This window comes from Protopterus annectens, chromosome 2.part1, assembly GCF_019279795.1.
Source record: "Protopterus annectens isolate FY-2018-M chromosome 2.part1, PAN1.0, whole genome shotgun sequence".
Classification (NCBI taxonomy): domain Eukaryota; kingdom Metazoa; phylum Chordata; order Ceratodontiformes; family Protopteridae; genus Protopterus; species Protopterus annectens.
In genome coordinates, this window is record NC_056729.1 from 1,636,247,785 (window position 1) to 1,636,319,873 (window position 72,089).

The following is a 72,089-nucleotide window of genomic DNA, read 5'->3' on the forward strand; positions in this document are numbered from 1 at the left end:
ATGCCATGGAAAGAATCATTATTGACCTTATTAACAAGGGCATAGGTAATCTCCAAACTCCAGACCCAACCCAGTTCAGATATTTTAAAGACAGATCATGCCTGCTAAACATGGTTAACTTCTTGAGAAAGTCACCAAGCCCCTGGATGAGGGAAAGACAGTGCATGCCAACTATCTTGACCTAGCCAAGGCATTTGACACTATCCCCCACTCAGGTATTATATGGAAACCCTCCCATTTGGGAATTATCCCCTACATTACTAGATGAGTAGCCAACTGGCTTACTTAGAGGACAGATACTGCCAAAGTGGGTGACTTTACCTCTAGCCAAAGACCAGTCACCAGTGACATACCACAGGGTTCTGTGTTGGGCCTCTTACTGTTCAGAATTTATTTCTCAAAAGTCCAGACAAACCTGGATGGCCCGTAGCTGACCAACTTCACTGACAATTGCAAATTGGGAGGAATCATCTAGTATCCCAAAGATGCTAATATGCTGCAGACAGGGTGAATGCAGACAAATGACTGGTGCCAAAGTCATGGATTAAAGCTAAATGCAAAAAAATATGCATTATTATTATTATTATTATTATTATTATTATTATTATTATTATTATTACCTTTGGGAAAGCTAACATCCATTATAATTACATTATAGACAGCAACCCCCTAAGTGCAGACCCAGTGGTATGTGATGAAGTTGATAGCACTCTGAACTTTGACTGCCATGTTTCCACAGTAATTAAAAGTTGATCCAGGGAATCTCTAAGATTTTTCAGCCATCATTTTCCAAATTGTTCCAGTAATTTTCTTTCTTCTTATCCAATTTTAGCAAAAAAAAGAATAAACGTTCTCAGCAGAATTCAGGTAAATAGATATTTAAGAAGAGGTGGCATGGAGGTTCCAAACAGTAGTCTCAAACCTCCCAAAACCAAGGACACTCCAACAAGTCTGAATGACTTTTCAAGAGATCTTGTAACCCCCTCCCACCCTGGCCCTCTTTCTCTACAAGAAAGTCTGAATATCCCTTTTTCTCTTTGGCAACAGATTGTTTCAGACAAATGGGTTCTGAAAATCATTCATTCGGGTTACATATGACAGTGGGAAGAGATTCCTCCTTTCCAGGGGGTCATTTCTCATCCTGCAAATCAACTGTTTTGTTTCCACCTCTTTCCAGGTGGGGAAGGGGGTTTATAAAAGGATGTTCCTAGTCCCAATAAAAGAAAATGCTTGGAGACCAGTTGTGGATCTTTCTTTCCTAAACCTTTTTGTGATGGCGCTCAAATTCAAAAGGATGTCACTTCACAACATGTTGCCTCTTCTTTCTCTTTCAAGTTTTCTGGTAAGACTAAACTTAAAAGATGCTTATCATCACTTACTTATTCATCCAGACTTCAGATGTTTCTTAAGGTTTTGTGTGTCTGGATTACATTATCAGTTCTCTGTATTACCCTTTGGACTATCCACTGCACCATGAGTGTTCACAAAGTGTCCAGCTCCATTATAGCTCATTGGAGGCTACAGGGTAACCACATATTTCCATATTTAGACAACTTGCTTGTCTTTGCAGAGTCTTTTTAAAGGTCTCAGGAATGTCTCTCTTGTGTCAGAGATTTCTTGCACAAGCTGGGATTCTAAAGGAACATTCAAAAGTCCTTCTTGATTCCTCCACAAAGGATTGTGTTTCTGGGATGTCAACTAGACCCCTCAGTTCAAAGAACGTTTCCTCTACAAGAAAAACAGATCTTTATTTAGATCTGTTTCTAATGTTTTCTAATGAGACTGCATTCACTGAAAGGGAATACCTCAGGTTTTTGGGTTTCATGGCATCTATGATTCTCATGATACACCTGGCAAGACACCACATGAGAAGGATACTATGGTATCTGAAAACTCTTTGGTCACACCATCAATACCAATTATCTTATCAGATCCCAGTACTGGGGTTTGTCAGAAGGGAAATCATTTGGTGTAGACAGCATATATCCTTAAAACAAGGTTTCCTTTCTTCCCTCCCTACTCCAAAGCAGTCAGTCACCAAAAAAATTTCAGATTTTGCTTGGGGAGCAATTTCAGGAGAGATAAAAGTGCAGGGTGTGTGGGACACCAAGGACAGGTGCAAGCTCATAAATATCAAGAAAATATGGTCCCTGGGACCTCTTCAAGTAGTTACAGACAATACTAGAGTGATGTGGTACATCAACAAACAAGGGGTAACCAGGTTGTACCCTTTTGCATACTAGTCTTGTTAGCTTGGGATATAGCTTCACAGCACACTCTCACTCTACAGGCATCCTACATTCTGTCAGAGCAAAACTGTGTAGCATACAAGCTGAGCAGGACCAGGGCAGACTCTCATGAATAGAAACTAGATCCAAGGATCTTGCAAAATTTGATCCATCTGTGAAGAGTTCCTCAAGTAGACCTCTTGCCTCCTGTCGGAACAATTAACTGGCAAAATTCTGTTGCAGGACTCCATTCAAGAAGGCCTGGAAGACAGATGCCTTTTTCTTTGCTTTGGACAAAATGCTACTGTATACCTCTCTACCCTTTCCTTTAAAATCCAGCGTACTTCTGAAGATTCAGAAGGAATCCCCCAGGATCATTGTGGTAAATCCATTCTGGCCCAGGCAACCATGGTTTTCTCTTCTTTGGAAAGTAGCCAGGGACAATTACCACAAGCTTCCTCACAGAATGGATCTACTCATACAAGAACAGGGGTGTTTGATACACCCCAGCATCACTCATCTTGAATTGACTCCCTGGATGATGGGGGTCTCATGTTTTTTTGAGGATGTGCAGTATGTACTAATGAAGGCAAGAAAGCCTGCTACTAGAAATTTATATATTAACAAATGGAAAAGGTTTTCTAGCTGGTGCCAACAACATACCCAGCACCCATTCAGGGCTAGTTGTTCTCTGGTTTTACAATATTTGTGTGAGTTACTATTTGATGACCTTTCTTATTCCTCTACCAAGGTTCATTTATCAGCCATTTCAGCATGTCTGCCCATGGATCCTCCTCTTTCAAGGTAGTTGCATGTCAAAAAATGTTCCTGAAATGGGTTTTGCATAAGAGGCCTCCAAGTAAACTTGGGGTCCCTCGTTGGGATCTTAATTTTATGTTAGAGAAAGTAACACTTGCTCCATTTGAACTAGCTAATCTGTCTGACTTGAGGTTCTTGATATAGAAAATAGTTTTACTGCTTGCTCTGATCTCTGCTAAAAGAATATTTGAGCTGCAAGCTTTTATAGTGAGTCAACCCTGCTTCATTTTCCACAAGGACTGTATTTCTTTGAGAAGTAATCCTTCTTTTATGCCTAAAGTGGTATCCAAGTTTACTTTAAGTCAAGCTATCCATGTTCCTGTTTTCTTTCCTAAACCTAAAAATGAGGGAGAAAGGTTACTCCATACAATTGTATGTCCACAGACAACTCAGGTACTACCTTGACAGAACTGAATCTTTCAGCTCATGAGATCAATTGTTCATTTCTTGTGCCGGTAAAAGGAAAGGACAACTGGTGTCAAAACAAACTATTTCCAAGATGATGTTAATAGTCTTTTCCTTTTGTTATGCTCACCATGACAAATATATTCCAGGCAGGGTCAAGGCCCACTCTACAAGAAACTTTACTTTTTCTATGGCTTTTTGAAAAAGGTTGGATTCTAGAAGTATTCTAGAATCTGCTACTTGTACACACATAACAAAGCAATATAAGCTGAATTCCTGCTCTAGTTCTAGATCAGACTTTGCAAGGACCATTCACCAGGTCATCCTGGACCCTTCTGCTTCCACCTCCCAAATATAGTTAGCTCTGGTAATCTACCCATATAGCTAAGGCTACTGCAGCAGTGATCAATATAAAGAACGTAGTACAGTTACGTAAGTTCAACTTACCATAACAGTAGATATTGAAATGATCACTGCTGTAGTGGCAACTTCCTACCCTCCATCCCCCTTGTTTTTTCATGTGTTTTTTTATGCCAGGGCATCAGCATTTATTTCTTGTTATTCCTAGCCTTGTCCTTTCAGGAATTAGTATCCCACACTCTGCTAGCAGGAAAGTTCTGAAGGGCTTTGTGCTCAAGCTTGTCTTTTAGTCCGCTCAGTTCAAGCTGCTTGAAAGTTTGGGTATGCTTATAGTGCCCTGAAGCATTGGATGCTGTCTGGCTGTTATATCCTTGGTAGGATATAACCCATATAGCTAAAGCTATTGCAGCAGTGATCATTCCAACATCTGCTGTTATGGTAAGTTCATCATACACAAATGTACTTTCCCCTTCCCCTTCCCCCAACAAACATCGATCGTGATTCAGGAGGGTCTTATATACACCAATGACTGGTGTCTTTGCCATAGTCTCCTTTGGTAAAAACAATGTGCCTTTACACTATCAAATTGACAACAATACCCTCATACCTCTTAACCTCTTAAAGCAAAAAACTGGACAAAGCCATAAATAAAACTGGGACAAAGACCCAAAAAGAGGGGTAATTTTTAAATGTTGCTCTTACAAACCTAGAAGGTTGATAGAATAACATGTTTTGGATTAGCCTGAATTTTCTGAAGGGTATGAAGTCTGAAACTCAATTGTCTGTTATTATTTTCTAACTTCAATCTTTAATGATTTGCCACTAATTTGCCAGAAAACCACAATTTTATGAAAAACGGACCAAAAACATGAGGCAGAAAATCTGGACATTCTGCAAAAATCTGTACAGTTGAGAGGTATGATATGTACCTATGAAGTGGTAAGAGATCTGGGATTACAAGTAGACTTCAACTTTAACATTGGCCATCATGTGTCTGCTGTAGTAAAGAAGGCCTTCTACATAGCACACTTGGTTAGCAAAGCATCATCTCTAGAGCAAAGGAAGCTATAACCCCTCCATACTTATCACTAATCAGTGCCATAATTGAGTATAAGGCAAGTACCGTACAAAGCACCTGCAGCAATTGGCGAGACCTCAGAGGTTTCTAACAAAAAAAGATCAAGGGACTCCAGCACATGCCTTACACAGACCGACTAAACTCCCTATCATTACACTCAGCATCATATAGACTTCTTAGGGGAGGCTTATGCCTGGCTTACAGAACAATCTCTGACCCAAACCTAATACATTTGCTGCATATCCATAAATCAAATGGGACAACAGCTACCCATTCCAGGGACCTAAATATGGCTTACAACTTGACTAGGACATGCTGGAGGGATAGATTTGTCTCCCAGTGACTGCTGTGTCTGTGGAATAGGCTGCCAATTCATATGAAGCAGAGCACTTCTGTAACACTGTTCAAAAGGAACCTGGACAAGTGGATGGGGTACCATAAAGTCTTACCAGGGATAGTGCCCACAAACCTCCTGGACATGGGCAGTCAGTCATTAATAAATTATTGAATAGAGTATCTATGGTATTACATTGGGATGAAACAGCTAGACTTGAAATGACCTCCAGGTCGATAACCTATGGTCCTATGATCCTATAAAAACACATGTGTGTATATATATATAGATAGATATAGATATAGATATATATCTATTAGATATAGATAGATTATATATATATATATATATATATATATATATAGATATAGATAGATTATATATATATATATATATATATATATATATATATATATATATATATATATATATATATATATATATATATTAGATATATATAGATACGGATTCAGTTTATAATCCCAAAATAGATACGGATTCAGTTTATAATCCCAAAATCCTAAAATATCGAATTTCAGAATTTCGAGATCATAAATCTGAAACCTGACAATTCCGAAACTCCAGAAGCGTGAATTTTAAAATCGCAAACACTACACTAACCATACACCAGACACACACATACACACAGCTTCCACCAACACACAAACACTCAAACCTACACTACATACAAGCAGGCGGGCAAGCTCCCCTGTACCCCCCACAAACCCTTACTTAAATATATTAAATCCATGGTTGCACTACACAGACAAACACACAAAAACACCACCATACAAGCTACATTCCCCTTGCACACACACATCACAGTAACCAAACACACTTACACACACTAAAGCCCCTAACTAAAATCCTTAAACATAAATACTTACCTGGATGTCCAGCTATCCCTTCACACAGCAACACCAGAAGTGCAACTTCAAAATCTCTGTACTTGGGGATTTTGAAATTTGCAGTTCTGGGGTTTCGAACTTTTGAGCTTTCGGCTTTATAATCTTGGGATTCTGAAATTTGGTACTTCAGAATTTCGGGTCATAAAGTGTTCCCACACACACACACACACACACACACACACACACACACATATATAAATATATATATATATATATATATATATATATATATATATATATATATATATATATATATATATATATATATGTATATATATATATATATATATATATATAAAATATATATGTGTGAGTATATATACATGTATATATATATATATATATATATATATATATATATATATATATATATATATATATATATATATATATATATATATATATATATATATATATATATATATACGTATATACATATTATGACACTGATTAGTGATGACTATAGAGGGGTTATAACCTAACCTCTGTTGTTGTAGAGATGATGCCTTTGCTAATCAAGTATATGCAGCGCCCCAGAAAATAAAGGGAAGTAAATAGTGTGGGAAGAAATAGCCAGGGAATTGCTATGGCTAGGCTTGTATAGGCCCTAGGGCCAATTACCTAGTACCAACCTATGAACCTATATTTTATATATATATATATATATATATATATATATATATATATATATATATATGCACACATGTATAGGTGTGTGTGTGTGTGTGTGTGTGTGTGTGTGTGTGTGTGTGTGTGTGTGTGTGTGTGTGTGTGCGGCTCATGCTATTGGACTGCAGGACTGCAGCCCCCCCAGAAAATAAAACAAACTTAAAAGAAAAAAAAAAAACGAAATGAAAAAAAAAAAAGAAGAAATAAAAAAACAAATGCTAGTCCCAGACATCCACACATGCATGATCTGCTTTCCCAAAACATCACACATGAGCACAGGAATCCAGACTGCTGTTGAACCAGTCCAGATAGGAAGACAGCCATTCTCTGTACAGAGATCCCATAAATCTGTGCAGTTCTAACAAGGGGATTGGACTGCAATGTCTTCAGGGTGGAGCTGGCTTTTGTGGGGACAAGGACTTTGCTGCTGTCTTACAGGGCTTTTGAAATGTGCATTGTATTGGTAGGATGTTTTAATTAAGTGGAATGGAATTGAGCTGCTGCAAGAAGGGAATTAAGCTTAGATAGGATGAATTAACAAAGCAGTGTGTGTGCGTGTGTGTGTGTGTGTGTGTGTGTGTGTGTGTGTGTGTGTGTGTGTGTGTGTGTGTGTGTGTGTGTGTGTGTAATGCCTCCAGTGGCTAGAAGAACTCAGAAAATATACCTGGTGGTGGCTAGACTCAAACCCAGTACCTTGGAAGTAGGTAGCAAGAGTGTGAATTCCCTACCCACCGCCACTTGTGAAATTTTTGCTTCATAGTTTTGTTTTGTCCCTCATAAAATCTGTGGTTTTCTGGAAAATAATGACATGTGTTTGAATTTCAGACTTCATATTCTTCAGAAAGTACATGGTAACAGAAAACCTTTTATTCTAGCAATTTTCTGTTTATAAGATCAGTATTTGAAATGTTTCCCTATTTTGGGGGCTTTATTTCCCCCATTGTTGGCTTTGTCCAGGTTTTTTGTGCTAATAGGTTCAGAGCTATGGTGAGAACTGAATTCACTGAATATGTTTGGGGGCTGTATTCCCCCATTATTGGCTTTGTCTAGGTGTTTTGTGCTAAGACGTTGAGAGCTATGATGAGAACTGAATTCAATAAATGATAGCCATTTAAGTTTCAGTCTACCTGTCTTTCAAGAAACAGTTGATTTGGCATAGTGATATGTTGCTCTGCCTATAGTGTGCAGGGTCTTGGGTTCAAGACTTGGCAGTGAAATTATGGTGGTAACACAGCATTTTATTCTAGCAACTTTCCAAGATTATACAAGCAATGTTTAAAATGTGTCCCTAGTATTTGTCCCCCCCAATAAATTTTGGCTTTTTCCAGATTTCTTGGCTTCACAGTTGAGAGACAGAGTTGAGTGTTGAATGGACATTACAAGGAGCTGAGAGCTTGAAGAGAAGTTTAATGCTGCTTATGCTGAGTCTGCTTGCATTGTTTTTTTATTTTTATTTTTATTTCAGACATTCTGTGCATAGCTAATACTCAATGCTTTCCATCACTGTTAATATATATATATATATATATATATATATATATATATATATATATATATGCTGTCTCTGCTTTTATTTTATTTTATTTTTATTTTGTGCACTCTTGTAATTTAGCATTTCTAACTTAGCAATAGTCTTTGTAATTAATATTTCTTTATCAGTTTAGAGGTACTGTATACATGTGTACAATTGTTTGTATTCTATACTGTCTTCTGTATTTATTAATTATAATGAATGTATTTTTTGTTAATGCTTGTGGAGCTTTTCTCCCTGGGCCTCCACTGAAAATGGACTTCTGGCCCAATTGGACATAACCCGGTTAACAAATGTAATAAATAAATAAACAGGGAGTGTACTTGCTTTTGATGTAGAAGGCTGTGGTTTCTACTCCCACAGTATATAGATGCATTGCTGATACTGAACTGTGTTGTACTTTTAAAGGGGGTGGATGCTGCAGTCCTGAGAATGTCCTCTTTGGCGGAGGTATCTAGTAACGGTGAACCTGTTATCAGTTTACCATCCATTCCCTATTGTAATATTGCTAGATTATCTTTTTTTTAATGTAACATAGGTGATTTATTCCTCAAGGGGAACAGGCACTTCATTTATAGATGAAACAATGAAATATAAAGTTGTGTCCTAGCAGCAACCTCTTCATTAGTTACAGATCTCTTTAATGTGGAATCATTTAGATGACTTTTACTTCTGCAGAGATTGTGCATATTTACTGATACTGGTGGATTGTAGAGGTTGAGTAGACTTTTATGATGGAAATGTTCTGAATTGAGCAGTATTGTCATTATTGGTGCATGCAGTTTGTTTCATTGTTTACTGGAAAAATGTTCAAAACAATACATTTAAAATGCCTTCTAACAACTGTGCTGTATTATACAAGGAATATAGTTTAATACAATCAGGAAGGTGCATCAAAGAACACATATATGCTTCCTGTGCAAGGGGGGCTATGATTTGAAAACAGCCCAAAGTTAATCTTTATCTGCCACTGGCCAGATGTATTTTCTTTGAATGTGGATTTCCATGCTGTTTCAATAAATGTGAGTTTCAAGGGCAGAGAAGTTATAATGTTAAGTCTATTTTCATTGTGAGACTGCAATGCTTTGTTTATCAGATGTCTATTAGTGTTTGTGCTGTAAAATGTAAAATAAAACTTTTAAATGAAATCCGAATCATCCTAGAAGTAAAGCAGTATGCACATTACATTGTTTATAGAAATGGGGCAAAATAGCCAAGTAATGAGACATTGGAATAGCTGCAGGGGGAAGGCCCCATTTGACCAAGATTTTGTGAGGGGGGAAGGGTGCCAAACTCAGACAGCCCCAGCTGAACTATTCCTCTCAACTGTCCAGATTTTTGCGGAATGAATAGATTTTTATAACATGTGTGGTTTTCTGACAAATCATTTAGGAATGAAGTCACTAAATAATGACAGACATTGAGTTTCAGATTTCATACCCTTCAGAAAAATGCATGCAAGACCTGTTATTCTGTCAACTGTCTAAGTTTGTATAAGCAATTTTTAGTACTGTTTGTATGTTCCCCCAATATATTTGACCTTGTCCAAATTTCCTGCATTAAGAGGTACGTGCAAATAAATCGCTATATAGAATTAGGTATATCCAAACCACTCAACTGTCCCCAAATTTGGCTTAAAATGTTTCTCACCCCCTAATAATCCCTCTGCAAAATGGCAAATATGAAAGAAAACATGGAGGGTTTACAATTAATAAATAATTGTACTGATCAGAGTTATAGATTACGTTTAATTTCAGAAATGCATGTAGATTGTCTTATTTTGTCAGCTGCTCAAGTTAATAGTACTAATATTAAAAAAGTATCCCTTCTTTGACAGGTTCCCAGCTGTATTGTGTGGCTATTTTATATTTTTGCATCACATTTTAGTTTGTTTTTCATAAAATTGTGGTTTTCTGGCAAATTAGAAGCAAATAACTAAAGATTGAAGTTAGAAAACAATGACAGACATTTGTGTTTCAGATAGTATACCCTTCAGAAAATTCATACTAATGCAAAACCTACTATTCTGTTATCTTTCTAAGTTTATAAGAGCAATATTTAAAAATTGTCTTAATTTGTTGGCCTTTGTTCCACTTCTATTTATGGCTTTGTCTAGATTTCTTGCTCTGAGGTTGAGATGTATGACAAATGTGTCAGGGCCATCACCATCAGCAAGAGACATTTCAAATTGTGACATACTTATTGCACCCCACTCCCCCACGTAGTGACTCTGGATGTGTCCAAGCAAGGCAAGGAGCAGTTATGCAGTGTTAAGGGTGCAGAGTGTCCCTCCATCCAAGGTGGACACAAGTACTACAGTGGATTTTCATCTGTCCTTGATTTTGCAGAATGTTCTGGTTTTCTGTCATATTTTTATACTGTTGATTTATGCTTCTTCTTATTCAGAAAATGCATGTTGTTGCAGTGCCTGTTGCTCTGTGTTTAAGAAGCAATGCTTTAATGACCATCAGGTAAGCTTGTCTGAGACTGTAAGATACAAGTAAGCTTTAATAAGCATACTGTTAAAGAATTATCAACTTTGAAAGCCTTTTTGTTGTTGCCATGCAGAGAATATTTACATAACTAGATAGCGTACAAACCTTGGGTATTGAAATGCATATGACAGTATTTGTAATAAAGGCAGGATTACAGTATTTCCAGAAGCTCATTACATTTGTTGGAGACTTGCATTCATCTTTGTAGGCTTTACCCGTAACTAAACAGAATGCCAATGTATCGTGTGTGGTCCATAACCTGTGCAGTAATCCTGTAACCAATTTATCTTGAGCTTGTTTCTTGTTTGCTGTTCAGTTTTTACTTTGATCATGTTTTCCCCATGAAACAAGTAGATAGTTGTTGTCAGGCAGCAGGTCTTTTTTGGATAAGAAACATTTTTACAAGTGGGGGTATCACAGAGATTGCTACTCTCAGCATGTTACTTGGTACTTTTATAAAGCTGAATATAAATTATAATTAGAACTGCAGTACAAGGAGAAGTGTTTTGAGTTGAGTGCTGCTTGTTATTTTATACTTGATTTTGATTGGCATTCCAGTAATGTATTTAAAAAGTAATTAATTTTTTCATGCCTCACAGCCTTTTTGTTTCCATCTAGATATTACGTAAGCTGTCATGTAGCCAGTGCATTGAAATATTTTTTTTCTTCTACACTTCATTTTGTCTTGATTGGACTCTCATTAAAGTCCCAGTTTTTGTGGTTTTTAGCATAGTTCCAACCTTTTCTAGTTGGCCACACCCCTTCCCATTGGCCCCCACCCATTCAGCTGTCTCCTGCAGCCCCCCTTTGACTTGAAGCCACCAGCCACCACTAGTATATCTATATATATATATATATATATATATATATATATATATATATATAGATATTGTTTTGCTATGAGCAGTGTTTCATCTGATGTCTTTTCATAATTAAAAACAGTACCTACAAGTGATAGCATTACATTAGGATTTCTAATTACAGTCTCCTTTTTACAGCAAATTCAGAAATTTGGCTTCTACTATGAGCTGCCCATTTCTTAACCATGTAATTAAAATGTACCAATTAGTACCAATTAGGCATACCAGTTTTGTGAATTTTTCTGTAACCATCGCTTGGTGGCAAATTTAATATTGTTCACTTTTAATATTTGCCTCTGTGTGTGTACATGCACGCACACATGCATATGTGCTAGTGCATAAACATCCTATGATAAAATTACTAATTATACAAGTCTTACTCTTTCTAACAAAATTTAGGTCCACAGCTAATGTTCAAAAACTATCAAGTAAAAAAACAGAGAAAATGCCACCAAAACTATGCTATGGATGCTAACACCCCCATATCCTTGGTGTGAACTCATATTTGAAGAAACAAGCACCATCCTGTGCATAACTGCCAACTCTAATGCTTACATTCTGCAAGGCAGAGGTTCTCTCAAGATGACATGTATAGCAAATGCTTCAGTGATTACCCAAACCCATATTCTGCAAGCTGCAAGATAGACTCTTATCCTTGATCAAACAGAGCCCACATTTCCTATGCTGTACAGCAGGCCACAATTCCATGACAAAAGCAAGCAGGCTTAGGACTCTGGAAAAAGCATATTATAAAGTCTACAGTGGTAAGACTATGGCCAAAAACAGACTATAACTGTAGAGTCCATGCTATATGGCAGTTACAGTTTTTGTTCGTCTGTATGCAGTCTGAGTATTGCAGTGTCCAAATACCATACAGAAGCCAGTATTTATAATAATGTTACCTGTTACTCTCTACCCCCCCCCTTCCATGTAATCACCCAGGTTCCTAGTATACAGACCATGAGTGTGAATGGTATACTCAAAGGCCATGCATTCACATTTGGAATGGTGTGAAAAAAGACACTTTCTGGGATTCATTAATGCCTACACTAGGTGTATACTAAGTGTACACCATTCTGAGTGAGCAGACAACATGAGCATAACTCACACCCGCTTCCTCCTAATTTTAGTTTTCCCACTGATTTTCTTGCAGCCTTAAATATTAAGGGGGATTCATAAAGGTTAGTATAACCTTTCTGAGTGACTAGAAAGTACAAAAAAATGTGGTAGAGATGCTCTTAAATGCAGATATGAACTTTCTGTGGAATTACTGTTAATGCAGCTCCAGTTAATAGTATATACATTGTGTATCATGTATATGCTTGTTTTATCATTGTGTAAAAAATAGGTTAAAATATTCTTTGCAAGTCACTAAGTGCCCCTCTGGACCTCCACCCTCCCAGCACCTCTGCATACCATGCTCTTGACACATGTACTAGAAATGAGAAATTATGTATCTCTGTATAATTAACATTTGCTGTACAACAGATAACATTGATCTGACTCTCTCCACATGGTGCAAAATTCAATTATATATGAATGTGGAAAAGGAAGAAGTAGGGTGCGATGGAAAACTTTTCAACTATCTGCATGAGTCCACAGCTTTTTTACAATACATTAGCATGCAGAAAATGTTTGCCAACAATCATAAGAGCAGACAATAAATAAAAATATGTAAGCCTTCTCAGAGCTATAGGCTGATGGTTGTCTCCTCAGACATCAGCTCCATGGATACTTCTTTATCTAACTTAATGTGTTTTGGCATGTAATCAGTGCGTAATGTTGTTCCCCACAGGGCAATATATCAGCAGTACCTTTGTTCATGCTTTAAACTTCACACTCAGTCGCCACAACAGTCTGTTTATTCCATTTGGCAAAAAAGAAAGAAAAAAAAAGAAAGAAAACTCTTGATCAGTATTTAAAGAGCTCAGCCATATGAATTCTTCATTCATCTGTAATCCTTTTTTGTTTTAATGACCAAAAATATTTTTATGAAAATGGTACCATATAAAATATAGGCTAGAGATGTGAAGCAGCTGCCACTGTCAATCTGGATGATGGTTTTATTACCTGCACAATATTAATAAGCAGGTTGTGGGATCAGTTCTGTTTTGCAAGCCTATAAAGAGTATGTCAAATATTAGACTGGCAAATGCAGTCAAGGTGATCCAGTAAACGCTGCATGCAATGCATTCAAGATGTAAAAGAACATGAATCAATGATCCTAAATACATAATAAAGGATTTATTTTATCTATTAATATTTTGTTAACAAAGTTAGTTCTGTTCAGTGGAACCCACTTGAAGAAGGGCCTGAGGAAAAACATTCCCCAAAACTAAATACACATGCAACAGTAACAAAGTAAAGTTAGCATTTTGGGACTATAATCTAAAATAAAATAGTGCTGTCATTAAATACATGGAAAGTTAAGTTGCTTAGTTCACAAAATATCAGGCAAAAATAGGAATATGAATAGAAGTAGAAATAGAAAATCCAGTCCACATAATATTTCTTTTTCAAAAATCCTGGAATTGATGAGCAAAGTTCTATTGTTGAATAGTAAGTCTGATATAGCAGAGAAGGGTAACTGTTAATAGGAGGACCTAATTTGACTGAAATGACCTTGGGTTCTTGTAAATTAGTACCTGGTCACTATACAAGATCAGATACATGCCAGCAGTCACCATACCAAATAATAGATAGACAAACATGTTAAAACAAATAAATAATATAGCTTAATCATTATCTATACTGCATGAGTTAAGCTGTGAGGATTCTCATGCAAAATTGGAATGGAAACCAATTACATTTGTATGCACCATGAAGCTGTACTGCCTGCTAGAAATCACACAGGTGGTAGAAAAATACAGGATGAATTGCAAGAAATTAAAGCATTCATCAAATGATTGCATGCACACATATGTAAAACAACAGCTAAAACATATGTTGTTTGATTCATGAAAATTTGCTTATGAGACTAGATCAAACTGTATAAAGGAGCAGCATGTAATTAGTGTTAATAATCTTTGCATCTAACATACTTACATCAGATAATTGCTTCTTGCATGAAATTGCTTCTTGCATGAAATATACTCAAACTCATCTGACACCTTATTCTCTGTAGACGTATAAGTAGAAGGCATACTGGAATATTAAACAGCACTTTAATCACAGCATCACATTTTCGATTAAAGTGGCTTTAATCCCTTATTAGCAACAAAAGGGCAGTTTTACCAGATGTTTTGTCAGTGATCAAAGTTCGAAGCACACATTATGAACCACAAGACAGAGACAGAGGAACTCTTGTACTTCAACCAACATAAAAGTCTGAGTGCCTCTAACATTCAGAAAATAATGGCACAAAGAAGCTTTTCCACTGTACTTGAATCATACTCACTGGAAGTCTACCTTTTCTGAAAGGTGAGTGCTTAAAATAAAATATGTTACCCAGGTGCAAGCCCATGAACCTTAATAATGCATTAGTCTACTTTAATTAAGGTTACTGAAAAGTGTGCCCTAGACACATTTACTATTTATTTACCAGCTTAAAGATTACCTGTAACACCTTGTTGGTTTAATGATACACATTTAGTCAATAGCCTTATATTCTTATCTCTATTGTTTATACATTAGCTTTATCAGTCATGTATATATGTTACTTTTTCTGCAATGTTATTTGTATATCTGTGTATTATATATACTACATATGTGTATTTATTTAGTTAGTTTTGTTTGATAATTGGGACTGAGGACAGGACTGTTGACCATTTGCAGCCACAACCCAGACTCCATAGGAACAAATACATTAAACAAAATAGTAAAGTATCTGAGAAGTAGCAAAAAAAAAAAAAGGTTAATCAAAATAACATTATACACAAAGGAGAAATCAACAAATATTAGCATATACTCATAGGCACATGCACATTTGCAAAATATTGACTTCATCTTAGTTTAGCAGTCAAAATTGTTTGAAGTATTTCACTCTGTGTTATAAATTTACATATTTACATGCAGCAGTTAGCAGGTTTTTGGAACGCCTGGCATACCTTCATATTAAATCTAAGCGTTTTATAAAGCAACAGATTATAAAGTTTAAATAATGCACTACCATTGCTGTGAAAAGTGATCTTCAAAACAATTGCAGATAGCCTGTTTTGCTAGATGATCGTTCAGCAGAGCTTCAAAATCCTTCAGTATTTGTTTTGTCACTATTCAGTGAAATGGCTGATTCCATATTGCAGCTGCAATCTTTCTAAAGACTTTTTTTTGGCAAGAATGAATCCTGAATTTATTATTGTTAGAACATTATCAGGATTATCATTTAAGGAGTGGGCTTGTCATTTAAAGGTGGGATTTGTTTTTAATGGAATTGGTATACTAATATAATAAATTTAAATAATAAGGAGCTAAGAAGATGAGTAGCTCTAACTTGAATAGGTAGCCAAGCATTTTTTTTCATTATGGTGTCACAATAATGGACATGTGGCATGGGCAGCAGAACAAAATGGCATAGCTTTTTCAGTTATTTGTAACATTTGTGTTTTACGTGATGATTGCAAGGATATAATGGGGAGTCCATGCTCAAGTTTAAAGAGTAATAAATTCCTGGTTAAGGCCTTATAAACAGGTAGTGATATCAGGAGAGATGCTTTTTTGTGTAGATAAACCTAGGCCAGCATTTTATTGCTTATAATTTCTATATGTGGGGTGAAAGAAGGAGTAGAGTCCAGGATTAGACAAAGCTACTCCTGCTCTATTACACTAGAAATCGTGTTCTTCACAGAGTCCCTTAGTGATACAGGGATAAAGCTTGAATGTTTTCATACTATGGTAAATAGTATTCCCCTAGACTGGGATTGATTGTTAGTTTGTTAGTCCATTTACATAGATCATAGATGTTTGTTAGTATTTATGCCTGAAATTATGTGCAGCAAATCAACTACATACATAACCAAATTGAAAGAGATCATCAGGCCTAGAACTGAACCTTAGGGAACACCTGTATTAAATAGACTTTTTTGTGAAAAACGCCATCATCAAACAATTGAAAAGTCCTACATGAAAGGTAATATTCCTAAGCCAGTTGATGTATTAGAACTAAAGCTTGACTTAGTCTAATCAGTAGCAGTATATGAATACCTGGTTCAAATGTATTTGTTATACCTACAAACAGCACTGCACTGAGGAGGCCATCATTCATATTGCAGTAGATTGTAGTGGCTATTGTCTAAGATGAAGTAATGATGGTTTTGCTATTGCAAAATCCATGTTGCTGGTAAAAAAGGAGGTTGTGTTTATTAAAATGATCAACTAGTTTATTATATATTAAATTTTCAAATATCTGGGTTTGTGAAAGAGTTAGAAGTCCTGTGGTGTGCTAGGATCTGAAATCATGATTATTGTCATTAAACTGCTGAACATGGGAAGAGAGTATAAAGTCTGAGTCGATTAGTCCTGGGCAGCAGTATTAATTTCCTTGTTTCCTGAAGTACTGAAAAGTAACCAGGAATCCATTTGGCTCCTGAAAACTTTTCTCATACACCTTTTGTTGAAATCACACCACCTCAACTGATTTACAATATCTCACAAATAATGCAAGCTACAAAAAATGCAAGCTATGAACTTTCATTGCTAAACTATGTGCTATGAACTGTTCCTAATATCAAAGATCTCTCTCTCTCTCTGTATAGATGCTGATTTTATTTTGTAAATTAATGAAAGGAAAATGACAATTTGTTTGCCAAAAAATATAGTGTTATAGTCAAACAAAGGGTTACATCTCTGCAGAAGTGAAAGGTAGACCCATGGCTTCAGTAGAAGATTTATCTATTAAGGAACTTTCCACTGATGAGGACGTCTAACTCATAGCTTCTAACTTCTAACTCATTACAAACTTAGGTTCACCACCCAGATATCTGAAAAATTAATATATAAAGAGACACTTGACCATTTTAATAAACATCACCTCCTTTCTAATTAGCACAGAATTACTGAACCACATTCACTGAAAAAAAAAACTGCTGAAAAACACTTTTTTAAGGTTATTTTTTTTCTGGGGGCAAGTCTTCCTGCACACCTGTATTTATATATACTAGGTGAATGGTCACACGACTGGAGGAAAGTAGAAATTCCCCTAGAATAGGGTATCGATGCCAACACAACATAACAGCAGTGATTTCCTGTTGATGAACTCTGCTCATCAATGGGTTGAACCTCAGGCAATTGAAGCTCAAGCATTCAGTCTTTGTCTATCAGTAGGTAGCCCATTCAGTCTTTGTCTATCAGTAGGTAGCCCATTCAGTCTTTGTCTATCAGTGGGTAGCCCATTCAATCTTTGTCTATCAGTAGGTAGCCCATTCAGTCTTTGTCTATCAGTAGGTAGCTCATTCAATCTTTGTCTATCAGTAGGTAACCCATTCAATCTTTGTCTATCAATAGGTAGCCCTTTCGATCTTTGTCTATCAGTGGGTAGCCCATTCAATCTTAGTAGTAGGTAGCCCTGTGGAAGCATGTTCCCTCCATCTTTTCTATCAATGCCAAACATTTTCCAAATAAATGAAAAGTTTCAAGTCAAATCATAAACAATCTTTCTTCCCTAGATCAATCAGGAAATTAATTTCTGGATCTTCAAAACCCATGGACAACTATCTTATACTCTTGTACCTGTTTATTACAACCTCCTTTTTATTTCTTACTCAAAAGCAAAGTCCTTCTAACTTCTTATTCTGACAACTGGTCTTCATTTGTTATCCAGCTGCTGCTGCACTTTATTTTTAAATTCAGCAATACCAGTACCATAGAAATGACTACACAGCTGTTTTGTACCTGTCTCTTCAGACATGTAACTGTAAGATATTAATAGCAACTCTTACATAAGAATTATATATTTATTTAAAATCTTAATAAATAATAGATTCCTATTTGACATTGCACTATTGAAAGCACACTGCATGTAGAAATACAGACCAGAGCCAAGGGATTTGTCACTTCCATCTTCTTTATTGCTACATTTTATTATAAATCAAAACGTGGGCAAAAATGAGAAAATATACAGTGGATATAAAAAGTTTACACATCCCTGTTAAACTGTCAGGTTTTTGTGATATAAAAAAATGAGACCACAATAAATAATTTCAAAACTTTTCCCACCTTTAATGTGAACTATAACCTGTACAATTAAATTGAAAAACAAACAAATCTGTTAGGGGAAAAAATGTAAAAAATAAAAAAAACATACAATATGCTGGTTGCATAAGTGTGTACACCCTTAAACTAATACTTTGTTATGTGTGCACACCCTTAAACTAATACTTTGTTGTGTGTGCACACCCTTAAACTAATACTTTGTTGAAGTACCTTTTCAACAACATAATCTACTATAAAAAAAAATTTATTTTTTGACATATTTACAAACCATGGCAAACTTAGAACATGCATTTGTTTTCTGGTTAGATTTTCTGATATATACAGATATGATATATAGATATGATATACAGATATGATATGATAGGTACAAGCATGCAAAATCTGAAGGTAATGCTACTCAATGCTAGAAGTCTAAACCTCAAAATGCACTCTCTCGAGGCACTCCTAAAAATGGAGAACATCGATATCTGTGCAGTAACTGAGACCTGGTTCAAGGCTCCAGAGAGCACCCCTGCAATACCAGGCTACAACTCTTACCACACTTTTCGGCCATCAAACCAAGACCGAAACACTAAAGGTGGAGGAGTGTCAATATTCACCAAGGATATTCACACCACCAGGCTAGTTGGCCAATACAATGTGTCTGAAATTCTCCAAGTGCAACTAACACTAGGTAAGACTGCAATCCAAATTGTAGCTTGCTACAGATCCCCCACCATACCCCAAGATTCTCACTACACCTTTCTAAACATACTGGAAAATATTAAGATAGAACCAAAAACCCTAATACTGGGTGATTTTAACTACCCTGCTATTAACTGGGAAAACTACTCATGTCCCAACACCTTTGCAGTTCTTGGTGTTCATAAATTCCAACGCCCTGGATCAACTAATCCATAGTCCCACCAGGGGCTCCAATATCCTAGACCTGGTCATTACCAACATGGGGAATCAATGCTCCATACCTATGGTCACCCCCTCGTTAGTCAGGTCTGACCATAAGCTAATCACCCTTAACATCCACATCCCACCCCCACCCCCCAGTAAAGAAACCACCATAAAAACTTCTCCAAAGCCAACTTCATGCTACTCAAGTCAAAAGTGACAAACTTCATGACACTCATGCAGACGGGAACTGAAAGTTCAACTGCTGAATCCTACACTAAGGCACTGTACGAGCACATCCACTCATGCATGAATCGTGCCATCCCAAATAGAACCAAAATGCTCTCATCCAAAAAAAGGAAGCCAATCTGGTGGTCCCCTGCCATAAACAAACTTTACAACAAAAGGAAGAAACTTTTGCAGAAAAGAGGAAAATCCCAGGATGCAAAAAACTCCCTTACTAGTCTCAGTAAGAAACTGAGATGCCTCATAAAATCCTCCAAAACTAGTTACGAAAATAAAATTGCCAAAGATTCCAAAGACAACCACAAAGCATTCTATAACTATGTCAAGAATCTAAATGGCAATGCTCAGATCTGCTCTGAGCTAAAACAGAATGGCATTAAATATACTGATCTGAAGGATATTGCCAATATCCTGGCAGATCGATTCAGTGCCAACTTCACCCCCCTCTCACCACCTAAATGGCCCATCTTAATACCGGAAGATTGCCAAATTCCAGTAATAACAGCCACACAGGTACAAAACGCACTCTCTAAAGCCAAGAATACAGCATCCATGGGACCAGATGACATCCTGGGCTGTGTACTACATGAACTACAATATGAACTGGCACCTCACCTAAGTGTTATGTTCAATCATAGCCTCACCTCAGGTTTCATGCCCACTGAGTGGCGCAGAGCTACAGTTATCCCAATCCACAAGGGGGGATCCACCTTGGATCCCGGAAACTACCATCCCATCAGTCTGACAAGCCTTATCTGCAAGGCCATGGAGCGTATTATCATGGAACTTATAAACAAAGACATTGGCAACCTTCAAACACTGGACCCCACCAAGTTTGGGTTTGTGAAGGGCCGATCTTGTCTCCTGAACCTGATTGACTTCTTTGAGTCAGTCTCCAGAGCCATGGACAAGGGTAAGGTGGTCCACACAGCCTATCTAGACCTTGCCAAGGCCTTTGACACCATCCCCCACTCTGGAATCATAGATAAACTTACTAAGTTGGACATTAATCCCTATGTCACCCAATGGGTTGCTAAATGGCTTACTGATAGAACCCACACTGTAAAAGTAGCTGACTCCAAATCCAGCTACAGACAAGTGACAAGTGGAGTACCTCAGGGTTCAGTCCTGGGCCGCTTTTGTTTGGCATCTACTTCTCTGAAGTACAGGTCAACACTAAGGGACTCTGGCTAACAAAGTTTGCAGATGACTGCAAACTGGGAGCCATTATTGAATCCCCAAATGATGTGGATACTCTACAAAAGGGCCTTACAGAAACAGATGCTTGGTGCCAGAGCCATGGGCTCAAGCTCAATGCCAAGAAATGTATTGTTATCCCCTTTGGGAAAAAACATGTATCCATGAATTACCATATAGGTGGCAGTACACTAAACACAGAAAGTGTGATAAGAGACTTAGGGACACAGGTGGACAGTGGTCTCACCTTCGATAACCACATCGCCACAACAGTCAGGAAATCCTTCTATGTGGCACACCTCATCACGAAGGGCTTTTCATCCAGAAAAAAGGAGGTCATTGTCCCACTGTACTCATCCCTCATTAGACCCATTATAGAATACAATGCCCCATTTGGTATGTACCTCTCAAGACATCTGCAACAACTGGAAAGGCCTCAGAAATACCTCACTAAAAGAATCACAGGCCTAAAGCAGATGCCCTCCGCTTGACGAAAAAAAACTCCAGCTATACTCTGTCGCATATCGTCTACTCAGAAGCAATCTCTGCTTAACATACAAGGCCATGTCACATCCAGAGTTGTTGGACATGCTACACTTAAAGAAATCCCAATCCCTCAGAGCTACACGCTCCAGGGATCTAAACCTTGTCATCACAATAAACAAAACATGCTGGAGGGATAGGTTCCTGACCCAGAGACTCCCCAGGCTCTGGAATAGATTGCCCATACATGTCAAGCAGAGTGCCTCTTTGGACCTCTTCAAGAGGAACCTTGACGATTGGATGGGAGAAAGGAAATTCACCCCAGGGATCATGTCAGTCACCCTGCTAGATAGGGGGCCAGGAAAGTAAATAATGTGGGAAGAAATAGCAAGGGAATTGTTATGGCTAGGCTTGTATAGGCCCTAGGGCTGATAGCCTAGTACCAACCTATGAACCTATGAACCTATATAAATGTTCGTAGACACTCAGTGAAAGTTTATGTTTGGGTTTACCAGTATAAGAATCATCACAGTTATCCCACAGGTCCAGATAAACCACGAAAGCTGAGTTACAAGCAAAATATTTCCTAACATCAATATCGTATTTAGGAATGGAAAATGTGATATGGGTAGCCAGCCGCATCTATATCATAACAGCGACAGCTTAGGTTGTCGAATATGAAGTCATCAACACCTAAGCGTCAAAAGCTAAAAACAGCGAGCGGCCAAATCAGCAAATTCTTTCCTAGGGAAAGAATTCACTTGGCTGACCGTAAACAAAATAAACAAACACACACCCACTAACTAAATATACCACCTCCGAGACCGCTGTACATTGCAGAAAGGGCAAATCACTGAGAATGGCAACGCAAATTCTTTCTCGAGGAAAGAATTTGTTGAAGTGGCCATTAACTATTTTTAGCGTTTGACGCTTAGGTGTTGATGAATATGCATTCAACAACCTAAGCTGTCAACAAATCAATAGGGAACCAGGTAGCCAGATCTGCTGATAACTACAAAACAGGTACTTAATTCAGTAAAAGAGAAAAAAGTTCTACATGGTAGCCTACAAATAATACACACTCGGTTTAGTAATAATGACTTAAATTTTAAAGTCAGTAAATGTTGCATTATGAGACTTGGCCAAAGGACATAAAATTATGACTACCGAATGAACTGACAAAAATGACAAATGATTAAAGTTCTACAATGGAAGATTAAAATTTAAACTTTAAGAATAGAAAAGAAAAACAGTGCATCACAGGTCATCATTTGTATTTACTTTGCTTAGACTTTGAATGCATTGTCCTTCTGAAGTCTGAACAATTTAAACTCAATCATCTTGTAGATATCAAATTTAAGAAGGCATATTTTCTTGGCCATCTAATTCTAAAGTGTATACATAATCACTTGGGATGTATTATTGTAATACTCGATACATCAATGATCTAACTCATTTTCAATACAACACTGTGTTTTATATCATGGAAACTCGCTATCTAAAACTGCTTGGAAATCTACAATGATTCTTCAGTCATAAAACATAATAAGGTTGGACTCTTCTACTAGCAAGAAAGGCTTCAGAAACTGATAACTTTTCCAAAAATATATGTAAAAAGTGGTCTCTGCCTGGTCTGTAAGAAAATATAACATCCATTTGCATTTGAAAATCTATGTGTGGACACTAGGGAACTAACACCAGATACTGGAACCTAATAATTAAATATTAGCAATACAAAAATGTAACCTACATGTTACAAAATATCTTCCAGATTTATAGAATAAGTGTCTTATTACAGTATATAGATATGGGTATTTAACTATCATCAAAAATGGTCAATATGTCATGGTATGGTGGTTTCCAAATATTAGACAAAAAAATCAAGTTTTCCATTACTTCTCACACATCAGAGGATTGGGTTGGCATGATGGTTAAAGTGTTTGCTTCACAAATACACAGTACAGGGTTTGATTCTCACCTTTGGGAAAATTGGCTAGGCTTAAAATGACCCATAAGGGCAAAGCCAAGTAGTTACTTATGAACCTATCACTGAGTAATATATTGTTGTAATTGCTAATCCAGAAAACAGAAGGTTCTCATTATCTGTTCTAAATCATACAGCAAACTGGTAAGATATAGCTACATCTGATTTATGTACCCCTCCACTTATAAACATAAATGAAATAGACTTCTTCAGTTCTGACTTTGCAAAACAATTGCAGATGTCATTGATTCATTTATTCATAATATAACATGTTGGTGCCACTAACACTGAGCATGACACTATTGGCAAATGCTGCAAAATACCATATCTGCAAATATCACTGCTGATTCTGATCCATTAGTCCACATTCAAATTCAAATGTTAAGTTGTGTAAGTTTAATATTTTTGCTTTAAAAAAGTACATTCAGCTTTCATTTTGGGTTAAGGTTGGGTGTTTATCCAACAGCATTTGTGTTCATGTTCTGGGCCAAGTTTGGATAGTTAGCCAAAATATTTTGCTTGTTGTTTAAATGGTCTGACATCAGCTAGTGGGAAATATATGGCAGTGACAATTTATTAAGAGATCATATAAGGGGGTCTTGTCATTTTGTTTTTTTTTTAATCTTTCTTATTGATCTAAACAAAATATAAACATGAATACAGCAGGTCATGGTAGGATCCATATTATACAAGTAAAAAAATATATAGGATCATTTGTAGGAAACTATCTTTCAGTTTTTGCATCCCACCATAATCCTTGGTACTACAGTGTGATTTTATTTAGCACATACAACCACCCATTACTTAAAACTCAGTCATAAAGGCATCATCATATATATATATATATATATATATATATATATATATATATATATATATATATATATATATATATATATATATATATATATAAAACACATGGTCTAATAATCATTACATCAAACTTTAAAACATTGAGCAAAAGTGCTTAGAAATCAAATAACTAAATGAAAAAAAATTAAACCTGCATTGCCTACACCCCCTACTAATTATATATACCAACATCAAGATTACACTACAGTGGAGAAAGGCTAAAATTCTTCACTCTACATCTTCACTCTACACTGTTCTGTGATCTCATCTCACACAGAAAAAAAAACTGGCAATCATATACAACACCAAATGTGCAGGCACAGAGATTCCTGGATTTTGTAAACACAATCTCCCTTGACCAGATTGCCAATGCACCAATAAGGGGTGCAAACACATTGGATCTCATCCTCACTAATATGGGAGATGCTGCACATCTCCTTGTATAATATGTTCTCTGGTAAGGTCAGACCACAAAATGGTCTCCTTTGAAGTAAAAATAAAACTTGGAACCTCAGCTAACCCTGGAATGTTCAGGAACTACTCTGAGGCTAACTTCCTACTATTAAGTCATAACTACTGTAGATCTTTCTGTTAATTATCTAGTATAATCTTGAATAGTTCCTATTAATGCAGTGTTTTTGCATAACTTCATTTAAAATCTTCACTGGGCGGACAAAAACGCACCCAGGTTACTTCCCACAGGGAATAAAATGATAACAATCCAACCTACTACTCCCATGCCACATTTACCCTTACTTCACAGCTTTCAATAAGATATTTTCTGTTTGGCCACCTTCCTTCATTATGCTTGGGGTCTGTATTTAATTTTATATTTAGTGTTAACTGTTTTATATTTCCCAAAACATAGCTCTCATTGTAATTTCCCAGTTATTCTCCAGCCCCACAAGACTACATCCTGAAAACACCACTGAATATCTCTGCCATATTTAATCATGTCGAATTTTGATTATGCAGAGACACCTAGAACTGTAATCCCTAATCTAATTCCCCACTCCATATTACGCCTGTGCTTCTGTCCAACAATTATCTAAATTCACCCATCAGAATAACCCAAAGAGATAGGGCTACGTCATAATAAATACCATCCATCTATAGGCAAATCCACATCTGTAATACAGCATTCCATCATTTAATTTTGAAACTAAAAATGCACACCTATATTATGCCACTGATGGGTAACAGAAAATACACCCCTGGGCTCACTTCATTGGCTCTTCTTGACAGAGGCTCAGTTTATTAATCAATGGGGTGGCGAAAGCTGACACACTCTGGCTAGGCTTATAAATGCCCTCGGGCAGATAGCCTAGTACCTACCTATGAACCTATGAACCTATGAACCAACTGCAATCCTTCACATTTAAAATTAAACCAGCTGTCACATCAATGCAGTGTTCTCTCAGACAGGGAAAAGGCATTTCCCTCATCCTCCTCTTGTCTAAATGATCTCTGTGCTATGAAATCACCACTTGTTTAGCTGAACTTAAATAAGTCTGTTTCACATCCTTACCATCAATATAAAATGTGTCAAACTTTAATTCTTAAAGTAACTTTTCCAGACATAGCATTAGCTACATTACATTATAGCATAGGTGGCTGCAGTGCTGCAGCGATTAGCTTTGTTGCCTCACAGCAAGAGGTTGTCAGGTTCAGTTCTTGGCTGGGATGCCTTCTGTGCAGAGTCTGCATGTCCTCCCTGCAGTTGTGTGTGTGTGGGGTTCTTCCCATATTCCAAAGACATGCAGTAGGTGGATTGGACATGCTAAACTGGTCATAGGTGTGAGTGGTAGAGATGAAATACCATGGCAGGGCTAGCCACCTGAAGAGTAAACCTTGGCTTACCACTTACATTAACAGCAGGTCTTTTGGAATCTGGCTTGAAGTATTATACTGTATTCCACATATTACTACTAGTACTGAGAAATACAAAGGCAAAGAAGAAAGAGAGGAAGAGAAAATATTTACACTGTTATCAAGTTTTGCTCAATAGATTTAAGCAATTACCCAAAAGAGAAAATAATTTATTAGCCTGGAGGAGCCTGACAAAAAAATAATTCTGATGTTTGCAGATTCATCTACAGTTTCCTAAATGTGTTTTTAATTGTGAAGATACGAGGCAGTATTCATAGTCTGGGACTTGCATTTTTATACTGGTACTGTGTGAATTTGCAAATTACGGACTTTCCGCATGAATACCTACATGTGAAGGAGTTGTTGTAAACATGCCCCCTTAGTGCAAAAGTGTAACATACATAATACATAAGTGATAGGGGATAGCTACTACAATGTTGAGACACTTTACATGTATGTGCATGAGTACAATTCATTGGCATACATCTGTAATGAGCTAATTTGCATACCAAGCATGCAAATAGCCCTGAACTTATGCCAGTAAGCAGCAGGTTTCCATGAGAATACAGAAATGTGAGAGGAGATTGGTTGATGCTTGCATTTTTACTGAAGTTTTCGCTTGGGTGAATGTTTCATTCTGGTGCTTGTGCATACCTGAATATTTTACTGACTGGGTTGTTCGGGTAGACATACATACTAGAACTCGTTTCTGAAGGAGTTCCTTGGGTGAATGTTTCATTCTGGTGCTTCTGCATACCTGGACATTTTACTGAAGTGGTCGCTTGCGTGAATGTTTTCATTTGGTGCCTGTACACACTAGGAAATGTTACTGAAGGGGTCGCTTGGGGAAATGTTTAATTTTGATGCTTATGTGTACCTTGACATACTCCTGAAGGGCTTGCTTGGGAAATTAATTCATTTGTGTGTCGGGGAAATGCTTGTGCATACCTGGTCAGTCTGCTGAAGTGATTACTGGGCAAAATAATTTATTGTGCCATTTTAGTGCTTGTGCATACTTAAGACAAACTAATGAAGGGGTTGCTTGGGGAGGGGATAATTTGTTTATTTGTCAGGGAAGTGCTTGTGCAAACTTGGATGGACTACAGAAGGGATGTCTGGAGGCAAATTTGCAGAATGCAACTCCAGTATTAAAGGTGAAGCATCACTTTTTACAATAGATTTGTGTACCGTATGGATGTTGGACTATGAGTTGCATAACCAACTCATTAGCATATTGCTCTTAACAACATTTCTCATTTGCATCTCATTATTTTTAAGGCCATTTGCATTAGCATAAATGTCCCGAATCTCACCTTTGCTATGTTCATTCATAAGCATCAGGAATACCCCATCTCGCCTGAGCAAGTGACTATGAATACCGACCACAGCCTCCTCCAGAAACAATTAGAATATAATAGCAAAATTATTAATTTATCTGTATCCGTGGAGTTTTGATAGCTTTATTTTTTGGTAGAGGGAATGGTTGTGCAAGGTTTTAACACCTCTAGGAAAGATTCAGAATCCGCAGTAATTTATTACGTGCCTTTGGAGAATGATTATTAATGCATCCTGGGCTTTTATTAATTGATGATAAGTGTTGTCAGCATGTGGTCTGCAATATCCTTGAACAGATATGCACTTGTGATTTATGCGTGCAGGAATAATGACTGAAATGAGAGATCTAGCAGGAAACCAAATAGGTTATTTGCAGTTTTTCTTAAATGGAGACCAGTATATTAACAGAGTGTTCCAAGCTATAGGTTCATAGGTTCATAGGTTCATACTAGGCTATCTGCCCTAGGGCATTTATAAGCCTAGCCAGAATGTGCTTGGCTTTCACCACCCATTTTAAATTTATTTTGCTATTCCCTTTTTCGAGGTTAGTATACTGTGCCTCTGTCTAACAGTGACACAGAAGTGATACCCGGGGTAAACCTACGATCTCCCATCCACTCATCAAGATTCCTCTTGAAGAGAGTCAATGAGGGACTCTGCCTAACCTGGACTGGGATTTTATTCCAGAGTGAAGGGAGCCTCTGGGTTATGAATCTGTCCCTCCAGCATGTCCTATTTATTTCCGTGCTGAGGTTCAAGTCTCTCGAGCTGTAGCTCGATGGGATTTGGATTTTCTGAGGTGCAGCATGTCCATTAATTCCGAGTTGGACATGGTTTTATACGTCAGGCACAGATCGCCTCTGAACAGGTGGTATGCCACTGAGTAGAGCTGGAGTTTCTTTAACCGGGCAGCATATGGCATCTATTTGAGCCCATTGATCCTCTTGGTGAGGTACTTTTGGGGTCTTTCCAGTTGCTGCAGGTGTCTGGTAAGGTACATCCCAAAAGGGGCATTGTACTCAATTATGGGCCTGATGAGGGATGAGTAAAGAGGCACGATGACCTCCCCTGATCTAGATGTGAATCCCTTCATGATTAGGTGGGCTATATAAAATGTTTTTCTAACCACTTTGGCCACGTGGTTGTCAAATGAGAGATTGCTATCAACTTGGGTCCCCAGGTCCCTAATTACTTCTTCTGTACTTAATGGATTACCACCTATGTGGTAATTTGTGGGCACTTTGTTTTTGCCAAAGGGGATGACTATACACTTTTTGGCATTGAGCTTGAGGCCATGGCTCTGGCACCAGTTGTCTGTTTCTATGAGGCCCTTTTGGAGGATGCTTGTGTCGGCTGGAGAGTCGATTATGGCCCAGTTTGCAGTCATCTGCAAACTTGGTCAGCCACAGTCCTTCCGTGTTGGCCTGTACCTCCGAGAAATATATACCGAATAAGAGAGGTCCCAGGACTGAGCCTTGTGGGACACCACTTGTAACTGGTTTGGAGTCTGACATGGCTTCAGCAATTCTAACCATGTGGGTTCTGTACTTGAGCCAGTTTGCAATCCATCTAGTGACATAGGGGTTTATATTTAAGCTGGTGAGCTTATCTATAATGCCCAAGTGGGGTATTGTATCGAAGGCTTTTGCGAGGTCCAGGTAGGCTGTGTGGACCACCTTCCCCTCGTCAATGGCCTTGGTGACTGTTTCAAAGAAATCAACCAGGTTTAAGAGGCAGGATCTGCCCTTAACAAAGCCGAACTGGGTAGGATCCAGTGTCTGTAGGTCCCCAATATCTTTATTTATGAGGTCCATGATGATCCTTTCCATAGCTTTGCAGACCAAGCTAGTCAGGCTTATGGGGCGATAGTTTCCAGGATCCGTTAAGGCACCACCTTTATGGAGAGGGACCACTGTTGCTGTACGCCACTCTTTGGGCACATATCCTGTAGTAAGGCTGAGATTGAACAGTAGTTTTATGTTTGGGTTTAGCTCTTCTTGGAGTTCATGTAGGACGCAGCCCAGGACACCGTCTGGTCCCATTGATGCTGTGTTATTTGCTTTGGAGAGGGCGGCTCTTACCTGAGCATCTGAGATGTCAGGGGGGGGGGGGGGGCAGCACTCTGATGGGATAGATATTTGCACTTTTGGTGGGGATGGGGGAGAAGTTAGCGCTGAATCTGTCAGCTAGGATGTTGGCAATGTCTGTGGGTTCGGTGTATTTTGTCATTTTGGACTAATTCTGAGCATATCTGGGAATTCCCACCCAGGTTCCTAACACAACTAAAGAAAGCCTTGTGATTATCCTTAGTGTCCTGTGCAATTTTTCTCAAAGCTGGCCTTAGACAATTCTGAGTGCTTGTAGATTTTTGCTACTACTGATGAGAGATGCCTTCCCTTTTTGGGATTTTGCTCCATCATGTAGTAGCTTCCTCCTTCTATTGTATAGTTTGTTTATGGCTGGGGTCCACCAGATAGGAAGTCTGCCTTTGGAGGATTGGGTCTTGGTTTTATGTGGGATTGCATGATCCATGCATTCCTGAATGTGTTCATAGAATGCATTTATAAAGGATTCTGCGGTCTGGGCCGTATTTTCCACAGGCCGGGGCTTTGAAGGATTCCACCTCGGTTTTGAGGAGTGTGAAATTTGCTTTAGAGAAGTTTTTCACTGTGGTTTTCTGTGCAGGGGTGGGGTCGGGATGTGAATATCCAGTGAGATTAGTTTATGGTCTGATCTTACCAGTGAGGGATACACTTCTGGTCTGGAGCATAGAGTCCCCATGTTGGTGATGATCAGGTCCAGTATGTTTTCCCCTCTTGTGGGAGTGGTAACAAGTTGTTCCATAGCATTTGAGTTTATAAATTCTAGGAACCTTTGGGCTAGGGTGTTGGAGCTAGAGTAATGCTCCCAGTCTATGTTTGGATAGTTGAAGTCGCCCAATATAATGGTGTTTGGAGACACCTTCATATTTTCCAGTGTTCTCAGGAAGGCCGAGTGGGGTTCCTAGGTTTGGGAGGGTGGTCTGTAGCAGGCTATAAACTGGAAGGCATTTTTACCCACTGTTAGTTGCACATGGATAGTCTCTGATGCTTCGTGCTTTGCCACCAACCTGGAGGTGTGGGTATCTTTGATGAATATCGATACTCCCCTCCTTTTGTGGTTCGGTCCAAGTTTTGGGGCGAAAAGCATGGTATGAGGTATAACCTGGTAGTGCTGGGGTGCTCTCGGGAGCCCTGAACCAGGTTTCTGTTACTGCACAGATATCGATGTTCTCCATGCTAAGGAGAGTTTCGAGTGTGTGCATCTTGAGGTTTAGACTTCTGGCGTTGAGTAGCATTACTCTTAGTTTCTTATCCCTTGTGATACCTATGGAGGTGGGTTTGTCTTTTGAGCCTTGCCTAAAAAAGGCACTATGGGGGTAGCAAGAGCCTTTGCCAATATCCGAAAGCCCAGGGGTGACAGGTGCAAGCCATCCCTAGCGAAGCATTATGGCTTGTCGAGCATATCATCCCAAGCTGACAGGCATTGGATCCCCTTTGAATGACACCAGTACTTAAGCCAATTGTTGAAATTGATCATCTTGTCTTCATATTGTGGCATCATTCTTGGTGAGGGTAAGATGCTACTCAAGGTCAGGGTCATACCGTCCTGGGCTACACGCTCAGAGAGCTCCTCTATGTCTCTTTTCATGTAGTCCAGGGAGGTACATCTCAGGTCATTCACACCAGCATGGACAATGACTGAGTCATATTTGTACTTGCCTTGGAGTGACCTGAGTGCTTGTGTTATGTGGCGGATCCTAGTGCCCGACAGGCTGCTCACCGTGACCCTCTCCTTGTTCAGCCTGGTGAGCGGGACGTCAGTGTGCCTGACGATAGAGTCACCTATTACAAGCGTATCAGGTGTGTTGTTTAGTCTTAAGGGCTGTGACTGTTCAGCACACTGGCTTTGTGAGATATGTGTTGCACGTGTTTTGTTTTGGGGTAGCGGTTGCTTGGGTGTCTGCTTTGGAAGTCTCTGCTGCTTAGGCAGATCTTTATTTAGAGCCTCCGAGTATGTTTTTGTGTGATTATGTGTTTGGTTTGCTGTTGTGGTTCTATGTGAGACTGGAATTGTAGTAAGTGTGGTTTCCTTCTCCTCCTGACTGGTTATGCCAGTACTGAGTTGAGAGAGCTTAGCCTCCAGTTTGGCTATATGGTTGCATCTCTCACATGTGTTGGAATTTGTTGGGAGGAGGAGAGGGTTGTCTGTGTACATGAGGCAGTTGTAACATTGTCTCAAGATTCCCAGATTCACCAGCTGGACCGGAGAGGAGATTGACAACTGACCTTTGGACATGCTAGAATAATATTGGGAATTCCTTTATAATTGAAAACAAGGGCCAGTGGGGAGTGAGGGTGTAGTGCTTTTAATTTTTAGTGCTGACTTATATTATTGCTTTAGTGAGCAAGTGCCAGGTAACTTAAGTGCAATGTGTTACAGGTAACTTAAATGCAAAAACGACAAACAGTAACTTTCTTTCAAGTGAAACAAGGAAATAAGTATAGTAAGCAATGCAGATATCACTAGTGATCCACAGAAGCGGTGAGAAGCCACGTATTAGGTGGAATTAGCGTTCCAGGGAAATAACAAGCAAACAAACAACAAGCATATAAACAAAGCTAGATTCAGCAGGCCTGGATCTAGTCTATGCTACAGCAAACAAGGTGTACCAATTTCAGTAAGATACAGTTCAAATATTCAGGCACTATAAACCTTTAACCAGAAATTCCCAGCTCAGAAGGGCAGAGTTCAGCCTCTTCTCCCACAAGAGTGCAGACCATGAACCTTCTTAATGTAAAATAACTGGCCTGAAGCCCAAGTGCTTAAACCAGAACTAATACACTTTAAGAATAACAGACACTGGGCTCTCAATCAGCAGTTCCCAACTTAGAAGGATGAAAGCTACCTGTCCTGCCACCACAGTGCATGCCACAAACCTTCCTAATGTAAAACAACTGGTCTGAAGCCTAAGTGCTTAATCCAAAAGACTTAGAATGATAGCTTCACTTTAATCAAGTTACTACCAAGCAGTAATAAATACAATTGAATACTTTAGAGAATGCCTGGGTTAGTGCTCAAGTTACACAAATAAAGCTAGATCCAGTAGGCCCGAATCCAGTCTATGCCACAGCAAACAAGGCGCACCAACTTCAGTAAGAAGCAGTTCAGATATGCATGCACTATAAGCCTTTAACGAGAAATTCCCAGCTCAGAAAGGCAGAGTCCAGCCTCTCCTCCCACAAGAGTGCAGACCACAAACCCTCTTAATGTAAAATAACTGGCCTGAGAGCCCAAGTGCTTAAACCAGAATTAATACACTTTTAGAATAACAGACACTGAGCCCTCAATCAGCAGTTCCCAACCTAGAAGGATGTAAGCTACTGTTCTGCCACTACAGTGCAGACCACAAACCCTCTCAGTGCAAAACAACTGGTCCGAAGCCCAAGTGTTTAAACCAAAAGGCTTAGAATGAGTTACACCAAGCAGTAATAAATACAATTGAGTACTTTTAAGATGATGCAAAAGTAAAATAAAGTAGGTAGAAACACAAGTACAGTAAAAGCAGATGAGATTTTTTTTTTTTCTGAACAAGTGCTGAGATCAAAGAAACAGATTTGAGTGCTGAAACTAGAAAACTGGCTAGTTATAAGAAAAAAAAACTAAACTAGAAGGCTTCCCTCCAACACAGAAGGGCTTGGGGGCTCAGAAGCCTACAAATAGTCTATACCACTTAACAGGAAAGGCAGGAAACAAGCTTAATTTTTTTTTTCTGTTTCCCAGATGCTCTCTTTGTACACAGTAGGAGTGCCTGAAATCAGAATATGATCTCACTGCACTCAGTTGAGTGAGCAAATGAGATGGGCCCAGAAGGAGTACAAACACAAATTTACATGAGGGGCAGGCAGTTTCAAGGCCACTAAGAGAGCAGAGTCAAAACTTCCAGTTCAGTTAATATTCCTGCAACACAGTTAAAATCAATTTAAATACTGTAATTTTTGAAAAAAAAATGCAGATAAAGGTACTTAAATTCTCTTATACGTCCAGTTGAATACAGCTAGTTCTTAGCCGGCCAAAGCTGAGGTTTTTAAGCAGAAAATATTTCACACTGTACCACTTAAATAGGCAAGGACAGGAAATCAAAGAATGTGGCTACCCCCACACCTGTAATTACTAGCAAATAACAAAATTCAGCAAACACTGACTAACTTCCAATTCAGTTAATATTCCTGCAACACAGTTAAAATCAATTTAAATACTGTATTTTTTGATAAAAAAAGTGCAGATAAAGGTACTATGATTTTAAATAGTCTGCAATTTCATTTGCAGCTTAGTCAGGAGAATGTTCCAGCTGATGTTGATCAGAATGACCTTTCTATTGGATTTTCCTCTGCTATATTAAATTCTTGTCAAAAACCTGCACTAGATATGTATCAGTATTTTTAGGGTGGTTGGATGTTACCTACTTTGACCTTAAAGCTTGCATTCATTTTGATTGATGTTAAACTACTCAGTTTGAATAATTGGTTAAATGCTGCCTTATTTATTTATTTATTTATTTATTTACATTTGTTTACTGGGAAAGTCCGACTGGGCCAGAAGCCAATTTTAAGCAGAGGCCTGGGGAAAAAAGCTCCACAGAAATGCAAGCAATATACAATAATTAAATAGTACAATAGTATACATACAGTAAGATGCAGAATACATATCTTCTACTTAGTCTGCTTAGTCTATACAAAGTAATATTCAATACAGTGCTCTAGTAGATACAGGTTCAAAAAGAAAAACAAGCATTTCAGTGAAGATCATTGTGAGAAAAATAAAAAAATAAAGTTAGTAGTGTGTATATATATTAAGTAATAGTTATGACCAAATGAGATTTCCTTTATATATATTTTTGAGTAGTAATAAACACTGAGGAGAGGGAGAAAATGAGATAAGGAGTGGACAGTATGTTGAGAGAGTTATAGGTATCTTGTCAGTCAGGTTTGGCACAGGAGCAATGCAAGTTCTTGGATAGATGTTCAAATAGTAGTTGTTTAAAACTGGTAGAGTCAGGTGTGTTTTGAAGGGTGTGGAGTAGGGAGTTCCATAATTTGGCTATATGATTTGAAAATAGGGCTTCACCATGAATGTTGTTAGCTTTGTTTACTGTGAGAAAGTTTCTATCTGCAGATCTTAAACTTTGTAGGCATGAGAAGGGAGTTCCTTGAGGGATAGGTGACTGTCGGGATGGAAGATGATATTGTGTGTGAATTTAAGTTGGTAGAGACGAAGAAGGTCAGGTAGATCGAGCCAATTTAATTTATGTAGAGCAATAAAATGGTGGGTTTGGTAGGGAAGGTTGGCTGCAAAACAGGCTATTTTGTTGTAGCAAGTTTCTAATTTGGTTGTCTGATTTTTTTTAAGCTGTTAAAGAGGGGGGAGGCATATAGGAGTGTAGAGAGGAGGAAGGCTCTGGATATAGCTAGTCTGGCATTATCAGTGAAGAATGGCTTGCTTCTGTACAGTGAGCCAAATCTGATGTGAACTTTCTTAATTGTGGTGGCTATGTATTGGTCAAATCTGAGTTTGTTGTCAATTGTCACTCCAAGGAGTTTTGTATGCTCAACTGGCTGGATGACTGTTTTGCTTGCTGAGAGAATAGTGAAATGAGGGGTGGTCGGTGATTGTTTGCTACTGGTAAATAGCATTAAATGTGTCTTTTTGGGGTTGATGATTAGTTGTGATTTACTTAGATATGTTTCTATGTTATTAAAAGCTTGTTGGGCTAATATTTGGAGGTCTGGTAAGGTATCCTTTGAGCAGATTAAAGGTGAATCGTCCGCATACTGAACTACTTTAGAATGCGTTGTGTTATAACTTAAGCATTTTTATTTCTGCTGAGACATTTGTCTGTATTGTCAGTAACATAAGCCATCTGTGGAAACCATTCTTCTGTTCAAGTTAAGGTTAACTTACGGGGGGAGTGCTTTCTTATCAAACTGGGGAGTAACAGTAAAAGAAAAATAATGACAAAGTCCATTTTAATAAGTGTTCATATAGAAAGCATGTGTTCATTAGCAACAAGTCTGTCATAAAATGACCATATTTATAAGTAATGCACACACAATCCATGATTATTCACAATATGTACCTTATGCTTGCAAACAGAGTAGGCGTAAGGCTTGCAATCAGGACAAAACTGATATATTTTAATTTTTTGGACCTGTCCTTTTGTTTTGAGAGAGAAACATAATAAATTCAGTTATTATGGTAATATAATTTCTTGGAAGTCTGTCATTCCTACTAAATACTATTCATTGACCTTCTTATTTCACATTATTTAATTTTTTCTTAGTTTTAGTATTTCCTGGCTTTCTAAAATTGAGGTTTGAACTATTATAGAGTTTAAAAATCTTATTTTTATTATATTTTTGTAAATAGTAATTTTGCTGTCTTCAGTTTGCAACATTTATGATGTTGCTAAATCTTGACTCATTTTGCTTTGTTTGTTGTTTTTGACATAAATGTTTAATATAATAATAATGTTTATATAATGTTATTAAAAAAACTAAGGGGACTTGCTCAAAAACCCATGAAGAACCACCACTAGGCCACTTCATCCCCTGTGTACAAGTCCCCAAACTATCACCCCAACTCAAAGTTGAAGAGCAATAAAAAAGCAATAAAAATTTCTAGTCAAGCAAAAAAAATCTCTTTTACAGTCTGAAACTGCCTCTATGCTACAAATATAACAAGCAGCTTATTAAGTTGCTAAGCTGATCACATACACTGAGCACTTCAGTGTTGGCCTTGACCAGAAATGCAGTTTCAACATTAACTTTGGAAGCCACATATCCTTGTGGCTTTATCATTCTATACTGGTACTACACTCCTGCACCACTAGGATCCCTAATAGTTTGCACTCAGGCAGCTGCCTCCTTCACCCTACCTTAGTTATGGATCAGAGTCCATGATTACTATTTGTGATACAAGGGGCAGGATTCACAAAGCCTCCGTGTAAGAGTTACAAGGCTTACACGGAGGCTGCAGTTAAACGGTGTGACGTCAGCATGTCATGCATATGCATGAGGGCATGCTGAATCACACCTAAGGCTAACACAGTCCATGTAAGACAGTAGGGGGCGTGTCCGTAGGGCGAGCCCTGCAAATGGACACACCCCCAGAAGAGTAAAAGTCCCGAAAGTAAACCCCCACAACAGAGTCCATGTAAATGTGAATAAACACAACACAACACATGCCCCCACAGACTATGAACATAAAATGTATAAATGAAAATCTTATTTTTTTTTTTATAAGTTGTAAAGATGTTTGCCCGTGAGTGCGCTCGTTTGCGCGGGCGTGCCCGTCGCTTAGCTACAGTTAGCAGTCAGTGGAAAAGCATATAAGAACTAAATATGCAAAGTAAGCCAAGAAGCAATAGCGTAGCAGTAGAGACGTTGGCTGAAGAGGAGGCAGTCATGGTTCGAGCCCCCACAACATCAATTTTTAGTTTTAGTGAAATAAGCACGAAACAAGTCCCTGACATATATGTACATATATAAAATTATATTTTATGTAAAATGTAATGAAATGGGCCATGTATTTTGAAGAAATGTGAAATAAAAAAAAAATCTCAGATGTACCTATAGCTGAGCTACAGTCTAACAAGTTGAGGATATCTGCTTGTAGGTGAGCAGTGTTTTAACAGGTGTAAAATGAGTGCCCGTAGGTGAGCAGTGTTTTAACAGGTGTAAAATGAGTGCCTGTGGGTGAGCAGTGGTTTAACAGGTGTAAAATGAGTGCCCGTGGGTGAGCAGTGGTTTAACAGGTGTAAAATGAGTGCCCGTGGGTGAGCAGTGGTTTAACAGGTGTAAAATGAGTGCCTGGGGTTGAGCAGCATTTTAACATGCTGAAACTGTGTGCCCATAGCTGAGCTGAGAGTAATATGCGTGCTGACAGCCAAACGACATGTAAACCAGCGTAACCCGTTTGCACGGAGCTGCGCATCGTGCCAACAAGCTATCTGGTGGGCAACGTTGAGCAAGCTGTATCAAAATTGCCTTTACACAGACACAACTCCTAGCCTGTGTAGACAGTCATAAAATAAACAAAGCAATGGCCAGGCTCGAACTCAGGATACCAAGCACCATCGTCAAAGTACTGAACCACTAAGCCATGACAGTTGCGCTTAGCAATGCAGTAATAGCATATATATAGGAATGAATAGAAAGAGGAGCATGACAAAGCAGGTTTTGTGAAGCTGATACAATTCCAAAATGGCCAATCACAGATAAGTGCGGGAAAAACAGCATATATAAGCCCCATAGGCGGGAATACACAGCATAACCGATTGTGGAACCGACTTGTAGCCAGGATGTCAGGTGTAGGCGAGGGTAGTTGCTTCCGAGCACAGAGGTGGGGTGTTGAGGAGTCCAAATATATGGATTGGCTCCTCTTCCATGATCATGAGGCCCAACTCATGCAGGGCCAGGTCCTGTGGGGAGCATATAGGGCTGAGGCGTGGGACCGGTTGGCACATGATCTCACCAGTGCCACAGGAATACCAAGGACTGGTGAACAGGTCCATCACCACCATGCGGACCTGAAGAGATGGAAGCAGGACCAACTGAACTGTTGGATCCAGGAGGCCCGGCAAATGTCCAACACCCCTCTACTGTGTAAGTTACATGTAATTATTTATGTAAGAAACTAACCTAGCTGATATTATGGAGATGTGTATTCCAATATTACTTCATTTACATTACTGCTGCAGGTGTCCGTTTCATGAACCATCGAGCCTATGCCGATAGGCTAGTGTGATTGCACCACCAGGCAGGTCAGTATTTCTCTCCCTGTAACTGTAAAACAATATATAAGTATGACAGTTAGCAAAAGAGTGCAGTGTAGTCACTAATAATAAAATGTGCAAGTAACAGTGTAAGAGAGTTTGCAAGTATTGCTTGATTACAAATGTGTGATGCAGCCTGTAATCCAAACATAAAAATGAAACAAGTCTGAAATAAAGATGTCCCACCTGTAATATAATAGTACATAATCTGCAGCAGGCTGAAAAGTACAGCTGCAGAAGCTGAGTAAAACACATGTGTGAAATGTATCCCTGTTGAAATTCTGAAACATGACATAAGTGAGACTGTTGGAAAGATTGTTATAACTAAAGGTAAAACATGTCAATAAAGCATAGAATTAAGTACCATCCTGAATTGTAAAAATAAAACAAGTGAGAGAGTGTGAGAAAGAGGTATGAATACACCAATAAAGTAGTAATAACACCTGAATAAAGTATACTGCAGTCAGTACAGAATGAAATGAATGTGACAGGCAGAACCAAACAGCAACATGTGTTGAAAGAAGTACTGAAGCTGGAATGTGTGTCCCAAAATCTGGATATGCTGCTCTCAGTTTGCAATATGCAGATAGTATGGTTGTCTGAAATACCAAACATCCACAGTTGTCTATAGCCATATAAAGCAAATGTAGCAGGATGATGTAGCTGAACAGACCCAGATATGAATGTGTATGGATAAATATGAAATGTATATTGATGTAGCAGTAACATTCCTATCACCAACCTGAAGTAGTTATCACATAGGAAACTGTAGGCAGACCTGTAGTGTGTATATATCTGCAGGTAGTAGAAATGTACAGCATATGTATAGGTATTTGAAGTTGTTAATTAAATATTTCTTCACCCTACCCTATAACCACAAATAATCCACTCCACGTGAAATGGGTATGTGCATTCACAATTAACACCCCTGGACATTTGTCCTGTTGGTTCATACATATTTGCATGTACGTTGATGCATGTGCCCTGTTCATACATACAAACCTGATGGCCTGTTGCCATCAATCAACCCCGCATGTTGTTGGATTGTGCATTGCTGTTCAAATTATGCATGTGTTATGCTTGCTGTTCAATGGCTTGAATTTATGGGTGTTTGGTTAATGGGAATACTAATGCATGCTGTTACAACTAATTGTGAATGGTATTGCACGTTACTAACCCAAACTGTCATAACATAATGCAAAACATAGGACGACAGGGAAGGCGGGTTCCAGCGGACCCACTTCTCCCACCTCAGCTGGTGAGTGCACCTGGCAGTAGTGCCCAGGCCAGACCCTCCTCCGGTGGCCCTGTGCCACCTGCAGGTGGAAGCACTGCAGGGGATGGGGCTCGTTCCCCCTCTGCAAGCGTGGCCAGAGGAGAACATCCACTCAACCTCCATAGTGTCCGGACTGTGGTGCGTAGAGAGATCTGGCACGCTGTGCTTGGGCCCCTATGCCAGCTTGAGGCACGGGTGGCACAACTCACGGGCGTGCCTGCTTCCCAGCCTACACAGCCCCCAGCACAGCCCTGTCCTGGGCAGTGAAGGCACAGTGGCAACTGCCCATGGGTGGGGATCTCAATTCCACTGTTGCCATCTGTGGGCTCATGGGCTCGAGATATCCTAACATCCATCCTCGTCAATTGTGTAACCCCCCCCACATGTGTCATACACCACCCCTGTATGCGTCTTGTTTGTCTTGTCTGTTAATCTCCCCTACCTACCTCCCCAGCTATACCGACTTCCTGTACCTGACATACCACTCCCACCTGAAAAAAAAAAAAGGGCACTCTGTACCCACAAAAAAATTACGCCCCATACATAGCTGCCCATTTTGCACACATGTCTGCTGGACATGTAAACTGGCAATTACAATTGGCTGTACAACAAATATTATTGTTGTCCTCACACCTCTCTCAGGGGTGGAAGGTTTAAAATTTCACACCAAATTACAAACATATGCACAGCTGTTGCTGATGAAGAAATGGGCAGCTATGGGCCTTTCCTACATCCCTCCTGCAAAACCCGAGCTTGTTTTCCTACTGTCCTACCCTCTTTGTGCCCCCTTTTTCACCACTTTCCTATCTCCCCATTTTCTTTTCTTTAAAAGAAAATAGAGCGGGTGTGCGCGAGAATAAGCACTTTTAAGCAGTAGTAAGCAGTTGTGCGCTTCTGTGCGCTTAGCTAAACGTGTGTGCGTGAAGCTAAGTGGCAGTGCGCATGCTTGACCTCCGCGCAAACCAGCGCTAACCTGCTTACAACTGCTTAAAAGTGCCTTAGTCACTCTGAATGACAAGGCCTGTAGTTTACTCAGCAGCAAAATAAAATACCGCCCATCAGTCTCGAACCCAGGACCTTGGAAACACTAGTCTGCATGACTTTCCACTAAGCCATGAGTGCTATACAAGAACATTGTGCTGAAAGAAATATATCATAAAATAGTAGGAATTAATGTAAAGGGAATATAGCAAGTCTAGTACACAAAGCATGTCATGTATATTTACTATCAAATCTAGTGGATTTGTAAAATAGTACTGTGTGCTGACAAACAGTCATGCTAGTTGGTAGCTACTAAGTAATAATGTCACAGTAGCATCTGGCAAGACACACACATACTCAGAGCAGGATAAACACTGCCACAGTTGAATAGTTAAGGGATCAGACATAGCAACTGTGACTGAGTTACAGGGATGTCCCTGATGTGAAAACAAATGTCAACTGTGCCCCACTGACACCCTCTCAAATGTACTAACAGTAGGCAGAAAGGTGTAACTACACATGCAATGGTAACTATGACTGATAGAAGGTATGCACTACCTACACGGCACAAATGGTGTACTAATACATATGCTTGAAATAACCCACAGTCACAACTGCAGAGTATCAGAATATGTCATTGGAGTAACCCACCGCTATGTACCATGCCATGAGGCTGATAAAAGATGCACCGGAGAGTATCTGAGGCCTGCTCAGCAGCATGATCAAATACCCCTGTAAGTGTCAAGGCCCACACCATGGCCAGACCATATTGCATGCAGTAACACCCTACCACAACAAACACATAGGGAATTGCTGGCCAAACAGATTTAGCAAACATTACAAACTTTGAATGTAAATGGAAAATAGGAAAGCCATAGCAACACATTACAGGAAAGACACCTAGCAGGCATACAACGAGTGAATGTAAAGGCCAAATATTGAAGCCATAGCAACAGATTGCAAGAGCCACTGCTATATACCAGTTACACCACAATCACCACAGGAAAGCACACACACCCATATACACAGTATTACTAGTCGTAGGTGTCAGTTTACATACACATGGAGAACAGGACACTGGAGGAAGGAATACTCAGCTTACAGAACAACATGCTTTGCAGTGTCTACAACACAGCCTGAAATATGAGAGACATACCAACCCTTACACACACAGAACAGTGTCCACAGCAAACCAGCATGGTCCCCACCCTGATAATCTGAAAGGGCTATGCCTACCTAACAGACCTTTTTATAGCACAGTCCTGTAATCACAGTGAGAACTGCAATCACTACACAACAGTCTGTATGCAATTAGTAAATGCTGGCTAACAATTGGTGCACAGGCCATCACATGGACATGTGCAGATACCTACAAAAGCATCCTGTACTCCCAGTCCACACATGCAATACTGTCATTGCACCCACTGGAGGTAGAGAGAGAGAGGGAGAGAGAGAGAGAGAAAAGAAAAGAAAGAAAGAAAGAAAGAAAGAAAGAAAGAAAGAAAGAAAGAAAGAAAGAAAGAAAGAAAAAAAAAACCTGAAACAACAAAGCAAAGAGGCTGACAGCAGGTCAAGCAACTGCAAGCCTACACAAACAGCTGCAACAAACACAGGTAATGTAAAGTACTACTATAATACTCTACATACTGTGAACCCTCCAGATGTGTTATTGGTCTGTATCTATGTATATGAAGATGTGCATAGGGACGGGGACATACTGAAACTGTCACTGAAGGCTCCACATACATATGTATGTGACGGTAGCTATGTGCACATAGCAATGTAGGTTGTAGTGCAATGTACAAGTAGGTTGTACAGTAATGGGTGTTCAGCAGTACGTTACTGTGTGTATACATATGTGGAACTAAAAAGGAGTGTATATATATATATATATAAAACATGTGTATACGTATGTATATCGAGATATGTATGTGTGTATATATATATATATATATATATATATATATATATATATATAAAATATGCATATGTGTATACATAGATAGAGAGGAATGTAGAAATACAGAGGTGGGCAAGGTAGGAAGTCCATCCAACCACTTTGGCAATGTGGGTGTCAAATGAGAGGTCAGCATTGCACGGTGTCACCAGGTCTCCGATTACTTTGTCTGTACTCAGTGGGTTATTGTCTATGTGATAATATGTAGGTACCTTGTCCATCCAAAAGGGTATGAGTATACATTACATGGCATGCAGTGTTAGGCCATGAATCTGGCACCAGTTGTTGGTGTCCGTGAGGCCTGTCAGTAGGATGTATGTGTCAGCAGGTGTATCACCTATGGCGCCCAGTATGCAGTCATCTTTGAACATTGTCAGCCACTACCCTCCCATGTCTGCTTTCACATCTGAGAATGATATACTGAACATGAGCAGTCCCAGGACAGAGCCCTGTAGGACACCACATGTGACTGTCTCTGCGTCTGACATGGCACCAGTGAGGTTGACTATAGGGTTTCTATTCATTAGCCGGTTTGCAACCCATCATGTGACATATGGATTTACATTTCAGCTGTTGATCATGTCTATGATGGCAGAGTGCGGTATTGTGTCAAATTCCGTAGGCAAGTCCAGGTAGGCTGTATGGACCACTGTGCCCTCAGCAGTGGCTCTAGTGACTGATTTGAAAAGGTCAACCAGGTTCATAAGGCAGGATCTGCCCTCTACAAAGCCAAACCAGGTGGGATCAAGTGTCTAAGTCCCCAATGTCTCTGTGTATGGGTACCATAATGATCCTTTCCATAGTGTTGCAGACCAGGCTGGTTAAGCTTATGGGTCTGTAGAGGTGCCTCCTGTGTGGAGTGGGACTACTGTTGCTGTATGCCAGTGTCCAGGTACATATGCTGTAGTAAGGCTACGGCTGAAAAGCATGTAATGTGCATGTGTAGCTCCTCTTGCAGTTCACGTAGCATGCAACCTGCAATACCGTTGGGTCCCATTGATGCTGTGTTTACAGCTCTGCTGAGGGTGGTTCCCAGCTGGACATCTGAGATGACAGGGAGGTTACAGTCAGCTGGGATAAGTAATTCCACATGTGTGGGTGAGGGAGGGGAGAAACCTGCACTGAACCTGTCTGCCAGACTGTTGGCATTATCTGTGTGTTCAGTGTAGCTTATGTCACTGTGAACTAACTGTGAACACAACTGAGGGTTCCCACCAATGTGTGTAACATAGCAGAGGAAGGCCTTGTTGGTTATCTGTAGTGACCATAGCGATGTCCCTCTCATTGTTGGCCTTGCATGTTTGTATGACAAAACGTATCTTTCTACTACTGCTGATCAGAGATGCCATAGCTCTATGGAAGTATGCTCTGCCGTGCAGTAGCTACCTTCTGTTGTTATACAATTTGTTCAATGCTGGGGTCCACCAGACAGGACGCCTGCCCTTGGTGGAGAGGGTCATGGTTTCATTTGTGATTGCATGATCCATGCATTCTTGGAGATGTCTGTAGAAGCATATGTGAAGGTGTCTGCATTGTGGGAAGTAGATTACACTGGCCCAGTGGGCATTAAGGATACCAACTCAGTTATAAGACGTGTAAAGTCGGCATGTGAGAGGTTTCCCACTTTAGTCTTCTGTGTTGTGGGGGAGGTGGGGTATGTATATCCAGGGGGATTAGTCTGTGGTCAGATGTGACTAGTGAGGGGTATACTTCCAGTGTGTAGCACATTGTCCCCATGTTTGTGATGATCAGGTCTAATATATTATCTCCTGTTGTGGGAGAGGTGACTAGCTGTTCCATTGCATTTGACATAGTGAATTCCGGGAACGTTTGGGCTAGGGTGTTTGGGGTAGAATAATGCACCCAGTGTATGTTAGGGTAGTCGCAGTATCCCAATATGATGGTGTGTGATGGGACATTCATATCCTCCAATGTCTACAGGAAGGCTGACTGTGGTCCCTGAGATTGGGAGGTAATATGCTGCCAGTTGTATAGCAGGTTTGCCTATGGTCATCTGCACCTGGATGGTCTGTGATGCTTCATGTGTTGCCACTAACCTGGAGGTGTGTGTGTCCTCCATGAATATGGACACACCCCCTCCCTTTTTGTTTTGTCCCGAGTCCTGGGGCCAAAACACATGATACACGGTATAGCCTGGTACCGCTGGTGTGCTCTCAGGAGCCTTGAACCAGGTTCTCACTTACTGCACAGACATTGAGATTTGTAGAATATGTACGTAGAGATATATGTAATACACACATCCATATATAGATATCTGTAGAGACTTATACATATACAGATAGATTTGACTGACAACAGATATGTCTGTATATGACTATCTCTCACTCTCTGTCCCACCCCCTCACACTCACACTCACCCTGTGTCTCTCTCACTCACTCCCCCTCTCTCCCCACATCTATATGTATATATCTACATCTATATATACATATTATATATACATATATACAAACAGATATATATCCATATACAGATATAAATATATCAATATATATATATACATATATATATATATATATATATATATATATATACATATATAGACTGTGTGAGGCACATGTGTGCAGATGTCTTGCAACAGGTGCTTGGTGTCACAGGCATGGAGTGAACACCAGTGTGGATATATAGGTTCATAGGTTCATAGATTAGTACTAGGCTAATTGCCCTTGCAAGCCATTTTAAGCCTAGCCAATTACCCCTGTGAGATTCAAACTCTGTACCTTGTGTTTGTAAGGCAAACACCTTAACCATTAGGCCACCCTCCCAACCCTACTGGAGTACCATACCCCATTCAAAAACACTGACACCAGTAACCACCACATATGTACATGCCTGCCCACCACTGCATGTGTCAGGGGGGAACAGGGTCAACAAGTGTACAATAGGCTCCACATCGATATACACAGTGGCACACTAGTCCTGTAATACCTGTACATGGAATGTGTCAGCCGACATGGTGTGTCAGCTATGGACATGTAGGTCACTGTACCCCTCCACACCCCACAATGTCCTACACGGTATGTACCTCCCATGACAGCTACAGATATGGAGAAGGACACAGACATATGCAAGTAACTGTGTCAATGCACTCAAACACCACAGAGCGCACACAGACTACCTACACAGAGGTTACCACTGCTGGATAAACATAGTTCGGTCACACCCATGACAGTTGTCTACCAACCATGGTAACACCTCCAACATCCACAACACAAATTATCTATGTCTGTCGTCCTTGTCACTGCAGTATAGAGCACATGGTGGAGGTACGGGACCCTACCCACAGATATGACATACCCTGTAGTACACCACACAGAATTAAGAAGCAAGGCTCCCCATGAGTAGATGTCAGACATACCCCTGCTGAATGTTATGCTGATAGGTAATATGCCATATGAGTCACCCTGTTCAACTGTTTGAAGGAGCAGGTACAATCATAACACATGTGTCACAAGGGGCAGGGTAGCATAACAGTATGCTGCTGTAGGCCCAGGGCCAAAAGCACACTACCTACCTAGGACACAATGCACACCCATGAACACATTGCAAACGGAATATGTGAGGTGGAATGAGTGTGCTAGTGACTGGGTGCATGTTGTGTACTGTTGTGATTGCTCACCATGACTGTCTGTCTGTCATGGTAGTGTGTGTCCTTGGTGTGAGGCCAGAGACAGGTGTGTGAGGTATTGCGATCAACACATACTACATTGCCATATGTTGTGCTGTGTTACCCTGTATGTCACTGTGGTGTAGGTAGAGTTATGGCAAGTAAGAGTAGTGTGCATTACCAGTGAAATATGTAAAGTGCATTGATACAAACCCCCAGTGTGAGGTTGTGTATTGTACCTGAAACAGTGTGTTGACTGCTGCAGTATACTAGTCTGTTGTATGGAGTGTGCCAGGTACTGTTGCACAGTTGTTGGATGAGCACTGATATCTGGTCATGTACATGTGTATCCCCCAATAGACAGACAGATGCTATATATGGTGCCTAAGTTATATCACTGCAGTCAAGTATTATGTTTATTATGTGTGCTATAGTTTGCTGACAGATATTGCTGACATATTGTCCTTCTCATTTTCAGGGCCATGGTTCATCAGTGGAACCCAGTCTACTCCGTTGAAGTGGAGGAGGAGATACACCAGAGCCTGGTGCGGGATTTCGCTGTACTCTTTTCCTGCACCAGCCAGAACCAGCAGGAGAGGGCTGCACTGTGGCAAGACCTGGTCCGTCGGGTAAATGACATAGGCATACATAACCAGACATATGAGCAGGTACGCCATCACTGCAGTGATTTAATTAGAAATGTCTGTCAGTGTGCATCGGATATCCACAGGCAGCAGCTTGCCACAGGTGGTGGGGTGGCTAGAGATCCCCCCCTCTCCAGACTGGAGGGACTACTCCTGAGTGTTGTGGCTCCAGCACAGCAGCAACAACAACATCATTCATGTGTAATGATGGAGGCTGGAGCCACACAGCAGCAGGACACAGAGTGTGCAGGTAACATGCCATGTGTATAGTTGAGCATTCTGTACACTGTTAGGTTATGCATGTGTGAGGTGTGTCCACGTTTTGTAGCTGTAATCTTGGTAATTAATGTGCATTAGTGATAACCTCATTATCTGCAGTACACCTGTGGAAGCTAACTTTTGCACTACTGAACTGTACCATTCCCACAGTATCAATGGTACAGTTGTGCCCACTGATGATAAATGTCTTTTTTCCGCAGGTCCCTCTGGTGTAACAGCAAGGCAGCCTATCCATGCTGGTGAGTGTGTAATACCATTACCTTCAATACTCTCTATACTAATAGTAATAATAGGCTGAAGCAGTAGTGCTATGTGTTTGATTGCAGGTGTGTTTGTCTCTGTGGGTTGATATCTCATATACTGAGGTGTGTGCATGTGTGCATGTGTGCATGTGTGCATGTGCCCATGTGTGCATGTGTGCATGTGTGCATGTGCCCATGTGTGCATGTGTGCATGTGCCCATGTGTGCATGTGTGCATGTGTGCATGTGTGCATGTGTGCATCAGTGGTGGCATTGTGTACACATTGTAAACTGTGTTTCCTGTCTTACTCCCACAGGTTCTGGTGCTGCTCTGGTGTTGTGCAGCAGGGAACCTGAATCAGCTGCTGTGGATAGTGATAATGATGATACGTGTGTAATGGCACAGGTAGGTGTGCCAGGGTCTGTCATTGGTCAGCCAATTGACACTACACAGCTGTCGACCCCATCAATGCGCACAGTCATAGGTTCATAGGTTCATAGGTTCATACTAGGCTATCTGCCCTGGGGCAATTATAAGCCTAGCCCGATTCTTTATGGCTTACGCCACCCCATGATTTGAGTATACTGTGCCCTTTTTAAGGTTTAGTTTACTGTGCCTCTGTCTAATAGTGACACGGGAGTAATCCCTGGGACACACCTACGATCCCCCATCCACTTATCGAGATTCTTCTTGAAGAGATTCAGTGAGGTGCTCTGCCTCACATGAACTGGAATTCTATTCCAGAGCGAAGGGAGCCTCTGGGTTATGAACCTGTCCCTCCAGCAAGTTCTATTTATTTCTGTGTTGAGGTTCAAGTCCCTCGAGCGTGTGGCTCTAAGGGCTTTAGATTTACTGAGGTGGAGCATGTCCATTAATTCTGGATTTGACATAGCTTTGTATGTCAGGCATAGATTGCCTCGAAGTAGGCAGTATGCAACTGAGTAGAGCTGGAGTTTTTTAACCGAGCAGCATATGGCATCTGTTTGAGACCCTTGATCCTCTTGGTGAGATACTTTTGGGGTCTTTCTAATTGCTGCAGGTGTCGGGTAAGGTACATCCCAAAGGGCATTGTATTCTATGATGGGCCTGATGAGGGATGAATAAAGGGGCACGATTACCTCTATTGATCTAGATGTGAAACCCTTCGTGATGAGGTGGGCTATGTAGAAGGTCTTTCTAACCACTTTGGCAATGTGGCTTTCAAAGGAGAGATTGCTATCAACTTGGGGCCCCAGGTCCCTAATAACTTTCTCTGTACTTAATGGGTTTCCACCTATGTGGTAATTTGTGGGCACATTGTTTTTGCCAAAGGGTATGACTATACATTTTTTGGCATTTAGCTTTAAACCATGGCGCTGGCACCAGTTATCTGTCTCTGTGAGACCTTTTTGAAGGATGTTTGTGTCAGCTGGAGAGTTGATTATGGCGCCCAGTTTGCAGTCGTCTGCGAACTTGGTAAGCCATAGTCCTCCCACGTTTGCCTGTACCTCGGAAAAGTATATACTGAACAAGAGTGGTCCCGGGACAGAACCCTGTGGGACACCACTTGTGACCGGTTTCGAGTCTGACATGGCTCCAGCAACTCTCACTCTGTGGGTTCTGTCTTTGAGCCAGTTTGCGACCCATCTTGTGACATAGGGGGTTATATTTAAGCTGGATAGCAGTCATCCTGCCAATACATCCTTTGTCACCAATGTCCCTAGGTGATGGACAGGATACAGTGGGCACTGACCAGGGTAATGTGGTACCGGTGGCACATGCATCCCCACACTGCAGCCATGGCCAGGGCCCTGACACGGTACCACACAGACAGACGTCCATGGGTTCTCGTGGGAGCATCTGTGGGCGTACCACCCCTGTCAGATGTGCCCACAGAGGTCTTTCATCCCCAGCTATGTTTTGGGCTGTAATGCAGGCACAGTCACGTATGGAACGGTACACCAGACAGGGTCTGAGGGAGCTGAGAGCATGTCGCACAGCCATGAGTGACAGTATGCGTGATGTTGCGGCTGCCATCTGCAACTTCACCGAGGTCATTGACAGACATTGGGGGGACACATTAGATCTGTTCCACAACTATATGTCCATGAGCCAGGGCAATGGTGGGTGGTTGAGGCATCGACGTGGCCATATGCCAGCAACAGCAGCAGCTAGCAGCCATCGCGGACGACAACAGGGCCGCAGCCACTCGCATAGTGCCAGCAGCAGCCCCAGCAATGCTGGGTCTGTGCTGTCATCGGACCGCCCCAGGAAACCATGTGCACGTGGCACTGGACAGTCCCAACAGGGACCTGTCTCCAGTCAACAAACACCTGCTTCTGATGACAGTACCCAGTCTGGCTTAGTACCTGATATGGTCCGTAGCACCCCTGTCAGGCACAGGTACCATGTCCATGGCCACAGACAGTGATCTGTATGACCTGGCAAGTACAGTCTGTGGCTGTCCACAAACACCTGTATATGGCAGCCATGAGGTGGGACTGTGTGCATTCATGCACACATGCAAAGTGATAACACCTAGGGCTACCGCATACACGCACACACTGCATCAACATTGCCCCATCTTGTACTGCTGTCCCTCACCAACACACACACACAGACATGTCAATTGGTTGTATCAGTGGCAGACTCAGGCATACCAGGTACACACCCTGTGCATATGATGAAACTGTGCCACCTCCTGCAATCTGTAAAATCTGTGCAGGAACAGGTTAACATGGTGCTAATGCACAGGGTGACTACAGAGATGTATTGTAACAGTATGATGTTGACAACAGTACAGTGTAATGATAGCATTGTGGGTATATACCAGCATGCCTGATGTAGTTACAGTATGAATGTCATTGTATTGTTTTGTACACCCATAGTAATTACCACAGTGTTCTGTCTGCACATCTTTGCATACTGGTGGTGAGGCTGTGAAGGGATGGCCACCTACATAGGTAGCACAGGGGATACAACAATGTACATATTGATACTCAATGATGGCCATGTCAATTGCGAGTTGCATGTTGTCCACACACGACTCTGCAATGCAGATGTTCCAGGATGTTGATATCTGTGCAGTACTACACAACAGGTTCAAGGCTCACAAGAGCACACTAGCACTACAAGGTCACACCTCATACCATGCATAACAGCACCAAAACACAGAACTAACTATGACAGGAGGGAGAGTGTCCATACATGTCAAGGATACTGTGGTGCCAGGACAGGTAGCATACATCATACTAAGTCTGGAACTGCTGAGTGAGGGCTCAGTGTCTGTTATTTGACATGTGTATTATTACAGGTATGAGCAATTGGGTATCAGGCCAGTTATTCAACATTACGAAGGTACGTGGTCTATACACTTGTGGGGGGTCTGACCTGGGGATGTCTGGGTACTGGCTTAGAGTGCCTGCATATATGCACTGTTACATACTGGAAGTCGTACACCTTGTTTGCTGCAGTACAGTCTACATACAGGCCTGCTGACTGTAGCTTTGTTTGTATGCATGTTTGCCTGTTATGTTCCTGAAACACTGATTCCACCTGCAGTGCAGATATACAGTGCCTCTGTGGATCCCTAGTGACATCTGTGTTGCTTACTGTACTGATGTCCATGTGTCACTTGACAGAACGTCACTGTTTGTCCTGCTTGCATGTAGCTTGCCTATAACACATTGCATATGACTTACCTCACATTTGCTCAAGACAGCATTCATATATGCCAGCACTAACAAATCAGGAGCACTACACCCTCACATAGTCACCTTGAGTACCTTGTTCCCCATTGGCCCTATGTGTCGTTACTTAGTATGGGAGTCACAATGCTATGGTAGCATGTGCAAAGGTCACCTGTCGATCTACTCTCAGGTCCAGTTGGTGAATCTGTGAGTCATGTGGCAATGTTACAGCTGCCTCATGTACACAGGCAACCCTCTCCCCTTCCCATACACGTACAACACATGTGAGAGATGCAACCACATAGCCAAACTGGGGTCTAAGCTCTGTTTACACAGCACTGGCATTCCCTGTCAGGTGGAGTGGGATACTACAGTGAATACAGTACCAGTCTCCCATAGACCTGCCACAACCACAATCCAAACACAGAAACACACAGGTACATTATTGGGCTCTCAGAATAGCATCCTGCCTGAGCAGCTGACACCTGCAAAGCAGACACAAGCAAATGTTACACCAGAGCAGAGCACATGCAACACATAGCTCACAAAGCCTGTGTGCCAAACAGTCTCAGGCCATACAGCTAGACAATACACCTGCTACAGTTGTATGAGGTACCTCTATCGTCACATACATGGTGGCCCTGCTCCCAGGCTGAACAAGTTGATGGTCACGCTCAGCTGCCCGTCGGGCACTATGATCCACCACATAACACAAGCAAAGCGGTCACTCCAAGGCATGTAGAAGTATGACTCCGTCAGTGTCTGTGCCAGTGTGTATGACCTCTGACGCACCTCCCTGGACTACATGTTAGGGGACATAGAGGGGCTCTCTGAGCTTGTGGCACAGGCTGGTATGACCCTGGCCTTGAGTAGCATCTCACCCTCACCATGAATGCTGCCACAATATGTAGACAGGATCATCAGTTTCTGCAATTAACGTATCTTTCAGTGACATCCAAAGGGGATCCAATGCCTGTCAGTGTGGGATTACATGCTGGACATGCCACATTGCTTTGCTTGGGACAGCTTGCACCTGTCACCCATGGGCCGGTGTATATTGGCAGAGGCTGTTGCTACACACATAGTGCCTTTGTATGCAAGGCTTACATTACATAGCCACCTACATAGGTATCACACGGGATGGGACACTAATAGCAATGCTACTCAACAGCAGCAGTGTAAACCTCAAGATGCATGCAGTGGAAACTGTCCTTAGCATGGGGTACAGCAATATCCATGCAGTAACAGACTCCTGGTACAAGGCTCCCAGGTGCACACCATCAGTGCCAGGTCATTCCTGATACCATGCTTGTCATCCCCTACACATGCACCAACCCAGAACAGGGGGGTTGTATCCAAAGACAGCTCGGATACACACACACCCAGGTTGGTGGCACTGCACAAAGCATCAGAGCCTCTCCATGTACAACACACAGTGGGTTAGACTGCCTTCAGGTTCATAGCCTGGCACACAACCACACTCCCATACCCAGGAAACCCACTTGGCCTTCCTGACAACACTGGGAATATGATGGTCTCTACACACACCATTATATGGTTGTACTGCGACTACCCAAACATACAGTGTGAGCATTATTCTAGCTGCAAGACCCTATCTGAAGGGTTCTTATCATTCATTCCCTGCATTGCTATGGAACAACTTGTTACCACTCCCACAAGTGGTGACAACATGCTGCACCTGTTCATCACCAACATGTGGACTATATGCTCCAGACCAATCATGTATCCCTCGCTGGTGGGATGACACCATCTACAACCCACACTGTATAGTCACATACCACATGCAGCCCCTGCACAGAACACCACAGTTATACAGTTGTCTGATGCATATTCCATGTATTCACATGAGGCAGGCTTCGGACATGGGAACTCTTGCAGTTCACAGGTACATATGTGTAGGTGGCACACACATACATCATGTGTGCATTGACATTACTGATATAATGTATGTCGTGCAATATTGGGAACAACACCCCACACACATGGACAAACTGTGTGACAAAAATACACATGGCATTTGTAGGATACAAACCCCTACCTAACTATGTGAGAGTCGCAGTAGCAGAGTGTACTATTTGCATTACTGGGAGGATTGCTTTCTCCTGCTGTACTTATAGGGTGCTGACATCATCAGTGTTGAGACAGTGGAATATGCAGCATGTGTTGTGTAGTAATAGTTGCCAAAAGGGACATTTCTTATACACATGGAATTGCACACACTACTCCCCCACACAGAGTCACACACACACTGGGCACTTGCAGGATTCAAACCCCTACCTAACTATGTTATGATACTTGTGAGAGACGCATTAGCAGAGTGTGATATTTGCATTACTGGGGGGATTGCTTTCTCCTGCTGTACTTATAGGGTGCTGACATCATCAGTGTTTAGACAGTGGAATATGCAGCATATGTTGTGTAGTAATAGTTGCCAAAAGGGACATTTCTCATACACATGGAATTGCACACACTATTCCCCCACATACAGTCACACACACACTGGGCACTTGCAGGATTTAAGCCCCTACCTAACTATGTTATGATACTTGTGAGAGACGCATTAGCAGAGCATGCTATTTGCATTACTGGGGGGATTGCTTTCTCCTGCTGTACTTATAGGGTGCTGACATCATCAGTGTTTAGACAGTGGAATATGCAGCATGTGTTGTGTAGTAATAGTTGCCAAAAGGGACATTTCACATACACATGGAATTGCATACACTACTCCCCCACACACAGTCACACACACACTAAGCACTTGCAGGATTCAAACCCCTACCTAATTATGTTATGACACTTGTTAGAGACACAGTAGCAGAGCGCGCTATTCACATTACTGGGTATATTTCTGTTCCTGACATATGTATAGTGTGCTGACATCATTATGGATGAAGAGGTATGTACATCTGTGACTATCCATCAGTACAGGGGAGAGCATATCTATGCATTAACTTTGCACAGGCACAGTGGCCTACTGTACTGTGGAGGCAGACGCCAAATACACTGTGGATAGCCTTCTGTATTCCCTAGGGACAACAGTCAGGTATTGCACTCTACGGCCATATGTTTACCTGTCAGATGCAAGTATCTGTTGCTCATATACTGTTTGTGGATCTTTATTGCCATAGCCTTCCCTTTCTCTATAAACAACGCGTGTACTGTGGGAGATGTTTGCATATGAGTGGGATCCAGTACTTTACTTATGTCTCTGTTGTAACTTCACTGTGTGCACTGGACAGATGTCTGTATTGTGGGAGGTTCCTGTGTTAACACATAGAAATGCCAGATATGTGTGTGCAACTGCTGAACTGTGACATGGCCTAAGTGTGTGAGCATGCCCAGTTCGCAGTTTGTATGGCTTCTTGACTGCCACATCTCATTTATCTAAGTGTGTGAGCATGCCCAGTGTGACCTTTCCTTATGTTGGGATCTGTGGACCACCACATTTCTGTTTGTGTGTGGACGCCATCTATATATCACATGTACAGTTGAGTGTTGGACATCAGGTTGTGTTCTTACTGCCCAACTGCTGTGTGTCTGAACCTAACAGGCATTATGCTGTGCCTGCAGGGTCACCATGGGATAGTTTGCATACAGTTGTCATCATCCTTTCCTGCTGACCAAACAGTTGTATTGTTGTATAGTGTACTGGTGCAGAACTTTCACTGTGGTGGACAGTATAATCAGTTTCAGTCCTATCACTGCTTGTAATGTTTATAGTGAGCACACCAGACTGGTTGAGGGCCAGTTGTGCAGATATGACCATGTTGCATTTTGTTCAGATATGGACAGCTTAGTACATGATTGTCCGACATTGTTAATGTATTCCACAACTTGTGTGGACAGTGACAAACAATGGCCATGTGCCCTAGTCCATTTGTAATGCTAGTCAGAGAGTGTTTGTCCTTCAACACACATTTACTGGTGTTTGCCGTGACATATGTCACGGTTAGTGTGCTGTGCCTCTGTCTGCCTATGACATACAGGTGATATTCAGGGTACACCTACCATCTCCCATTCAGTCATCATGATTCCTCTGGATGACAGTCACTGAGGGACTCCCTGGATATCCTGTAGTGGGAGTTTAGTCGTGAGTGGAGTGAGCTTCTGGGTTATGGACCAATCAGTACAGCATGTCCTGTTTATGTCTGTGCTGGGGTTCAGGCCTGTCAGCTGCATAGGTCATCATCATTCAGTGTTTACATGGTGCCAAATGTCCATTGATACCAGGTTGGTCATGGCTCTATACATCAGGCACAGTTCACTTCCAGCCAGGCAGTATGGCACTGTGTGGAGCTGCAGTTTCTTTACTCAGGTGACACATGGCATCTGTTGCAGCTCTGCGATCCTCCTGGTGGGGTATTTGTGTGGTCTTTCCAGTTGCTGCAGGTGTCTGCTACGGTACATCCCTGAAGGGCCATTGTACACACTTGTGAGGCTGCTGATGGATGACTGGAGAGGCACATTGACCTACCCTAACCAAGCTGTGCTTACCTTCATGATTAGGTGGGTATATGCTATGTTTCTGTAACCACTACAGACACATGGTTGTCACATGCAGGATATCTATCACCTTGTGTCCCCAGGTCTCTTATTGCTCCTGATGTACTTACTGGGTTAACACCTATGTGGTAATTTCTGGCCATGTACTGTGTTTCTACAGGGGTTGACTATACACTATTCTGCATTTATCTTGTTGACATGGCTGTGGCACCACTTGTGTGTTTCTATGTGTGCCTTTTGTAGGTCGCTTGTGTCAGCTGGAGGGTCCGATATGGTGTCCAGTTTGTAGTCCTCTGCAAACCTGTTCAGACAGAGTCCTTCCATGTTGGCCTGTACCTATGTGACATATATAGCATGCAAGAGAGGTCCCAGGACCATGCCTTGTGGGATGCCAGTTATACCTGGTTTGCAGTCTGCCATGGCTACAGCATGTCTGCCAGGTCAGTTCTGTTCTTGAGCTGGTTTGCAACCCACCTACTTGCATAGGGGTTTATAGTTAGGCTGGTGAGCTTATCTGTACCTCCAACTAGGGTATTGTATGGAAGGGTTTAGCAAGGTCCAGATAGGCTGTGATCAACATTCCCCACATTACTGGGCTTGGTGCATGTTTCACATGAGTCAGACATGTGTACGGGGCAGGATCTGCCCTATAACAGCCACACTGGGTAGGGTCCAATGTCTGTAGGTACCCAATGTCATTATTCATGGGTTCCATGATCATCTTCTCCATTACTTTGCCAACCTAGATAGTCGGGGTTGAGGGGTGATAGTTTGCAGTATCCATTCAGGCACCCCTTTTGTAGTGTGGGACCACTGTTGCTGTACACCGCTCTTTGGGTACATATCCTGTGGTAGGACTGATAGTGCACAGTAATGATATTTGCTGTTCCATTCTTCTTACAGTACTTGTTGGACACAACCCAGGACACCATCTGGTACCATTGATGCTGTGTGCTGTGCTTTGTGGATGCTGGCTGTTACCTCAGCATCTGCAATGTCGGGGGGCCAGCACTCTCCTGGGATAGATATTTGGCAGTTAGGTGCTGGTGGGGAGGTTGGAAGGAATCTGTTTCATAGGCTGTTGGCAATGTGTGTGGGTTTGGTGCATTATTTGTGATATTAGAGTGCTGCAGAGCATATCTGTGGATTATCACCATGGTTCCTACCATCAGGTAGGACAGCTGTGTGATAATCCTTTGTGTCCTGCACAATTTGTATCATCATAGCTTCATAGGTTCATACTAGGCTATCTGCCCTGGCCTTGTTTGAGCACGGACAGACTGTGTGTGGGTCTCAACACCCCTTGCAATGTGCATATTATGCCCACATAGGGTTTACTTTCCTAGATGTGGCACAGGGATGGCCCCCAGTGTACACCTACTGTCTCCCATGCACTTCAACGGATTTCTCTTGTTAAGTTTGTGTGTGGAGCTCAGCCTATCATGGACTGGGATTCTGTTCCAGAGTGTCCTGAGCCTCTGGGTTATGGGTCTGTCCTTACAGCACATCCTATTAATCTATGTGTAGAGGTTCAGATATCTCACTGTGGTGTGTCTGCTGGATTTGGGGTTTCTGCAGTGGAGCATGTCCATTCATTCTGGATTGGACATGGCCTTGTACATCAGGCATGCATCACCTCTGACTGTGTAGTATGCTTCTGAATTGGGCTGTGGTTTCTTCAGCCAGGCTGCAGATGTCCAATGTTTGGACCCTTTATCCTTTTGGTGGGGTACATTTGGGGTCTTTCTGACTGCTGCATGTGTAAGGTAAGGTACATCCGAACTGGGGCATAGTTGTCACGTATGGGCCTGATAAGGGAAGGGTATGGGGGCACAGTGATCTCTGTAGCTCTACATGTGCATCCTTTCATATTAAGGTGGGCAATATAGCAGGTCTTCCTGGCCACCTTGGCAATGTGAGTGTCACATGACAGGTTACCATCCACTTGTGTCCCTAGGTCCATGATTACTTCTTCCATACATAATGGATTGCCACCTATGTCATACTTTGTGTGTGCCTTGTTTGGTATTTGTTGGGGCATTCATACTCTGAAGTGTCTTCAGGAAGGCTGGCTGGGGTACCTGGGTTTGTGTGTGGGGTCTGTAGCAGGCTTCAAACAGGTACACAGTTTGAGACAGTGTTATTTGCCCGTGGATAGTCCATGCTGCTTCTTGCTGTGGTACCAACCTGGGGGTGTGGTTATTCTTGATAATTACTGGTAGCCACACTCCTATTGTCGTGTGTTCCATGTTTTGGAGCTGTAGAGCATGGTATGAGGCATAACCTGGTAGTATTAGGGTGCTCTTCTGGGCCTTGTCCAGGTTTCTGTTACAGAACACATATTACCATTCTCCATGCTGTAGTGGGTTTGGTCTGCATGCACCTTGCAGGTTAGACTTCTGGCATTGGGTAGAATTACGTCCAGGTTATTATCCCTTGTGCTACCTATGTTGGTGGGTTTGTGTTTCCAGACTTACCTATTCCAGGCACAGTGGGGTTGACAGCATCCTTTGCCAGTATCTACACAGCCAGGTGTGCTGGGTGTGTGCCATCCCTAGCAGGTGGGGCATCATGTCTTGCTCAGCATGTCAGCCCAGGCTGTCAGCCATGTGTTCCCCCTTGCTAACAGCAATACCTCAGCCAATTATTGTACTTGATCTTGTTGTCTTCATAGTGTGGCATCATGCTTGGTGAGGGTGAGATGTTAGGTTGGGTCTTCATGTTTGCATATACTAGATGGTGTTACATTGCTTAACACATGGCAATCATGCCTCAGGTGGTGCTGCAGGGCTGCCTCTGTCGGATGCACATACTACACTCCCTGTACATGTTTGAGAGCAGGTTATGTCATGTTAGGCATCCCTGTTACTATATGAGTGAGTCAGAGAGGGGTATCATTCCCAGGGTTCCTACTGAGCCAGTGTATGTGCTATGCATTGCCTCTTTGCCAAGGCCAGGGCATACTGGGCACACCTCCTTCTGCCTACTGGGGCAGGCTCAGGTTGTTCCTCCTCTGAGTCATGCTCTGCTTGTGATGGCCTTGGCAATGGTGGTGGGCTGTTTGTCCCGGCCCTATGCTGGTCCTGCTGCAGCTGTTTTCGCAAGATCATATTATGTAGCATAGCACATACCATGACAATTTGGGTACATGTAGTTGGTGAGTACTACAAGGCTCCACCAGATGTGTCTGGGCACCGGAACTGTGACTTGAGCAGCCCAAACACACACTCTATTACATTACGTGTTTGTGCGTGTGCCTCATTATGGCGTTCCTGTTCAGGTGTGTGTGCATTTCTGATGGGTGTCATCAGCCACGGCTCCAGTGCATAACCTGCATCCCCCACTAGGTGACCATGTGGGATGTCCCCATTGGCAAATGTCTGATACAGCTGCGTCAAATGCCAGATATGGGAATCATGGTAGCTCCCAGGCCAGCCAGCACACACATTCATTATTATGCCCTGGGCATCACACATGACCTGGCAGTTGATGGAGGGGAAGCCCTTGCGGTTACTGTAGGCCCTACCCTGCTCACCGGCTGATGCTTTGATGCATATGTGCATGCAGTCTATTGCACCCACTACCTCAGGGTATTCCGCTATGTTCTGGAAGAGACACATATTGCTGGCCAATACCTCACGGGCATTGGGGAAATATACATGATCACCGACATGTGCTGACATGGCATCCAGGAACTGGTGCAGTACCCTGGAGGCTGATGCCTGTGATATCCCCATCATATCACCAGTTGGTCTCTGGAAGGTACCTGTTGCTAGTATTTTTAGGCCAACACATACCTTGGTTTCCACTGGGACGGGTACCCCTCTGTTGGTTCTGTGTGTGAGGCGTGGCCTGTACAGCTCAACAATTTGCTGCAGGAGGTCTCTGTCCACTCTATAGTGCTCCACTATCTCCACCTGGTAGGTGACCCTGGGCCTGTACACTCTTCTCTGTCTCCTCACTGTGGGTTGCCTGGCAGCATTTCCATTGTCACCACCCTCAGCAAGTCTCCTATGTCTCCTTATGACAGCTATGGCAGCCCCTAGCATGTTTGGTCTGAGTGCAGCTTTCTCAGTTTTCACTTCTACTAGCTTACTCCCTTCTTGCAGTGTCTCTTGAGAGAAACATACTGCAATGCTGTTTGCAGTGTTTTAAGTGCTGGGCTGGGCTTGTATTCTGCCTTTGTAATTGCCTGCTTCTAATTGTTTTCACCTGCTACCTCTACAGGTATTCCCTGCTAGTTTCCTACTATGTCTTCTGCTTCCTTTTCCTCTCTGTTTCCTCAGGGGGAGCTGCGCGCATACCAGCGAAAACACGCTTACAGTGGCTACCACGCGCGCACACATGCTTACATGGACTAGAATCTGCTTATTCAGGTTAAAACGCGCACACACCAGCGCAAACAGGTTTACAGATCTTTAAACAGGCACCTACATGCTTACTCTGCCTTACATGCGCGCACTCTGTCTTACTCGCGGCTGTCAGTGCGCACACGCACGCATGCACGTACAGCAAGAAACTTTGGTGTTGGCCACAGTGTACACCTTCCATTTCTTGACTTTCCCATGCTTATCTGTTGACACTCCTCTTTTTCTGCTGTGTGATTGATATGTTTCACATACCACTTTGCTCCAATGAGCTTGATTTCTTCCTGACATTCCCCCCTGTGATGTCACCTATCTCCTACTCTGTTACTCCCCCTTATCTAACTCTTACACTACACGGACTGTGCTCATTTGCTATGTGACAGTGTGATTCACTATCCTACCATTCATTTACATAGGATTGCCTACTAATGCTTAGTTACATGTCTTACACTCAGCTTCCCCCCTTAGCAACCACTAAACGGTGGCCATGTTGTTTTTGGTCTGCTAGTCCCTGCATTGCAAATCCATGCATTACATAAAACCCACATTTGTGGGTTTCAAACCGTCATTTTTCAGTTTTATATAGCGCAGCCTGTTTGCGCGGGGCTGCACTGCGTTTAAACATCGCCGATCTCCGAAAAAAAAAAATTTTTTTTTTTCATGTTTGCATCGGGTTCCCATGCCAATGGCCACATATTTGGCCATTGGCATGCTGACTGTAACATTTGCACACTTTATTTAGAGCTGTCATGGCTCCGTTGTGTTATTTGCAGTAACATACTCAGTTGTCAACGGAGTACATTTCTGCAACTAACACGACTCTTACACGGGCTGGTTTCAGCTTCGTGGATTGCTAATCTACCTCATTTGCATGCCTTTCGGCTGCAAGTGAGGTGATAAGCATATCCACGCCCTGCCCATGTAAGAGTCATTTTAGCTGTCTCTTACACGGGATTTCGGGCTGTTCCTGGATTGCGATGGCTGCATGGAGTCTTACACGGCTCTTAGACTCTGTGCAGGCCATCGTGAATCCTGCCCAAGGCATTTTCAAAGGTTTAGTTAGTAAAAGCAACAGCAATTATAATAATTATCAGGTTTTACTGTTTATCACACACACAGAGTCACTCCATTCATCCCTCTTCAACATAAACAGAGTAACTCTAAGCAGCTCATGTTTCTTTCAGGCCTTAAGAATATCTTCCAGACTAAAAACAGCAATGGTAACTAATATATATATATATATATATATATATATATATATATATATATATCAAATATAATATTTGACACTCTTCTGTATAATCCTCTATAACACTAAGAGGACAAGAATCTAACTCCTTAAGGGGCAGTTTCCTTGATAAAGCTGTAGAGGCAGCTGCTACATGTTAATTGCTGAGGAGATACTTTATTTGGCTGCTTTGGATTCCCTAACACAATGTCTTTTCCAATGGGCAGTGTGCTTTTTTGATTCAATTGTCACTATGCCATACTATGGAAACTTTTTTGACTGCTGCATTTAAGCACAGAACTGATTTACCACCATTTATCAACTTTCAAGTAACATTTGTCCTGCAAAGGACAAAGTGTTTTCCTTTCCCCTGAACATCTTGCTCTTGCCTGGCACTGACCTATTCAGTTCCCTAAAAACTTCCCAATGGAAGTGAATATTATGAGAATGGGGCAAGAGTTAGCAATCACTTATGTTGTTCAGCACAGGTGTTTTTCTGGTTAATATCTGTATCCCCACCCCTCTCAGAATCTCAGCACATGTACTGCTGAAGTGGGTTTAGTAAGGAAGCCGAGTGATGTACATGAAGAACATTTACACTGCCAATTACAGTGCAAGAGACATTTAGCAGGCCAGAGCATGTGCTTCGGCTGATATGCTTCCAACTTGATTTTACACATGGCTTCTGTTTCATGTTGCTCTCACAGCTCAGACTGGCATTCTCCATTTCTTAGGAAGAACAGGACAGTGTAAGCTGTTCCTTCCCACACTCTCAGATTGGTTCCTTCAGCATCTGGTTCACTAGTCAGCCCAGGTTCATTTAGGTCTCACTTAGGACTTTATTTCTCTACCATGGTAGTGGCACAGTTAACAGTAATTGCAGGCCATTGCAGAGTCTGTTTGGTTTGTGGTAGAAAGCCAATCAAGTTCACCTATTTGGATAAATATATAATTTCCATGTTATGTATAATATACTGATAAATGAATAATGTTCTTAATGCATGTTTTCTTTCTAAAGAAAAAGTGTGTATTATGGTACAATTTTAACTAAATTGAAAATTCAAACACTATCTCAGTAAACTCTTTCTCTCTCAAACCTGTCTCCATTGACTATATCAGAACTCTACTCTCAAAGCTCAAACCATGCTCTGCATCAGCAGACAATATTCCTTCTTACTTTCTCTGAATTGCTGCACACTCCCTTGCTATGCCTGTATCTATACTAATCAATCGCTCCATCTCCGAGTCTAAAGTTCCTTCTGCCTGGAAACAGTTTTACACTCTTCCTATTCATAAAGGAGGTAACTCCACAAGAATTTCTAATTTCAGACCTATCGCTATCCTCTCCCCCTCTCCAAAATCCTTGAGAAATGTATACACAAGCAAGTTATGCATTATCTCTTACAAGAAAAACTTCTCACTCCAACACAGCATGGCATCTGTCCCAACCATAGTACAACCACAGCTCTACTATCATTTCTCAACATCTTAACCCAATATCCAGTCTATTCCTTGACCTTTCTAAGGCTTTTTACACTGTCTCACACACTCTGCTACTAAGTAAACTTGTAGACCTAAACTTCTCCCCTGATACAGTTGCATAGTTCTCTAGCTATCTCTCTGATAGGCTGCAGTCAGTACGATGGGACTCAATACTATCTACTCCTCTCTCAGTAAGAACTGGTGTTTCCCAAGTTTCCATTCTTAGACCTCTACTGTTTTATATCTTCACCAACTCACTCCACTTCTCTTGTCCTCAATCTAACATTGTCCAATACGCAGATGACTCTACAGTCATAGCTATTGCTAATCCCCCCTGAGAACTCCTAACAAATACCCAGACTCATTCAACTCAGTAGAGACATGGCTCACTAATAATCAGTTCATCCTCAACCCTAAGAAAACAAAATTGCTACTCTTTCTACCTAAATCTGCAAATAACCTTAAACTTTCCTTCTCTATAAGGTCCCTAAACAATACTCCTATAGAAGTCGAAACTAGTACAAAACTTCTTTATTATATAATCGAACTCTTAAAAAAGCGAATAATGAATACACAACCCCATGTAAGCGAAAGCTTACAATCTTGAAAGCTCAGAACAGCGATTTCTTTTCCAGGGGAAAAAAATTGCTATTCTAAAAAAAAGAAGAAGAAAAAAAAATTGAAAGAATACATAAAGGACCCCTGATGTGGAGGGCTGTGCCCCCCACACCCCTCTACTTAAATATACCAACTCTGAGATCGCACTACAGTGCCAAAAACAGCCATGTAATGGAAGCGGCCAAGCAAATTCTTTCCCAGGGAAGAATTTGCTTTAAAGCCACTTCGCTATTCTGCCTTTTCGTTGTTTTAAGTTTGACCAAGACGCATTCGATAGAATGTCTTCGGTCATCTAATAGGAACCCAACTCCTTGGCATTACCATTGATGACCCTTTAAAATTCTGTCTTCACATTAATAATTGTATCAAAATACCCACCAAATGCTAGGACTACTGTACAGGAACAACAAATTCCTAACTACTGAAGCTAGGATTTCTCTTACCCATGCCTACCTTCTACCATGCTTAACCTATTGTTCCCAAATACTCACAAATCTGAACTCCTCCCTACTTGCCAAATTAGAATCAACCTACCACAAAATAGCTAGATTTGCAGCTCAACAAACATATAAATCTCACCACTGTCTCTCCCTAAAATACTTGAAGTCGTCCGAACTTCCTCAACTGTTCCTATAATCTCAACTCCAAGTCATAACTCAATTATATATCAGCCTGAATTCTGCCCAAGTCTATCTTCTCTCATCTCTCACTACTCCCCTACCAGACTTCTCCGAAGCTCACTCCAAGACCTACAAAAAATCCATAAACCCAAATCCAACACAGGGTGCAACTTATATAGCTACCATCCCTCTATTGCATGGAGTAAACTCCCACTAGAAATGAGGTCCCTGACTTACCCCAAACAATTTAAGCTATTAACGAAAGACCACTTTAAAAAACACTGGTCCTGCCATTGTACTCACCCTCCCTGATTATTACCTACATTTTATAGTACAGTCAAACTAACTTACTAAAACTTACCATTAACTACTTCATCCTATGCTTCCTGCGCAACCTCCAAAGCCTCTTCTATACTCTGCTCCCTGAAATTCTTATGTAACCTTTTAAGTTTCTGCTACTCTGCATACAAAACCTTATATTTACTCAACTCTCTTTTTAAAATAAAACATGCAACTTATTGTACTTTTTAACATTCTTTTTGTTTATAGTACTGTTTTATCTGTCAACAATATACATGTATGTAGCTTACGTATTTTAACTACCAAAATTCTCTATTGCTATTTTTATTGAAATATATCTGCATTGCTATTTTTATTGCATTGTATATCTTTGGAGCATTTCCCCTGGGCCTCCACTAAAAAGGGCAATAGCTCAGCCGGACACTCCTGGTCAACAAATGCAAAATAAATAAATAAATAAAATGTAAGTAACAGCTTGGGAAATTCTGTTGAAGGCATTAATAAACATCCATTCAGCATGCTTTTTTAAAGACAGGATTATTCCTGGACTTTTGTTTTCTATCTGTGATAGTGAGAACTTACTTAGAACTTACTGTACGGGTATCAGCTGCTGCTGAGTCCAAAGATCATCAAACTCTTCCATAATTAAACTATTATGTTTAACCATGGCTGCAGCCATGTCTTCAATAATTTTGATTTGTTCAGACAAGGTCATTGCTCCTCTGTACTCATCCCTCATTAGACTTATTATAGAGTACAATGCCCCATTTGCTATGTACCTCACAAGACATTTACAACAACTGGAAAGGCCACAGAAATACCTCACAAAGAGGATCACTGGCCTAAAACAGATGCCTTATGCAGACCATCTCAAAAAATTGCAGCTCTATTCCATTGCATATCACCTACTCAGAGGCGATCTCTGCCTAACATACAAAGCCATGTCAAACCCAAAGCTGTTGGACATGCTACACTTACAGAAATCCCAATCCCTCTGAGCCACATGCTCCAGGGACCTAAACCTTGTCACCACAATAAACAAAACATGCTGGAGGGATAGGTTCCTGTCCCAGAGACTCCTCATACTTTGGATCAGACTTCCCATTTATGTCAAGCAGAGCACCTCATTAGCCTTCTTTAAGAAAAATCTTGACAGCTGGATAGGAGATAGCATATTTACCCTGGGGATCACTTCTGTGACTCTGCTCAACAGGGGCACACGAAAATAATTTTTGGGTGGTGAAAGCCAGGGAATCTTTATGGCTAGGCTTGTACAGGCCTTGGGCCGATAGCCTAGTACGTACCTATGAACCTAAGTAAGAGATGAGCAGTACTCATAGGTTCATAGGTTGGTACTAGGCTATCAGCCTTAAGGTCTATGCAAGCCTAGCCATAACAATTCCCTGGATATTTCTTCCCACAATATTTAATTCTCTGGGCCCCTGTCTAGCAGGGCGACTGACATGATCCCCGAGGTGAATTTCCGATCTCCCATCCAATCATCAAGGTTCCTTTTGAAGAGGGCCATAGGTTCATAGGTTGGTAATAGGCTATCGGCCCTAAGGCCTATGCAAGCCTAGCCATAACCAGCATATCCACTGCATAGTTTAATGTGCTGACTCATCAAAACCAACCGATATTTTTATTTATTTAACATTTATTGAATAAATAAATAAAAAATATTTTTTGGTATCCATGGTTCCTTATGTGAACCAATCCATGGTTAAACATATCCACAAATCAAACTTAGTGAGCATCTCACAACTAGGCATGAAACACGAATACTTTATCCCGTTCTCTGAACAGAAAAAATATATTGCTCCTGGTTTGTAGCATTTGTAGATATTTTGACTAGGGTGCATATTGTTGTTTTGGTGACAGTTTTAAAGTCACCTATATTAGTCCATTGGCCTTGTCTTTCATTGTCAGAAGGATGATATATTTTTTTTGTACAGAAAACAGGATAAAGTATTTGTGTTTCATGTGTGATTCTGAGATGCTCACTAAGTTTGGTTTGTGGATATGAAGGCAATTTATAGCTGGAACAGAGCTTTTTATAAAGTAACTAATTCAACAAGGCCTGCTATAAGAACATTTTCAGCCGAGGGGTGGGTGAGTGAAAATAAGCTCTAGCTCTCTAGCCTTAGCCTAAGTAATTTTGGGGAGTAGCTCTGACACCCTAGTCCCTCCAACAATTTCTGCCATGTGCATCATCAAAGTAGGATAGCAGAAACAACCGGTAAATGGCTGTGAAATATAACACAAAACAATGGAGGGCACACTATTTGAACAATGCTTGGATATTTTCCATTTAGCTGCTAAATATAGTGCAATAATGCCACATAACAGGAAATGTTGTTAAATAGTTACAGCCAACAACTCTGTTAAAATAGGATATACACATGTATCCAATCACAGAAAATCTGTTCATTTAATGTTCTTTCACTGGCATCTCTCCATTAGTGGCATAGAGTACTGAAAATATTCAACATGCACCAGTTCCAACTGCTGTAAGGCACAACACAGCTCATTAAGTAAATCACACAGTGTACCCACTTTTAGTTGGTTGCCATAAATTAAACGGAGTATACATAAATAAATTAAGTCATTTCCTTTAAAACTCAAAAGTACAGAAAGAACTAAAACTGCTCTTAAGTGACAAGTAGTTACATCTGACATGCAACTAATTCTAAGGAGTAATTCAGTTTAAAACAAAAAAGAAGGTAGATACTGGTAACAATTTACCGATGTATGTTATGAATGTCTGGTTCAAAACCTGGATAAGTATCATATAATCATCACTGCTTCCTGTTCTTACATAAGAAGTAACACATAAATGTAAATAAAACAGAACATTATTTAAATAGCTCTATAAAACACACTAGACACCAACATACTTCTCAACCGCTTAGCACAAAAAATCTGGACAAAGCCATAAATAATGGGGGCCCAATGCCCAAAAATGGAACAGAGTTTAAATATTGCTCTTATAAACTTATAAAGTTGCGAGAATAACAAGCTTTGTAGTAAAATGCATTTTCTGAAGGGCATGAAATCTGAAACTCATATGTCTGCTATTATTTAGGGACTTCAATGCAATGATTTGTCAGAAAACTATAAGCTTTATGAGGAGCAGATTAAAAATATGAGGTAAAAAGCTAGACATTCTGTGAAAATCTGGACACTTGAGAGGTATGCGTACCATCATCAGGAAGTACTCAATACACTCCTGACTATATATGCATAGGTAAGGTGTCTGTGACTAGTTATTTATAGTTCACAGACATACACACAATCACACACACACATACATATCTATATTGATTTATCTATCTATACATACACACACACAACACACACACACACACACACACACACACACACACACTCACAGACACACACACACACACACACACACACACACACACACACACACACACATGTACACATGTTAGGACATCCTCACCCCTCCACCTCCCCCAGTCAAAAAAATCATAGTCAAAAACCTTTCCGAAGCAAACTTCAAACTACTTGCATCCAAAGTGAAAAGAATCACTATTCCCTTGCAGAAGGATAATGATATCCAGGATGCAGAATCCTAGACCAAGGCACTTTATATACATCTTCAGGATTGCATGGACCGTGCTATCCCAAATAAAACCAAGACTCCTTCCTCAAGCAAGAAGAAACCAGTCTGGTGGACCCCGGCCTTAAGCAAACTATACAATAAAAGGAGGAGACTTATACAAAAAAGGACAAATCTCAAGTAGAAAAAAATCATCCCTGATCAGCATTAGTAAGAAATTGAGGGCCCTCATCAAGTCAACTAAAGCTAATTTTGAAAAGAAAGTTGCCAAGGATGCCAAGGATAACCATAAGGCCTTCTATGGCTACGTCAAAAACCTAAATGGCAATGCTCAGGTCTGTTCTGAGCTAGTACAAAATGGAACAAAATACACTGACCCTTCTGACATTGCCAGCATCTTGGCTGGCAGGTTCAGTGCAAATTTACCCCCCCCCCCTCACCACCTACAGGGCCTATTACCATTCCAGCGGATTGTGTAAGTCCAATTATTACTGATACGTTGGTTAACAAGGCTCTATCTAAAGCTAAAAACACTGCCTCCATGGGACCAGATGGTGTCCCAGGCTGTGTCATACGTGAGCTCCAAAAGGAATTAACCCCGCATCTTAATACCCTGTTCAGTCTCAGCCTCTCCACAGGATATGTGCCCAGAGAATGGCGCACGGCAACAGGGGTCCTGCTACACAACGGTGGGGCCACAACTGACCCTGGGAACTACCGACCAATAAGCCTGACCAGTCTGATCTGTAAGGCTATGGAGTGAATCATTATGGAATACATAAATGGAGAGATTGGGAACCTCCAATCGCTGGACCCCACACACTTCGGCTTCATCAAGGGCAGATCATGCCTCCTGAACCTGGTGGATTTCTTTGAGACAGTTACTCAGGCTATAGATAAGGGAACGGAGGTACACACAGCTTACCTTGACCTTGCTAAAGCATTTGACACCCCTCCCCATTCAGGTATTATTGATAAGCTCACCAGCCTGGGCATAAACCCATATGTCACAAGATGGATTGCAAACTGGCTCTCAGACAGATCCCATAAAGTAAGAGTAGCGGGATCTATGTCCGAATCCAGACCAGTAACGAGTGGTGTGCCTCAGGGCTCGGTCCTGGGGCCCCTCCTGTTTGGCATATACTTCTCAGAAGTACAGGCAAGCACAGAAGGGTTGTGGCTGACTAAGTTTGCGGACGACTGCAAACTGGGTGCTATAATAGAGTCTCCAGCTGATATGGAGATCCTCCAGAAGGGCCTAAATGAGACTGATGCATGGTGTCAAAGCCATGGTCTCAAGCTAAATGCAAAAAAATGCGTAGTTATCCCCTTTGGAAAAAACAGAGTACCCGCAAACTACAACATAGGAGGTAATCCCCTGAAATCTGAAGAAGGAATAAGGGATCTAGGGACCCAAGTAGATAGCCAGCTTTCCTTTGATAACCATGTTTCCAAAGTGGTTAGAAAATCCTTCTATGTGACCCATTTGATCAGGAAAGGTTTTGCATCAAGATCTAAGGATGTAATGGTGCCCATCTACTCTTCCCTCATCAGACCCATTATTGAGTACAATGCACAAATTGGAATGCACCTGGCTAGACATCTCCAGCAGCTGGAGAGACCACAGAGGTACCTAACCTAAAGAATTACTGGCCTCAAACAGTTGCCCTATGCAGCATGATTGAAAAAGCTAAGACTGTTCTCTGTTGCATACTGCTTTCTCAGAGGCGATCTCTGTCTAACGTACAGAGCCATGTCCATTCCAGAATTGTTGAACATGCTCCATCTTAGCAAAACCAAATCTACTCGAGCTACATGCTCTAGGGATATAAACCTCAACACAACAATGAATAGAACATGCTGGAGGGATAGATTCCCTTCGCAGAGACTTCCCTTACTATGGAACAGGGTCCCGATCTACATAAGACAGAGCCCCTCACTATCACTCTTCAAGAGGAACCTTGATGAGTGGATGGGTAACAGAAAGTTCACACCAGGGATCACACCAACAGCACTACTAGATAGGGGCCAAGGGTACTAGCTGCTAGTACAAGGGTCTAGGGAACTACTAAAGGGGCGGTGAATACCGCACACCGTGGCTGGGCTAATATATGCCTTCAGGTAGATAGCTCATTACCAACCTATGAACCTATGAACCTATGTATACAAGATAGTGGGCTGCGTACATGTCGGTTTATAAAGTCTACTGAACATGTGGGAGAAACAGACAAATGTAGGTTTTGTAAAACCAAACTGGAAACATCTGCACACCTTGTTGCTGGTTGCGACATACTAATGGCAGAAGGACTGTATACTGAAAGACATAATAATGTGGCAAAATTGTTGCACAGGGGATTGTGCAAAATTATGGTAGTGAAGTGACCAAAAAACACTGGAAACATGAGCCACAAAGCATCATAGAAAATTAAGAAGTCTGCATCACATGGGGATCATCCATTACCAACAGTTCAAAAGACAGATGCAAGAGAACTGGATATAGTGGTCCAAGAAAAGAAGACAAGAGTAGCATTGATCATTGAAATTGCCACACCCAGTGACGACCATGTCTTGCGTACAGAGAGACACAAAGTCATAAAATATCAGGATCTGCAGGCAGAAACGAGAGCAATGTGGAAGAAAGATACCCAGACATTTCCAATAGTAGTAGAAGGAATGGTCTTATAAAAAAGAATTTACAGTCATATTTAGATATGTTACCAATTCATGTAACTCCATACAAACTGCAGAAGGAGTCATTACAGGGCACATTGCAGGTGCTGCAAAGAGCACTACTGGCTGACATTAAAGATTGAAACAATACTAATTTCATGAACTTTAATCGTACTTTGGCTTAGGAATGGGGTCCATTCCCACCATGGTATTAGAAATCCAAAAGACTTGGAGAAATTAAAAAGGATTAAAACATATATATATATATATATATATATATGTATATGGGTCTAGGACACATGCTCGACTAGCATATGTCCGAATCACAAAACATCGAACACACATACACGAAAGCGCTTAACATCGAAAAGCGCTTCTGTGTATGTGTAGTTCTAAAAAAAAATTATGTTTCTCCAGGGGGGAAAAGCCTCCCTGCACCCTCCACACCCCCTACTTTATTATTCTCACTCCAAGATCGCACTACAGTGGGGAAAAGGGAATTTTCCTTTACCCGCACTGTAGTCCGATCTACGAAACAGGCACACATACACAGAAGCGCTTGTCAATGTTAAGCGCTTTCGTGTATGTGTGTGCGATGTTTTGTGATTCGGACATATGCTAGTCGAGCATGTGTCTGGATCCCATATATATATATATATATATATATATATATATATATATATATATATATATATATATATAAAATCAACAGATCCTTGAAGGGAGCTGCAATAGTTCACTAGCTTTCCTGCCTTAGGGGGTAAGATGTCTCCCACTCTTAAGGAAAAACATTAAATGACAGGAAAAACAGGTACTTCTTGAATATCAGAGTTGCTGGCTGAATCTCCTTAAAACCAAGAAAAAAGAATCGCAAACTGTAGCCAATCTCAGTTACTCCACAAGAATGTCTAACTTGTTTAGTAATCAATACTTCTTTATTGAAAAATTAAAAATATTAAATAGATGAGTGCTTTCACCATTAACAGAACTTCATCAGATCTAACTCCAGTTTACATGAGATGGATTATTTATATATGCTTTAACGCACAGTTAATTGTCAGTTCACTCAAGTTGAGGTCATAAATGTATGGTATAGGCTGTTTGGCTGAGCTGAAGTAGGATCAGTCTCATCATTCATCCCTTTTCTGGATGTCTAAGCCTACTGGTAGCTAATAGGTTATGTGCTGTATTCCCATCCTATGTGCCTTATTAATACAGACACTTTATATAACTATTGTCACTCGCTATGCACATCCACTAGTTCATTAACTTATCTGCCCTATAAATTACAAACTTGCTTTTGCAGTCATCTCACTCTGTCCTGTAGTATCTTTTTTCTTTGAGACAGGACAATAAAAGTTGTTTCTCTTACTCATAAAGTCACAGATTCTGCATCCTGGAGGCATGCACGGAAAGGTGCCATTATTTATGTCTATGTGGGCAAAGCATGATGCCATTATTTAT